The sequence below is a fragment of the Anomalospiza imberbis genome, chromosome 15 (genome assembly GCF_031753505.1).
Source record: "Anomalospiza imberbis isolate Cuckoo-Finch-1a 21T00152 chromosome 15, ASM3175350v1, whole genome shotgun sequence".
Taxonomy (NCBI): domain Eukaryota; kingdom Metazoa; phylum Chordata; class Aves; order Passeriformes; family Viduidae; genus Anomalospiza; species Anomalospiza imberbis.
Genome location: NC_089695.1, coordinates 7,893,851 through 7,958,044, shown reverse-complemented (window position 1 = coordinate 7,958,044; position 64,194 = coordinate 7,893,851). Strand labels below are relative to the sequence as shown.

General features: G+C 45.5%; 2 protein-coding genes across 4 annotated transcripts; both read left to right on the top strand.

Annotated features, from left to right (window-relative positions):
• The first annotated feature begins 4,229 nt into the window (after window positions 1–4,229).
• Window positions 4,230–28,719, top strand: SLC22A4 (solute carrier family 22 member 4). Of its 3 annotated transcripts, none has more exons than XM_068205674.1 (11): window positions 4,230–4,700; window positions 6,543–6,623; window positions 10,807–10,910; window positions 12,550–12,704; window positions 16,340–16,463; window positions 18,365–18,491; window positions 20,406–20,506; window positions 21,481–21,695; window positions 22,354–22,536; window positions 24,924–25,059; window positions 26,273–28,719. In XM_068205674.1, exons 1-11 carry the CDS (start codon window positions 4,308–4,310, stop codon window positions 26,346–26,348), a joined length of 1,695 nt encoding a protein of 564 aa, XP_068061775.1. In that variant the 5' UTR covers window positions 4,230–4,307; the 3' UTR covers window positions 26,349–28,719. The 3 variants fall into 3 exon arrangements, with proteins under 3 accessions (XP_068061775.1, XP_068061774.1, XP_068061776.1); XM_068205673.1 differs by having other exon boundaries at window positions 16,292–16,463; XM_068205675.1 differs by lacking the exon at window positions 6,543–6,623 and having other exon boundaries at window positions 16,292–16,463.
• Window positions 28,720–30,127: 1,408 nt separating this feature from the next.
• Window positions 30,128–56,141, top strand: LOC137482980 (organic cation/carnitine transporter 2-like). Its single transcript, XM_068205671.1, has 10 exons — window positions 30,128–30,595; window positions 39,053–39,156; window positions 41,663–41,817; window positions 43,192–43,363; window positions 44,297–44,423; window positions 48,889–48,989; window positions 51,860–52,074; window positions 53,344–53,526; window positions 54,000–54,135; window positions 54,685–56,141. Exons 1-10 carry the CDS (start codon window positions 30,203–30,205, stop codon window positions 54,770–54,772), a joined length of 1,674 nt encoding a protein of 557 aa, XP_068061772.1. The 5' UTR covers window positions 30,128–30,202; the 3' UTR covers window positions 54,773–56,141.
• The last annotated feature ends 8,053 nt before the right edge of the window (window positions 56,142–64,194 follow it).

The window sequence follows — 64,194 nt, the reverse complement described above, 5'->3', positions numbered from 1 at the left end:
AATGGGTGTGCCTGGGCTGCAGGGGGCTATGAAGGATGTGTGGGGGCAGATGAGGGGCAGATGGGCTGCAGGGGGCTATGAAGGATGTGTGGGGGCAGATGAGGGGCAGATGGGCTGCAGGGGGCTATGAAGGATGTGTGGGGGCAGATGAGGGGCAGATGGGCTGCAGGGGGCTATGAAGGATGTGGAAGTGGATGAGGGGCAGAGGAGCTGTCTGGGTGCAGGGCCATGGGGCAAGGCAGAGCTCCATCCAGGCGCTGTGCTGTCTCCTGCTCCATCTAGTGATGAAAACTGAAATATCCAGCGGCTTTGAGCAGGATGGGACAAGAGCCAGCTCTGTGAGGAGTCCCGGCATGGTGGGGAGGTTCCCGAGCGAGAACATCCAACTCCACCCAGAGGGCAGCGCTTCGGGAAACTTCTGGCAATGATCTCTCCGGGAGAGGTCGTTTTACACCGTACTGATGGGCTTGAGCATCTCGTCTCTTCTCTGGCAAAGCCTCTGGCGGTTCCTTGCTCTGATGCAGCCCTGACCCGAAGGCTGGGGGCCAGGGAAGCAGAACGTGCTCCTGCTGCACAGGAAGCGTGTGCTGGTCCCCACCAGGGCCAAAGCAGTGACTCTTCCCCAGCTGGAGTGACATTGTACCAGGCAAAATCACTGAAGTCCTTCCTGAGTGGTGGATAGCTGTGGGAAAGCTGACTGCCCTTGAGTAGGTGGGCTCTGGGAGGGTTTATCCCAAATCCTCACACATGTGCTAAAGACAGGCACACTTACTCCATCTCTTTTACAGGATTCCTACCACAAATAAGATGAAAAATCATTCACACCAAATGCTTGTCTGCTGGGTTCTGCTCAGGAGAAGTTCATTCACCACTACCAGGAACTGGGAGGTGATGGCCATAATGCCCCTAAGAGCTCCAAATCCCACAAGCTGGATTCAAGTGAGCATCAGGCAACTCTTGGCACTGCTGTAAGGGGTACCTGCACTGTGTTGCTGAGAGCAGAAAGGCTGAGATGAGTCAAGAGCCTTTTTAAAGGCTGCCAAAGATAAGTTTTTCTCAAGTGCTCTTGGTCCAGGGGGATGTGACCATGACAGCTGTGATCACCAACTCCAGGGTGGGCAGCAGGTAGGCAGGAGGGCAAGGCCAGGGCTTTGGCCAGAGCAGGGCTGTGCCACACTCCAGCACGGTGGCACAGTAGCTCCAGCATGTGGCACAGAGCCCCTCGGAGGACACACTGCAGGCTCACATACAAAATAGGTCTTGCTTTGCCCTGCTGATGAGCAAGTTTCCATGTGATCCAAGAGCTATGCAATCCACATAACTCCAAATTATCATGTGCTTTCTTAATTCCTAGTTCTCAAGGGAGAACTAGGGTGACACTGGCAGTATTCCCAGGGGAGAACAAGGGAAAACTGAGAGGGTGGCACAGCAGAGGATGCTTTGAAAGGGGCTTTGCCCTAGCAGAAAGAGCAGAGCTCCTGTGGGCAGCACCACCCCAACTCTGGAGCAGAGCAGGAGCTCTGATGCCAGCAGGGGCACAGTGGCACACTGGGTGAGGGTAATGTGACTGCACATGAGCATGAGCTGGGGTCCTCCAGAGCTGGGGGCAGCTTGTGGCATCCAGCAGCCACTGGAGCAGCTTCCTGCTTCCACAAGAACCAAGTACCTGCACTAGAGGTGGTGTCTCAGCCATTCAAAGATTTGTTCCATCTCCCCCTATAATGAAGTACTCCTCCTTTGCTCTGCCGGCTCCTTGGTGTCTGACTTCAGTTTAAAGGAATCTCCCTGAGCTCATTTCCCACACACTGCTCTTCATCTAATAGCTGAAAGTGTGTTTTATAAGGCTGTGGTAAAATCATGGAATTGTTTTGGTGAAAAAAGTCCCCAGCACTACCAAGCCCACCACTAAACCATGTCACCAAGTGCCATATCTTCATGTGTATTAAATCCCTCCAGGGATGGTGAGTACACCACTGCCAGTGTCACAAACAAATTTTCTCTAATATCCAACCTAAACCTCTCCTAGTACAACTTGAGGCCATTTCCTCTCATCCTATTGCTTGTTCCTTGGGAGAAGAGACCAACCCCCACCTCACTGCCTCCTCTTTTCAGGGAGTTGTAGAGAGCAAGGAGGTCCCCACCGACCCTCCCATACTCCAGAGCCCCTCCTGCTCCCTCAGCTGCTCCTCATCAGAATTGTGCTCCAGCTCCTTCCCCAGCTCTGTTGCCCTTCTCTGGACTGACCTCTTTAAGAAGGGTCCGTTGCAAGAACTAGGACTGGTCCTTCCCTTACAGTGAATTTGCTCCACAACATTCCAAGCCATTCACTGGTCACTGCTTTCAGGTGGTTTTCATAATCTCCATGCTTGGGTTAAAGCACCCCTGATGTTGGATCACAAGTGGGTTTTGCAAGCTGGGGAGCACCCAGCAAAAACTCTGGGCTATGGTGATTGGAGCAAGAGCTTGTGGTGCTGTGGCAGAGCTGGCTAGAACACAATGGATTTCTATAACTGCTAATTTATGCAGGTTCACAATATAAGAGAAAACCCTGTGGTGTTTTCATGTCAGACAAGTGAAATTTTAATACGTGAAGCATGCATCTGCAAAACAGATAAACCTAAGCACATAATCTACCACTTACTGTCTGTGTCTAGCACTTTTGATATGCTAAGTTTGCAGCCTAACCACAGTTATTTCTGAGCTCTGCGAATTAGTCCTCTGTAATAAATTACTGTTGACTGAATAATTACCAAGATTGCATTAACATTAATGCTTAAGACAATACACTCCACATCCCTAATTTCCTCATGGGAGCAGGCATACATTGCATTTTACTATGGTTCTTGCACAGCCTTAGGGCAGGGCAGGTGGAGGGCTGCTGCCTGGGAACCCCAGATCCGTCCCAACTCACCCCACCCTGCTCTTATCACTGGGGACAGCTTAGACTGCTCAGTAGCCCAGGCCCGGCATGAGGATGTCCTCTCCAAACAGGAGATATCTGAAGCTTCCCATGACATGAATTCTTTGCCCACATCCACAGCAGCAGTAGATCGCTGTCTGGCCAGATAAATGTTGCTACATGCTTCTCCTCCCCAGGCACCGCCGAGCCATCGCTTCCACTCCGTGTTTCCTTCCCACACTCCCCCGTCGCCCTCTGTGATCTCTGCTGGAGCGCTGCTCTCCAGCCTGCCCTCGCACATCGCCGGCACGGGCATCCTCGTCTGGGCACACCCTGCTCACACCTCCAGGGAGCCGCACTGTCCGAGCACAACACTGTGCTTGTTTTAGACACCAGCGGGTTTCTGAGTGCTCCCCGAGTTATTTCAGAAGATGACAGCGTTGTTCAGCCATTTCTGAAATGGCTTTGACAGCTATCCACGTATCCGACTGTGGGCAAAGCCGGAGTCACGTGTGGAGCCGGAATAGTAAATGGATAGGAGATGGGAATGTAAAAAGCTCCTCTCTCGAGGCCAGAGCTGCTACAGGCTCCTTGAATAGACACTGCTGACCTTGTCTGTTGCCGAGAGTAAACGCTGCTGGGAAAAAGCACCGGGCTGCATTAGGAACGGGATTTCAGGGGCTGTGAGAACGTTTGATTCCTAAAGCAGTGTTTGGTCCTTGTTTTACTCTGTGCCAGTGTGTAGGAGGGCTCCCATTATTGACGTCGCTACCTTTCCTGGGATGAGCCAGGGAGAGAGACCCCGGCGGCCCCGGCAGCTCCAGCTGACGGCTCGCTGTTCCGGTTCCCTGTCCATTAGCTGTTCTCGTGATGACCGGCTGTGCTCCGCTCCCGCGGGGACGGTGCGATGCTGTGCCTCCATCTTGCAGCAGCAGAAATACAGGGGATAGCCTGTTTTGGGTGCCCGAAGGGAGGCATTCATGGCTCGGGGAAGGCTGGGGACGGCGGAGCCATCCCCGCGCTCCCACCAGGCGCTGATCACGCACCCGCAGCTGCTGTTTCACACCGAGACAGCCACCCAGTCCCGCCGTGCCGGTACCGACACCGCCCGGTCCGCTCCGGCTGCGGCTGCCCAGGCAAATAAATGGAAAAAAACCGGACACGCCTCCTAAGGAAAGCGCCGGAGCCGGCGGCGGAGCAGAAGCGGTGCCCGGGGGAAGGCTCCGGGGATGCCGCGGGGAGGCGGGGTCAGCAGAGCCCGGGGCTGGCCGGGCCCGCCCGGTCCCCTCCGGGCGGGATCGCCGGGCGGGACGCACCGCCCCGCGGGGGCCGGGCCGGGGCGGAGCCGCCCGCGCCGCCTCCGCGGAGCGCGCGGCTCCGGGGAGACCCGCGGAGCGCCGCGCTCGTCATGCGCGACTACGACACGGCCACCGCCTTCCTGGGCGAGTGCGGCCGCTTCCAGCGCCTCGTCTTCTTTCTGCTCAGCGCCAGCATCATTCCCAATGGCTTCAACGGGATGTCGGTCGTGTTCCTGGCCGGCACGCCCGAGCACCGGTGCGTCGTGCCCCGCGGGGCCAACCTGAGCGGCGAGTGGCGCAACGCCAGCATCCCGCTGGAGCTGCGGGGCGGGCAGGAGGTGCCGAGCCGCTGCCGCCGCTACCGCCTGGCCGCGCTCGCCAACTTCTCGGCGCTGGGGCTGCGACCCGGCTCCGACGTGGAGCTGGAGGCGCTGGAGCAGGAGCCGTGCCTGGACGGCTGGGAGTACAGCCGCGATGTCTATCGCTCCACCATCGTCACCGAGGTGCGCGGCCACGGTGACACCCCTGCCCCGGGCCGTGCTGGGGCCGGGGCCTGTCATTCTGCCTGGGGGAGGGCGAACAGGGAGATGGAACCAGGGTGAAGTGCCTGTGGGAAGGGGTCCCGGTGGGCACGATGCTGCGAGGAGCGGGAGGGATGCGAGAGGTAATGGTTGACGAAGGAGCTGCGCGCCCTCGCCCTTCCAGCTGTGTTTGCCAGCTGGTTTTACTCTGAGACAGGTTTGCGTGGAGGGGGAGGCAGAGGCTGAAAATTGAAGCCCGGTAGTTTCCTCCTGCCGCACGCTGACCATTCCGGTAAATTTTCTATGTGATAGAATTGCTCGTCCTCAGTGCAGGTTGAATGGGGACATGGATACGTTCAGATAAACACGCACCCAGCCTGCCGGGGCTAGAGCAGAGTGGACCCCCGCTGGCCCCGCGGCCTGGAATGCCAGTGGCTTCCGTGGCCGCCAGCGCTGGGATTGGTGGGAGGCAGGTGCCGCGGTCACTCTGCGGGAGCCTGACCTGGCTGCAGCCCGGCTGTCCGCTCCGTGTGTAAGGCTCTGCAGTGGCATCACCTGTGCGGAGTGCCACGGGGGAGCATCAGCGGTGCCGGGCTATGTAAGCGCTTGTTTGGGTCTTCTGGCCGTGCCGTGGTGTGGAGGCAGAGCCGTGCTGTTCCGTAACGCTGGCACGGAGTGTGGAGCTCCGTAAGAGAAGGAAAATGATTCCTCTGAAGCTGCAGGAGTGCTGTTGCTGCTCTTCGTTGTGTAAGGGGTTTCAAGGGAATAACAGGCTCACCCTCATGCCAGGCAGTGGCAGCTGGCAGGCTCCGCGGTCCCTCAGCCCAGCGTGCCCCAGGTAGCCCAGGGCCACCCTCCTCATGCACTGATGGCTCACCCTCGGGGAGCATGAGAGGCAGTGGGTGGGGAACCCTCCTCACGAGTCCTGTGACTCAGCAGCAACATCTGCCACCAAAAAAACATCGAAGGATGGCACAGCCTCAAAGGTTCTGATGCTGAGGCGAGGAGCCTGTGCCCTGAGGACACAGGAAGAGGGTCTGTGCTAAAGGTGTGCAGACATAGGCTCAGCCACATGCCGGGCAGGAGGTGTCAGCCTCCTGTCACCTGCTTAAAGGGAGCAGGCACATGGGACACTTGCCATTTGTGCTGGCAGTTGTACTCAGTCGTTGGGCATCCCTCACAATATCAGGTCAAGGCAGGGGTTCATGGGAAGCTTGCCCTGCTCCTGGCCATGGGCGAAATGAGGCAGCAGCCTGGCTGCTGCCCACATGCCCGGCTGGCACAGCTGCTGCCCACATAACCCACAGGCTAGCACGGCTGCATGGCAGGTGCCTGATGGCCACCACTGGCATAAACAATGCCACTCTCACGACCAGAGGGAGGTCAGTTTATCCTGGTGTGTCTATGAACTTATCTCTGTTTTAGAGTCAGTGCGTGCTCTGGGAGAGGCAGTAAATGAAGCAAAAAGAGGAGAAATGTGGTTCTTCTTAATGAACAGTAAATAATTTATGTTGGAAGATGCCAAACAAGAGCATTCTGTGCAGTATTTGGATGGGACATTGCTGTGGGGTTTGCCATGGGGCCTGGGGCGTGCCAGAGAGGCAATAGCACATTCAGAGATGGAAACTAAGTGCCAGGTTCCCATCTGTAAGCCAGATGGAAAAGAAAGACACTTGTTTTGTTTCAAAATTGTCATGGACATTTGGAAAAAATGGAATTTGGTTTCAAAACAAGGAAAACAGGCACTGATTAAATGCTGGAAAGAGGCAGTTTAGACAAATTTGAGATGCTTATTTTTGTACCCAACATTTTTCTCTGTATTAGGAAAGACAAGCCAGGACATGCCATCAAAAGATCTCAGTGAAGAAACAGCTTCAGAACTCAATTGAAGAACAGAACTTGATGGTACAGGATTAAGTGCTGCAGACTTTGATTCGTTGAGTTGCATTTAATCCAGTTATTAGTGTTGCTTGAAGGGAAGTGGGAGATGCCAGCTCAGCACCTGTGTTACTTGGTCTGTGAGAACATGCTCAGTAAACCCTGGGAGCAGAGAATCCCAGACTGAGCCATTTTTGTGGTGTTGAAATGGAGATGATGGGGAAAGAGTGAATGTGTCCACAGGTGATCTTTGGGCCAGGATGATGTAAGAAAGGGGCTGTAAGAGTAATGGGGAGCAAGTGGAAATTTTAGTCATTGTGGGATCAAGAGTGATCCCTTTGCTGAGAGGAACGGGCTGCAGGGTTTCCTTTTCCTATTGGCAGGCTCCTGGGGTCTGTTACGTTAGTATTCTTTTCTGGAATTTAATCCACTTTTTTTTTTTTTTTTTACTTCCAGATAATGATGTTCAGATCAAACATGAATTAGAGTCTCAAGGACAAGCACCAATTTTGCCCTTCAGAGTAGGCATTAGGATCCAGTTAGTTCCCTTGAGCCAGGCTGTCACCCATCACTGCTCCCTGGGGACACGCTGAGCTGCTCTCCACCACTGAGGCATGGCATGTACCCCAGACACCACTGTGAGGTTCCTGCAAAGGGCAGAGTGAGTGCCAGAGGTTCTACTGGGGCTACTGGTCTGTCACCTGTGTCATCCTGCTCAGTCCCTGTCCCTGGCCTGGCCCTGATGTTAGTGAAGGCAGAAACCAGAAGCTTTTGGGACTGGCAGAGGCAGGAGACTGGATAGGAATTGCTGTGGTTTGAAGGCATCTGAAAGTCTTTTCTATTCTGTTATGGTTTTTTTCCATCAGTGGAGAGCAGCCCTGCCCAGCCCTAGAAGCCCACCCTGTGCTCGGGCATGGAGGTGCTTGTGCATTGTCACTTGTGCAGTGAGCAGAGCTGGTCTCATTGCTGGACCTGGTACCCAGGGAGCAGGATGGGGCCATCTGTGAATAATTAACACTTCTTGAGTTATTCATCGTCAGCTTTACTCTTGGAAGCAAGTTCAGATTTTCCCTGATTTGCAGCCCCACCCATTTACACAAGGTTCCACTAGTGTTTTCTCCTCTGATGTGAATGGGCTGTACTCAGGGGGTTAATTAGTGATTTCTGATTGGCAAGGGGGGCACTTTGGGCAGTCAAGGCACCTTCTCCAGCAATTTCAGTTTTTCAGAAAGCTCATCCATCTGTAGTGTTCCTACCAGCAGCACCTAGCAGAATTGGCTCTTCCAGTAGTTGGGAGCTTGTCAGAAAGGGTTGTAGGGATTTGATGGGAATAAAGTGGTTTAATTACAGCATTCTTGAGCAGCTCCTATTCCTAGCATTCAGAGGCCTTGCCTGGAATCTTACATGAACTTTGCTCCCCAGTTTGCTTTGCTAGGGACATTACAGAATTACTTATTTTCTGGTTAATGTATAATTAGCCCAGTAGAGACATTTTGGAAGTTCTAGCTGTAGGCAGCTTTGCTGTGGCTGGGCTGTAGCTCCTGTAGCCATGGTGTGCTTGGTGCTGTCTGTGATGGATGCAGCCCCTGAGGAGGGGGTCAAACAACCTACATTTCACTTTTCCCTACACACTGAAGCACTGCTGAAACCTTACCGTGTTGATATGTGGCTGACCACTGTGCATGAACCTCAGAGTGAGTGCCTGTGGGGATGGGAGGCTGGAATTTGGGAGATGAGGTGTAGCTGTAGGGTAGGGCTGTATTGCTCAGGTACCATGTGCTATTTGAGCTAAAATAGGTGGATTGTTCACTCAGCAGCTTCAGGTATACCTAAAATCAAATGGATTTGATGTGTTTGTGTGTTTTCTGGTCAAATGCAGTGAGTTCTGTAAACAGTAACCCCTCTTTGGACAGCCAGTTGCTGTGTACTGTTTACATATCCCCCCCAAATCTGAAAGACTTGACCCTGTACAGTGAATTTTTGTTGGGTATGCAGTATGTCATGGGAAAAAGTGGAGCAAACACCTGGATAGGAGGCATTTGGCACCAAGGAGGTAATGCAGTTTCATGGGCAAGTTATTATTTAGCTGGGTTTATTTTACAGCCAAGGTGCCTTTGGCACCATGGAGACATTTTGAAAACACTGATCCTTAACCTCAAGCAACTCAAGTCTGAAGGTCCGGGTGCTGTGCTGGTGGCCCCAGACCAAGGTGCTCAGTACCCAGATAATTAACAGTAGTTTGTATGAGCTGCAGATTCGGCCATGCTGTCAGTCAACAGCTTTCCCTGAGTGGGGCAAGGAAGGTGCTGCAGGATATGGTGAAAGACCTCTGCAGTGTACTTTGAATGCCATGTACTTTGAATGCCATGGGTTTTGTAGCTGAATTTTGCTTTGTTTTAAATGCTGGACTTGATTTCTACTGACTTTCTTTACAGAAAACTGTTTTCTTTCACAGGTGAAGCAGATCCCTGCATCTATTTTTCACAACTAGCATCCTTGAATGTACCAGAGCCCCACTGACCCACATGCTAACCCCCACCTTCTAAAAGCACAGTGTGGATAAGTGCAGGTGTGTGCCCAGACAGGCCCACGTTTCCCTTCTCAGCAGGGACAAGAAGATACCTTACAGAAAATTCTGCCACAGGGTTCTTTTTGTTCCTAATCAGATTTAAGTCTTGGAGGTACATTTTAGTCCGCAAGTCTCCTTGTTCCTGCATTGAAGACATGTGTGTTCCTCAGGGAGAGGCATGGGCCGTGTATTTAACCTCAGCTGCTTTTTTTGTTATGTAGCTGGTGTTACTTAGCAGGCTGGGCAAAGGGCAGAGGTACTTGACCCCCCTCTGCTGGCAGCGTACTTCTGTTCTGTCTGAAAATAGGCATTAATTGCATCTCTTTCCTAAATTATAGTCCAAAGCAAACTGCATCAAACCACACCACCTTCCCCCTTGTTTTGGGGTTTGCCTGCCTGTTCTGCAGCAGCTGTGAAGCTCATCCACCAATCCACCTGTGGTTTGTTTTTGGCAGGGCTTGTGGTGCCATCAGACACAAGGGCTTGTGGTGCCTGGGTGTCTCTGTAACACAAGAGTTGCTCCTGGTTGCCTGCAGCTGAGTGAGGAGCCTGAGCAGCTCTGGTGGCAGGTTTCTGCTCCATCACCAAGCCTTTGCCTGTGCTTGGCCCATCCATTCTCCAAGCAAAGGGTGCAGGCGATGGCCCTGCTCTCTGATAGCATGGCTAATTATTACAATTATGCCATACTTTAATCTGTGGTCTAACTAGCTTACCATTGTGGTAGAATTATCTGATCTGAGAGTGACATGTTTGAAGCCTCTCCCTAAGTACTCCTGGCAGGCATGCCATAACCAGGAGATTAGTCACCAGGAAGGGAGCAAGCCTTGGCAGAGACATGCTCAGCTGTAACTTCGGTGGACAGAGGCTCATGATGCAGTTTTTATTTTTTTTTAACCTTGTCTGAGGTTACGAGTAGTTTTAGGTGGAAGTTTCCACACTGGCTCCTGTCCTAAGTCTGCAGCCACAGCCAGCTGCAGTCATGAGGCTGTGAGTGACGGGTGGCAAGTCAGTGGTGCAGGTTGTGGGGTGGAACAGAATTTGGTAACGCATCAGTGAAAGAAAAGAGATTTCATTCTGTGCATCTTCTTACATATGTTTTGTCAGCCCCAGAAGTTACAGAGCTGCAGCAGCTTTTGTACTGGCAGAGGTAAACTGGGAGCTATACTTAGCTGGGATGGTTCTTTATCCTTCTCCATTGCTCTGTTTCACTGGTGGAAGCATCTTGGACCATGGGGAGCCAGGTCCAGAGGTCTGGTGGGTACATGATGGAAGGATTGTACTAGAAACAGGTCCAGGACAGCCCCTGAGCTGCACACATGGGCTCCCATCAGGTTTGGCATTGCTGGCTGCTCGTCCCCTTCAGAGGCAATGGGGCTGTGTCAGACAGCTGCTGGTGTTTTGGCCTCATGGAGTTGCCTGGGGAGGCAGTCACTTTTCCTTCTTTTTCTTGTGCTTTAAGCAGGGTGTTCCAACAGTGACCTTGGCCAAGAAAACAGTGCCAGTGGTGGGTGGAAGTGTGGATATGGAGAAACAGAATTCCATCCCGTGGAAATGTGTGTGTCTCCAATCAGCAGCCTCTGTGCTGGACGAGGCTCAGCACAGCACTGGGGCTGTGTCTGAGTACAGGACTTTCTCTTGCAGTGGAACCTGGTGTGTGAGGATGACTGGAAAACCCCACTGACCAGCTCCCTCTTCTTTGTGGGGGTCCTCATCGGCTCCTTCATCTCGGGGCAGCTCTCAGACAGGTAATGCCATGGGCAGAGCACGGCAGACCAGGGGCATTTGTTTTAAGAGATTGTAAAGCATTTGTTTCACATAAAAGGAGTGAAATCTCCAGTACTCTGAGTTCTGATCAAAATTAGGTAACTGGCTTGGCTTCTTCAAAAATCCCATCCTGGTCTACCCCATGTGAAGGATTTCTCTCTCTTGGGCACTTTAGAGCCCAAGGACTGATCTCCACAAGGAGCCCATGTGGCTGCTTTGCAGATTGATGCAGTGGGTTTCCCTTCACAACCTACTTCCCATTTGTTTCTTTATCCAGTCTTTTTAGTCGTTTAAAAGATGCTGAGTTTTGTTGCACATTAACTGATAATCCCTTGTTAGAGCTGCAAGATAGAAACTTGCCCTTTGAATGGAATCTCTGCATAGGAGAGATGGTTTGGTGAAAACAGAGTAAGGACATATGAGAGGAAGGAAAAACGATAACCTGAAAATGATAGCAATTGTCATAGCATCTCACCAGATATAAATGTAAAAAAATCATTACAGGCATTTGATAATTGTCTCAGCAGTGTTGAGGTTTTGGCCTTACAGCTTGAATGCAGAATATACATTCCCTGTGCAAATCTCTGCTCCATACAGCCCTCAGCCCTGCATCCATACCCTTATGGTGGGATCTCAGATCCTGCTCTGACTGTTGTCTGGGAATGAGGATGTCATAAGGTAGCAGTGTTCTCTGGGTGCTTAGTGGAGGGGTTTCAAAACTCACTTGGAGTCTTAATCCCATAGCCTCCAGCATTAAATTCCATGTGATCTGAATTTATTCGCCTGACTCCTGCCCCAGTGCAGAAGTCAGTTGGTGTTACTGTTTGAAAGGGAGATGAGATAATCACTAAATCCCAGTGGTGCCATTTCCCAGTGGGAGCATTTGAGGATGTGTGTGTGTGCCCTGGTGGCAGCACAGCCACTGAGAGCCTGGCTCATGCCTTCCCACATGAGCCTCCCTGGATTATTTGGGGCTTTTGTTGGTAAAGGGTTATGATCTGAGCCTGTCCCAAAGCAATTTCCCCATGCCTGCTACAGAAGCTTTCCAAGTGAAGGGTTGCTGCAGGCAGCAGGTGACGCAGCCCGTGCAGCATCTGTGCCCACAGGTGTGAAAACCTGTACTGAGCTTGTCCTGCCTCTCCAGGACAACATGCCACCTCATCCTAATGCAGAGAAACAGGTGAGAGAAAGGGGGCAGTATGTCTGGCAACTCAGACCAAAACCAGTTGACAGAGCTACTTAGCACACTCAAAGCGTAAAGGTGTTGCAAAGTATAGATGCCAGTAGCCTGAAATCCATAATTTCCTCACTTTCAGGTGTGAAGCTTGCAGTCTGCATGTGTCTCCCTATTGTACTGTTGCCTAGTCTCCTTAATCTCTGTTTAATGGCTTTCTGAAGTTTCTGCTCATAGCTTTTCTTCTCTGTTTGTCTCATGGGTCTTGGAAATGTTATTTTTTTTAGTGTATATGAAAATAATAAAATTCTTTAAGATGAACAGATCTTCAGGTTGTGCTAGATGCATAACTTGAGATTGTATATTTGTTCTCCCTTGTGCCCTCTTACATAGCCCCCACCATAAATACATGCTGTTTCAGTAATAATCTTTTTCTTTACCAAAAGGTTTGGCAGGAAGAATATCCTTTTTTTGACAATGGCTGTGCAGACTGGCTTCAGCTTCCTGCAGATCTTTTCCACCAGCTGGGAGATGTTCACAGTGCTCTTTCTCATTGTGGGGATGGGACAGATATCTAACTACGTGGTGGCCTTCATTTTGGGTATGAATATATTTGCATTATATTAAATGTTTGCTTAATGTACTGTTAATTTTTTTTCCCTCTGAACCTGGATCATTTAATTAGACAGTGGTAAATCTGCACTGGTAAAATTCCTACTTTAAGCCAGTATGATTTTTTTTTTTTTGCTCTGTGATTCTTCAAGCCTATACTTTCTGTAGGTTTAGAGAAAAAGAAGAGAGCAGGAAGAGTCTAAATAAACATCTATTTCATTCCTCTTTGGAGAAGACGTTCAAGGCAGTGTTCAGGGTTGAGCAGCAGATCTGAGATACAGAAGGCATTTGGGTTCATCCCTGCCTCCCTCTGCACTCTTTGCAGAGAGGTCAGTGCATACCTGAGTGCAAAGTGGAGCAAACCAGCAATTTCCAGGCACATTGAGTGTCAGGGGGACCAGAGGAGCTGGCTGGGTGCCAAAGCCCCATTAGCCATAAAGTCCTTGCTCTCAGTGTTGAGATCAATGATAATGTCCTAAGTTTTGGAAGATAAGGTTTGCTTTCTTTTCTATGGGGAGTGTAGGAAGAATGACCCAGCAGCTGCATGGCTGCAGTTGCAGCCTGGGGACCCTGCAGGGAACAAGGGACCCCATGGGGAAAGGAGACCCCACAGAGGCTCCCACTGGACAGGGGGGTTTCAGGAAAGGCAACTGCATGGGCAAATTATGGGGATGAGTGATGCAGATCTCCGGGGGGAGCTGGGTTTGCTGTCTTTAACGTCTGTACAAATATATATTTATGGCCATTTATAAACCCCTGGTGTCAACATTAGAATTTGTAGATCGTAATGGGAGCTAGATTAAAATTGTACATTACTAGTTAATGCTGGTCTTTCCTACCCCATGTGGTTTAACATGAGGGGAAAAAATAGTTCAGAAGAGCATAATATGAAGTCAGTGCTATGAAGAGGATGCAGCATTGTGTCCCCAAGCAGCCACGAGTCACTGCTGCCTGTGGCACAGGGAGGATTAAAGGCAGGCTGTCAGCAGGGAGATCCCTTGTTGCCATCACCATTGTAACTGTTCCTGCCATTGCTGTCACAATTGCCACTGCTCCCACTGTCCTGGTAGTCTAATTCTTGTGTGGAGCTGATGGAGCAGGAGCAAATGCCTGCCATGGGAAGGCTGGGGGGTACAGCACTGGGTAAAACTGAAAATCCTTGTGGAAACACATGGGTGTTGTGTAGCACAGAGATGCAGGTTGTGATCAGGCAGGAATTTAGCTGCCAGCTCCCCTAGGAATGTGGGGCACAGCTGGATGTGGATTGGGATGCTGTCTCGGTGCTCAGCAGAAACAAAGCTGGAAGGGAGGGCCAGGAACACCCCACTGGGCAAATGGTCCTTTTGTTGAGAGAGGAGACTGGGTTTCCCCCGGTTTCATTAGGCTTGTTTAATGGGTTAGCTCTTGTTTGCTGGCCCTTGCCCCATTGTGCTGTCTCTTCTGCCATCCTCTCCTCTGTAAAGTTGCCACAGCAATGATGGCTCCCAGGGAGCACAGAGGCAAATTCCTGGGGCATTTGGCAGCAGTGCTGGCCATTCCCCAGCAGCCTGGAGGCTAGTTCTGAGGAAGGGTTAATCTGAACTAACTTAGACCTTAGCTTCCCCATTTAAATCAGCTGACTGTCATGGGCAAGGAAGGAGGTACTTACAGGGAGTGGTCCTTCCCACCCTACACTCCACAGCGTTTCCCCATAAGCACTGTGACTTCTGCCTGTGGCAAGGCAAACCCAGGAGCTTCCAGGAAGCTGCACATGATAGAGGTACTCAATAGGAGAATATACCCATAAAAAGAAAAGTAACTCCTTAAGAAAACCCGTCCTGATTACAGGATGTGCTGGAGATGCTCCCCTTGTTTCATCCAAGAGCAGGCAGGGCTGACCTGTGCTTGGGAGGGGAGCAGTGACACCTGCACCGCTAAAGGCCCCGTTGACCCTGGCTGTGCTGCAGCCCTGGCACCCTCCATCCCCAAGTACAGTGAGTTTTTTTCCAAGTTCAGCGCAGATTTCTCTTGTCACTCAAACTCTCAGCATCCAAACCTCTGTTGCCTCCCCATGTGTAGCTCAGACCCTGTTTCAGCATCCTTAGCCACCCAGGCTCATACTGCCCTTTGCACTATTGCCCACCTTCATAGAAATAGTTGCCCCTGAGCTGTTGGTGAACTTCTGTAGTCAATGTTAGGGTTTTTTCAGCCACATGCTGTGAAATTTCTCTCTTAGCTTTAGGTCTCAGTTGTTCTCTGTGCTCAAAACTGTTGTGTTCAGGTTCTGGGTCTGTAAAACACTGTAGAGGTTTGTGAAGGCATGTTGGTATTGTCCAAGAGCTGTTACTCCATGGCTACGAGAATGAGGGAAGACGAAAGGCAGGATAGACATCATCTCATACTGTCTTTGAATTGACACAAATTATAATGTAACATTTAACAGGCTTAAACCAATGTTTCAAGTATCAGACCTCTCTCGAAAGCCCCTCTAAACAAGAGCAAGTCAAGAGGAAGATGGTAACATGTATCTCCACACACTCATTTTAGCCCAGCAAATTCTTATTTTCACCTTTTTTTTACTGTGGCTTTATTAAGTTACTCCAGGTTTCTTAAATGAGAATTCATGTAACTATCAAATAGGAGGGTTTTCCAGACTTGGGTATTTTTTCCCATCTTCTCTGCAATAATAAATGTTGGGAGTTCTTGCCATGATACACAACCCAAGTACACTCTCCACACTTTGTGACCCTCAGTTCGCTCAGTGTCGTTTGTGTTTTAATCGAGTCCAGATCAAACTGTGGCACTTATGGCCCTTGCAGTGCTCCGAATGTGAAGGAGAGCTCTGCAGACCAGGGGCTGAGAGCTCAAGGAGAAGTGAGGTGAACCTGAGGGCTTCACTGGATTCTATTAAGCAGTGGCTGGGTGTTTTATTGTGAAAGAATTTAGGTGCTGTGAAAGGCTTAGAACTGTCTCAGTTTTCATTACTCAGAATTAAGTTGCTGCATGGTGCAATGGCTGTAGGATGCTTTCCCTGACTGCTGCCTGGCTACTGGAACAATAACATTACTAGAGGATGGCATCTTCCCCAGTTCTGTCCTTCAGCCCCTGATGTGCTTATCCAACATTCCAACCTTTCTTCTGTTCCCAAAAATAGGTGGGAAATTTGTTTCCACCTCACCTTACTGTAAATTCACATCCTTCCAAACCATGCCAGTCTGCTGTGCTCAGACCTTTGCTCTTTCAGAAGTGCCCAGCAGTGAATTGCATCTTAAATCCGGATGGGTTAAGTGGAGGAGCAGGGTGTGTCCAAGGGGAGCATGAGAGGAAGGCTCCTGGAAGTCTGCCAGCCATCCCCTATGCCTGTCCTTATCTGTGTCTGCCAATGCATTAATCAAAGCAAACAGAAGTAGCTTCTTTATCTGAAGGTTCCCAATACTCCCAGCAGCTTTTCTTTACAGGCCTGTCTGTGCTGTGCTGCTCTTTTCTAAGATTGTTTAGCTTATTCTTTTTTTGTTTGTTTGTAAATGCAATAAAGTATTTATCATGCTTGAAAACAAAGAGTTAAAATGCTAATCCAACCTCCCTTGTTTTAAACAGGCACAGAAATTCTTGGCAAATCAGTTCGTATTCTATTCTCTACATTAGGAGTTTGCATATTTTTTGCAATTGGCTACATGTTGCTGCCACTGTTTGCTTACTTCATCAGAGACTGGCGGATGCTGCTGCTGGCGCTCACTGTCCCGGGGCTGTTCTGCATCCCGCTCTGGTGGTGAGTCCACGCCAAGGCCACGCTTCCCACCTCTCCTCCCGCCTGATGCTCTTTGTGCTGGGTCATGGCAGAGGGTCAGGGAGGAGGGGCTCTTTTCTATTCACCAAGTGAGAAGGCTTTGCCTTGAGGGGGCCCTTTTTGTTTGGGGTTTTTCTTGCCAATTTTAAGTCGAGAGCCTCGTTGGTGCTGTGTACTGGAAGCCCTGCTCTTGTTAGCTGGACAGAAGCACTGAAGGGCAGATAGCCCCATCTGGTTGCTGCCTTGGGTGTCTACTGTTTTCTGAAGGGACAGGTGTTTGAAAATAGGAAAGGAAAAGCAAGGTATCACTCACACTCTTAAATTAAGAATGATTCACAAGAGGAAGAGTTCTTTCATATTATTCAGGGAACTCCTTTCTTTTTGCTATCTTGAAAAAGTTTTATCTGTAAGTGAGCAGTTACCATCTTTATAACAGTTGAGTGATTTAGACACACTCTTCTATAGTCTAAAACACCTCTTGCATGTCCCAGTCTTGTTAGAAGTATCTGCTGATGGTTTGTTGGTTAGTTTGGGGTTTTTTTTAACCTCAGTCTTCAAACCAAACCTTTAAAATGGTTTTCAGCTCCACCTCTGCTGTCACTGGATTTTAAAGACAGTCTTAATCTGTGTAAGGTCAGTTTGCTTGTTTCACTTGAAGTGTTTCAAATTCCTTCATCACAGCAGCATTTCCCTCTGCACCAAGCAGCTGTTCTCTGGGGAGGCTGGTTCTGGGTGGGAGCCTCTCTGATGTCTGCTATAGAGCAGCACTGTGAGGCACGGGAAATTTGTCCCCAAGGCATGGCTTCAGAGTCCTGCTTTGAAACCTATGGGCTGGGAATTGCCAGGCCTTTTAAAAGCTTACATTTAAAAATGCCAGAAACTTCCTCTGAGACGCTTTGTCTGGGGCCTGAATGGGGGTAGATGGGGATCAAAGTGCCCTGCAAAGCTCTGCCAAGGCAGGTTGGTGTTAGCTGGCATTTTGGCATGTGGACCCACTGCTTCCACGGGCCATGTGACTTGCACATCCCTCTGCTCTGTACAGTTCTTGCTCTTCATCATTTCCCTTCCAAATTCTCCAGAAGGTTCCCTGCATTATCTCTGCAGTCTCAAGATCCTCAGCTTTCCCAGTAAGAAGAGCAGGGGAGGCAGCTCATCTTACAGAAATCCCATTAGTGATTAATAATCAGATATGAATCACCTGATGTTTATAATTATTGACCTGGCTTTGAGTCAGTCTTTAGGGCTCATCAGAAAAGGAGTGCCTGACCTGCTTTTTTCCAAAGAGAGGAAGAAGTGCTGCTGGCTAAATGAGCAAGATAGCATCTCTTAAGACCAAAGGATTTAGTTAAGGAAAGTTGAAGTTTTCTGTCCTGTGTTTGGTGTTAATTCATTCAACATGTGCCTGTAATTGATTAGAAAATGTCATCAACTCTGCAAGGGGACACTGCCCCTGCCCTCTGCCTGGGAGAATCTGCCTCAGAGCTGTGGTGACATGGTGAGGTTTGTATATAAGATTCCTATGACACAGGACCTCTAAATACACGCTGTGCATATTTAAAGCATTTCCACATTGTGTGCGGCTTCCTAAGAATATTTTTGATTCACACTGGCTAAGCTACCCCCATCCTTTCTGTCTATCTGGTGACATCTGGTGGACATTAATTATTCCTTAAAAACAACCACTAAGGACAAAGCATCTACTTCAGCATGACAATAGGTCCCATATATTTGAATTACATTGCCCACATGCTTCTGTGCTGGCTGTCTCCTGCTGCAAGCAATCTGTGAGACCTGAGTGTAACTCCTAGGCACAATAAATATGTTATTTATAAATTGTTACTTTTGGGAAAACATTGAATCATTTATTCTGAAACTTATTATAGGATCATTCCTGAGTCTCCTCGGTGGCTGATCTCCCAGGGAAGATATAAGGAGGCAGAAGCTATTATCCAAAAGGCTGCGAAAATGAATGGCGTTCCAGCCCCAGCTGTGCTTTTCGATACTGCAGAGGTATGTTCCATACATCCTGGTACTTCACCTCGCTGGCATTTCCCCGTTTGGCTGGTTGACTTGTTGGGAAATGCCAGCAAAGAGCTGGTTTGCACCAGCAGCTCTTGGGCTGGCAGTGACTGTTGGCCTGTGGTAAGTGCTGGGTTAGCGAGATCAAAGTGAGAACCCAGAGGGAGGTTTTATTTGTTTGCTTTTCACGGTAAAATTCTCTTCCTCAGCAGTGGTTTATTGTGGTTTTCAAAGCAAGGGTGACCCAGATTGCTTCATCCTTTGGGCGCTGCAAAGACCCAAGGAGAATGTGTTTGTGCCCATTTCAGTTTGGTGCATTTTTAGCAGTTTGCAGTTTAGCAAGAGCCCTTTGCAGGGGGGCTGTGTGGGGGACCCTGAATCAGCACCCACATGAGCTGTGTCTGCATGGAGCCTGGGGGCTCCTCAGGTTGCCCAAACCAGCCAAAGCACCTGAGTGCTACAAGGGGACTTGAAAACCATGATGTGAGAGAAGACAGTGAAGAACATCAATCTCTTCTTCAAAATTATGGTTTTTCTGTATTTCATATCTATTGGTTAAAAGAAGAAAGTCTAGTGCAAACCTGGCAGCCCAGCAAGCTAGGGAGCAGCACAGCCACTGTGGGATGGCTGGTTCCTGTGCTCATCTCCCCCTCTACTGGCTCTGCCCTCACTGGAGCTCCTCACAGAGGCACATTTTTGTTGTGCAAAGACTCCTCCAGCCCTGTGTCAGCAATGACTGCCTGTCTGTCAGCTGGATCTTCCTCTACTGCCTTATTCTGCCACCTGCTTTTTGTGTGTCCTGAGAGAGCAGAAAGCAAAGCACCACGTGCTCCTCTGCAGTGTCTGCAGGACAAGGATGCTGCAAGTTACCCCTCCCCTGGGCAGGATCTGTCACTTGACTGCCACACTCATATTTTGGCTGAAGATCTCTTTCCCAAGTGGAAGTTTTAGTGTGAATTGAAGTGTGTGTTCCAATTATGGGAAGCTCATTCTACACCAGCCATGGAAAACCACTTCCCTTACTTCACAGCCAGGCCTCAGATGTCTTTCAAACGGGGGATGACTTCTTTGAATTGCAGCATTTTATCATTCCTGCATATTTTCTTAAACCAAGGAGACATTCACCTGCTTCATGGAAATTTTGTGTGCCAAAGTGTCTGTACAAAAAAGCCTGAGGAAGATGTCTGCATGCTAAGTCTATGTTGGAAGTATTTTTCAAACATTAATAGAACGACACTCCTTGGAAACCATCATCTATTCCTAGGAAAGGGCATCTCCTGGGTAGTCCTGTAGGGAGAAGCAGGGTGACTTGTTCTTTGGGCCTGGGGTAAGCCTGGCCACAAGTTCTGGCTTTGCCCTAGCAATGGCAAAGTGTGCAGGCAGAAAGGCACTCAGAAGATTCCTGCTTCAGGCTTCAAACTAGACCCTCCATCTCCAGTCTGAGGTGGTGGATGCTCCTATGATGTGCCCTGGTCTCACCAACCTTTCTCAGCAGAGGCAGGCAGCAAAACTGGCTGATTTCCTACATTCATTTCACAAACCTTATGAAGGTTTAAGAGAGTTGAATGCACAGTGCAGAGAATGGACAGAAAAATGCCTCTGGTACTGAGGTTACTTCTGGAAGTACTGTGTGAAATCCTTAAGGAAACCTTAACTCGTCTGTCTGGTCAGCTGACACTCCTTTCTAATTAGTCTTCGTGCAGTGGAAGCTCCCATGAGTACAGCTGGGTGCAAAGACAAGCTCCTCCTAAGGACTGTGCTCCCTGGTGCAGAAGTGGCCCTTGGGCTGACCACTTATCCCCTGATAGTCATAACTTCGTAACTGCCTGGACTGTGGGTAGCAGAGGTTGTTATGCTCTTAGGTGTGTGGGAATTTTTTTGGTTTTGTTTTCCTTTTTCCTTCAGATGCAGGATTCGAAGCCTCAGCAGCAGCAGAAGGCTATCCTTCTGGACCTATTTCGAACCCGAAACATTGCAACTATTACTATTATGTCATTACTTTTGTGGTAAGGAAATGTGTATTCCTAAAGTACCCAGGCAATAGAACAGTTTCTGATTTGAGGGCACATGCCACAGATTTAGATAATAAGTCTGAGCCTCGGAGTCCAGCTCCAGTGGTCCTTGGCTGGTACACGGCCCTCAGTGTCCTCACACCCATACTGCATTAACACACAAGAATATGGAGACAGTAGCCTTGACTCAGGTGTAAAATAGAAAACTATATGTAACAACTTCTGTATTTTTAACTACATTTAAGTACATTGCTTTTTTTTTTTTTTTTTTTAATGCTCCCCATCTCTGTAATCTCTATTTGAAGATAAATGTTCTTCTTGAAGCAAAGGCAGCAACTCAGTAACATGACAAGAGCCAGACCCATGGCCAGCATTTTTGTTCTGTTCTGTACTGTGCCCATCTCAGTGAGATCCTGGTCCCTTGCCTGGGCAGCCACGAGAAATGAGGACTCAGTAATGCCATATAGACAAACCAGAACTCTTTTCTCTCCATATTCACTCCAGCAGAAAGGAATTGGCTAGCACATTTGGTAAGGCACTCCTGAGATCTGAAACCTGAACATCCAGCTCTCTGTGAAGATTAAATAAGATATAACACAGCTGCTGAGGGTGGGAGATCCTGACACTAGCTACAAGTAGGAATGTAGTTGGCTTGGGAAGCTTGCAAGAGTTTCAATGTGTTGTTGAGTCCATTGCATTGATAAGACTTTGTGAACAACTTCCACAAGTTGGTGTAGTGTATGCAGGAAGGACAGAGAAATCTGGGGTGTCTTCAGGCTGCTGTGGAAATGATCACTGAATGGGATGACAGAATTAGAAAGAGGGGGTTTCCACTGAGACTTTTTAAAGCCACAATGCCTGTGGCAGTGCTTTGTGATATCCTATTTTTGTAACGACATCTGAGGCAACACTGGAGGTGCCCAGAGACTGCTGTTTCAGGAATAATTTGTTTTTATTGCTTTTCTCAGGTTTTTCACATCAGTTGGTTACTTTGGCCTGTCCCTCAGCACTCCAGACTGGCATGGAAATGCCTATGTCAACTGTTTCCTCTCAGCTGTTATTGAAGTTCCAGCGTATGTGATCGCCTGGCTTCTTCTCCGCTCCCTCCCACGGCGCTACTCCGTATCTGGCACCTTGTTTTTAGGGGGAAGTGTTGTACTCTTCATTCAGCTGGTTCCTGCAGGTACAAAATTAAATATGTGACTTAAGTATATGAAACATTCAAAATATGTTATGGTACTGTGTAACAGTTCTGCAAAATTACTGGAAACCAGGATCAAATTTAGAATTTGAGGTCGAGTTTATGCTGATCCCTTGCAGCCTTAAGTTGTTTTTTTTTTTTTTTTGCATTTGTACATGCTGAGTCACACTCGACTCTCATTTATTGTGTCAAATTACTGAGCTTTATATAGTTCAGGGGGAACCAACTTCTAAAACGAAAGCTGAAAGTGCACTGTGATTTATCTGGTTGTGCTTCCAGGCTACAAAAACCTGCATCCGGATTTCACTGAATGTAAATCTCCACAGGATTTTGTGAAAAGGGGTGGGTTCAAGATTGTAGTTTATTGCTGTGTAATCCAGAGTTTTGTTCCATTTCAATAATGCTGTTTTACTTGAAGACAACCAAAATCTGAAAAATACAAAATAACCTGACCATCTACATTATGCTTAGTGGAGAGTTTGGAGTCATCTAGGGATGGGATTAATAGTTTGGATAATTAAAAAAACCCCAAGCACCTTTTGGAAAAACACAGTAATACAGTCTTTTGGATGTAGAAGTAATACAGGTAATAAGCACAAGGTGTTGTTTATTCACCTTGATTTTATTTTTTTTCCTCCAGAACTCAATGTTGTCTCTGTTGGACTGGTGATGCTTGGGAAGTTTGGCATCACAGCTGCGTTTTCAATGCTTTATGTCTACAACGTGGAGCTGTACCCAACGCTGGTGCGGAACATGGCAGTGGGAGCGACTTCCACGGCCTCCAGGCTGGGCAGCATCATCGCTCCTTACTTCGTTTACCTGGGTGAGATCTCGTTCTTCGTGCCTTGCACCACACAACTGCCCAGAGAAGTTGTCTCAGCTTCTGCAGTGCAGGCTCGCCTTTAAGTCCCTTCTTTTGTTGTCTTGTCAGTTCCTTCTCTCAGCTTGGGTGTGAGTTCACTGTCACATACGGTAGAAATTAAGTGGAGTTCCCTGGGCTTCACAGAAAGATCAGGCACTTCATTCTTTTAGGGACCATTCAGCTATCCCTGAAGTGGGTTAGAGCTGGTCCAGTACAGTGAAGATGTTTATAAACTGTGCAAGCAGAGTGGCTGAAATAATAATTACATCTCGGGATGCCAGTTAGTTTCCCAGGACAGTGTGACAAGAAGTGGTCTTGCAAGTAAGGAAATGTAGCAGTAGGAAATTCATTGCATGGTACTGTCCCTGGGCATCCTGAGATGGGTATGTTTCAGGTGGGATTCCAAACATTCCCAGGATTTGTGCTGTCTAAAGTAATAAATGGAAAACATACAGATTAAATGGAATGAAAATGTGTTTACTTGAAGTGGGTTTTTTTTTTAAATTTTTTTTTAGTTTCTAAGCCAATCATCTCAGCATTCATTCATTTTGCTTTTTCTTATTGCTCAATACTTCTGTAAGCAGTATTATTGATTTCCTCATAGGCTTTTCTTGACACTCAATACCATCACATTCTGAGTGCTGTGCATATATTAACTGACAAATATTTTTTGGTTTGGTTTTGTCTTTAATACGTAAAATACATGTTCCTCGTGTTGCAGACAGGACAGAGTGATAAAGAGTGATAGAGGTTAGGGGACTAAGGATGAAAGTATCTGTGAATACCTACTGTTCAATCTGGGGTGCTCAATCTCCTCTTTCTTTCATTCACACATGATTTATTTCCTTCTGCCACCACTAGACCTATGTCAACTCTCTCTGCCCCTAATGAGTGTTGCTTCCTGCTGAGATCTTTCATACAACATGAGCTCGACTTTGCTGGCTGTGACAAAACATTACTGGTGTACTGCTGAGGGGTCAGCGCTGATCCTCCATGCCAGGAAAGTGGAGAAGAGCTGACTATCTGTAACTAATCAGTGTTGACTTACCTCTGCATTCCAGTATAACTGGAACACATTGTACCAAAAACTATGAAAATACCTTGTCTCAGGTATTTGCAAATGTGAAGTAGAAGGGTAAGCAGGACTGTGACTCTCCTTAAGGTCTTCAGTCTCCATTGCAGCTCTAAGAGAGAAAGGTAGACAAAATAACATTTTTACTGATTGTGGCGTTTTTTCTTCCCAAGTATCCACAGGCTCAGTCTTTAAAAAATCTTGTTCCAGACATCAAAATAGTTTCTAAAACTTTAAGAGGTTTGATGAGAAACTTGTCAGCTGCTGCTATTTGCTACAGCTAAATTAGGACCTTGCAGTTCATCCAGCTCAAAAACACAGAGGAGATCAGATCACAAACTTCGGCTCTGTGAGACATACCCAGAGGTCCTCTCTTTAATCTGAGTTTATTCCATATGTTATAAAGCATATTGCTGTATCCCAGCTATAAAATAAAGCTGTCAAGTCCAATTTGGCACTTTCTCTATCTTCAATACTTTAACTCCTAGCTAATCCCTTTTCTGAAAGACCTTTTCATTGCTGTGCTGTTGTGACTTGAGGATCTTGCATCCTGCCTAAAGAGTTGTGTGCCAGCTTGAGGCTGCTGGCAGAGGCTGCTGCCTTCAAGTGCAAAACAATTTTCTGAGCAGACTAAGGTCAGAGCCTCATGGGAAGCCTGGTGCTCTCTCCCTTTGCAGTAAGGAAGGCTTTAGAGCATTTCCCCAGTAATGAGCTGTTAGTCTGTAACTGGCCTGTTCAGCTGACTTAGTCTCTTCCCTTCTTTTGCATCAGCCCAGCAGCATCCATGATCTCAGGCACTGATTAGTGCTTCACTGCTTACAAGCAATTTTATTCCCGTGTATTATTTACCAGAGGATTTGGTTCTTGATGACAGTGTGGTACTACTGAAGGCTACAGCAGAGATATTGTCTTGCAAAGATGTTGATTATCCCAGTTGAAAATATATTAAAAAAAACACAAACAAACAAAAGCCCCCAAACAAACAAAAAAAATACCCAAACTTTTAGCTGCTACATAAATGTGGGGGTTGGCATGAAATTATGGTAGGTTGTGGCCATCCAAGAGCACATGTTGAAGTTTTAAAAATTGGAAAGTCCATTTGCTGGCAGGTAATAGATGTAATTCAGCTTTGGATTCACCTTTGATATTGATGAATCTGTCAGCTAATTAGTCCAATTAATTCTGCATTACAGCAATGTCTGGAATATAAACTTTACATGTGAGTTTGATAATTGTGGACATTAAAGTACTGTTGGAATGTTCTGTGTTCTGCCAGGTGCCTATGACAGATTCCTACCATATATCCTGATGGGAAGCCTGACTGTGCTGATTGGGATCCTGACCCTGTTTCTCCCAGAGAGCTACGGCAATCCACTGCCCGAGAGCTTTGAGCAGATGCTGAAGGTGAAATGGTAAGGCAGCCTTCATCCATCCCACACTTCACAGGACTTTAGAACACAGTTCCTTTTCACAGTCAGGAAACGTGTTTCTTCAGATCCACTGCAAAATTTCAAAGCTCTAAAAGTGCCCTTCAGATTGTTTTCTTTCAGGTTGTTAATTTGACAGACAATGACATCATACAATTTCTCCAGAATGTCTAAACCTGAGAGTTGATGCGTGCTGGCAAAGCAAGGCTGAATTTCACAGCACCTTGAGGCTGTTGCTTCAGATGTCCAGACATTTTCCATCCTATTATATCATTTACTCTCCTAAACTCTTTATTTAAACTCTTCCTTTAAATTATTTATTTAGTAGGATTATATTATTATTTATTATATTATTTATTTAGTAGGATTATATTATATTTTATTATGAGACCCTTCATTCTTCCACTGTAAGTTCTTTAGGTACTATTCTAAATTAAATGCAGGGTTTCAACATTCTAGCCCCTTCCTGGGCAGCCAGAGACAGGCCAGGACAGCTTTTCCTCTGGTTTATGTGATTTACCTGTAAGCAGTGACAGTTCTCTTGTCCCACCAACATTGCTATTTAGGGTACCCCGAGCAAACATTTCTTTTCAAATCTATGCACATCCACTACAGTATGAGAAAAAATCTTAGAGCAGAAGAGGGAAACTGAATTAACCAAAGAGCAGCTGCATAGCCACCATTCATCTCAGTGAGAACTGGTATTGGAACAGAATTTACCCCTGTAAGCAATAATAGCTTGAAAAATCTAGAATTCCCTGCATCTGATTCCTGGTTAGTATAAGGAGCTGTCATTATGCTTTCAGAATAAGAAAATTTCCTAGGCCACGTTCCTGGGGAAAGGACATGTTGCTTTTTATCACAATTAGGGACTTCTTACATGTCTCACACGTGGCTTTTCAGCTTTGCAGTTGACAAACTATAGCTAGAAATCTTAGACTCAAACCAGGTTCCCCTCGGAGGTTTCTTGGATCAACAGCCTGAAGTAACTGAATTGTAGTTGCGGAATGATGTTCAATTTCCAAGTGTTGCTTGCTGCACTGCTGCTGCCATCCAGCAAGGCGCGCTGTAGAGAATGTTATATTTCATCTCATGTTTATTTTAGCAGTGTAACATGGTTATTGTAGTGGTGCTTGTAGGAGAGGGAAGTGTCTGATGACACCCTGGAAAACGTTCTCAGTCTTTTACTTGCTTTCAGTTTCAGAAATGAGCAACAAACCACTGGCATTAGAGGTTCCAAGGAGAGTCCTAAAAGTCTGATAACACCTTTGTGAAGAAAGACACACCTCTCAGAGGGGCTGAAAGAAGAACAAAATCATCTCAAAATGTATTTGCTGCCAGAGGAAAATGAACAAAAGCCAACAGCTACTGCACCATAGTTGTTACCCCTGTGCTGCTGTCCCCAAATTATGCAGTATACTGACCAGATGCTGCCTGCTCCTGTAGGACTGTTAGTCTGTCATTGTGTCCTGTTCCCTGGCCTTTGTCAGCAGACACAGTCCCTGCTGAGAAACGGGGACCTGTCTGCGCTGAGCACAAGTCAAGGAGTAAGCTGGAAGTGAGCCTTAGAAATAATACAGCAGTGACTCCAGGCAGTCAGGTACTTGATAAAAGCTACTGAAAGGGGAAAAAAAATAGCAAACCTAATGCTGGTGTTTTTTCTTTGTGTGTTGACTGGAGGAAGGGGAGCTGGGTGTCTGCTGAAACCTGAAAGAAAGATCCTGGCCTCCTTTGAAATCTGTGACCAAAGCCCATAGACGAAGTGGAGTCAAAATTCATTTGTAGCAGAGCAGACACAGACTTCCTTGTAAGGACATGCGTTTTAAACATACCATCAGAGTGGCTTTAGATGTCACTTGCTTTTCCCAGGACCTGGGATCCCTCTGTTCCTGTAAAAGTTGCTGTTCTTTCATAAAGCCTGAGCCCACCCAAAACCCTCAGCTTTGTGAATCTTCAGTGTCTTTGGGGAAGGGGGAAAATCTGAGCACTGAGTAAGGACTATAATTAGCTGACTTTCTGGTGGGTCACACCCACTTTCAACAGAAAAGTCAGCTGTAGCAAGCCGTGATCCTGTCCCAATGTGCCATGCTTTATAGCTTTCAGGTTTTTCATGGTATATGGCATAAGCAGTTTTTTAGCTCTCTTGGGGTGTTGTTTTTTCTTCTTCCCAAAGTATTTAATTTCTCCTTTGAATATATACCACCTCGTTCTGCACCTTCAGAGAACCCTCACTGCAGTTTCAAAAGCTTTCACAAAACCTTTGTAGAATTTACAAACTTAAAGGCAATTTGATGCTCACAAAAATCTGATTTTCTGTATTGGGATATGTTCACCTGCAACTATTAAAAATTCAAAAGGACTAATTTGGGACCACTGGGGTTTTTATATATAAAAAAAAGACACCAACAAAACCAGTGTTTTGTTTTTCAAATCCTACAGATTATGTATGTTTTGTTTTTTTGGGGTTTTTTGAGTTCAGCAAAGCTAGATTGGAAGAAGGTAAATGTAGAACTCAGAGTTGTGCTACTACTGTTTTATGAACACTACATTGTCTGAAGAGTGTAATTCCTCTTATTTTTGTATTTATTGGCTGTACGTGCACTTCTTGGTCACTTGAATTCTATCAGACCTGGTAGACTGATTTTTATCCTCTATAAATAACAATTAGCCCTGGTTCACCTTCTGTAAGGGCTGACAAAAGCACAGTGTCTCATCTCTAATGCCTGAGTTCAGGGTAGGTTGTCTTGTGCTGGCTCTTGGCACAAGAATGAGGCTCTCCCTGAAGTTCAAGCACAAATATTAAGCTTTATAACAAATGCAAGGAACTTGTGCAATTAACTCAAGCTGCTTTTGGGAGTTGAAATACTATTTTTAATTTCCTGCAGTTATGCTTTTGCCATAAATGTAACATGGCATAAGGGAACTTGTGACTCCTGATCTTCTCATCCCTTTTCAGTCAATTTCTCTAATAACAGCAGTATTTAATCTTGCTTTTACTTTTACAGAGTTAATGTAAAGAAGTACTGTTTAGATGTAAGTAAATTTCTCGAGAAAGCCTTTTTATCAGCATAGGACAGGTTTGAGGACTTGAGTTAAATATAGGTGGCCCTATTTTTAAGAAGATTGTTGTTTTGAGATTTATTTTATGTGATTGTAGGCTTGGGTGTTTCTAAAAGGTAAATATTTTTGTACTCTTGAACCTTTCAGTATCTTAAAACCTGTTTTTCCTTTTTTAAATAAGAAAAAGTACAGTGTTTTTTAAAATACCGTGTTTTAACCAGTCTCATTTTTCTTAAACCATTAATCTCAAGCTAGCATCACATTCTAGTATTTTTTGCAGCAGATTTAATAATCTTTCAGGGGAGTGGAATGTCCTTATTAAAATCATGTGATGTTGTTATAAGGCCTTATGGAGTCTGAGCATAGTGGAAATGAGAGAAGCCCCAGCTGGATTGTTCTCACTGACGGGGTCATCGCCCTGTGCCTCATCTGTAACCTCTGTCACCTTTACTGGGGTCTCTCTGTGCAACCTTGGATCTTCAGCTGACTTGCTGGATCTGCTAATAATTATATGAAGCTGTAGTAATGGTCAGTTATTGCCCTCTGTTTTCATTGCAATAAAAATGTGCACTGACATTGTTTCAACCTGCTTCCTGTGTGGATTCTATTTGAAGAGCAGGTCTCCGAACATAAACACTTGGTGCCAAGAATTTTAAATAAATGAATAATAAAATGTATTTAGTGTGGATCGGGCATGAAAAAAAAATCCTGAAATAAGCTCATTCACAAATTAAGTAGTTCTTCCATACATGCAGATTATGATGGTGTGGTACAGTTTTTCTGCCTTTCAGGTGCAAATCCCTGGAAGCTGACCCTGGCCAGGCTCAAGGATGGCTTTAACTCCTATTATGTCATTCATTTTCCACCTTTGAGATTTTTCACAGCTGTGTGATTCCATCCTGGGATAAAAGATAATTTTAAATACAAACGTTCAAAAAATGCTGTAAAAGGTACATTTTTTTTTTTTTTTTTCAGTTAGTGGTGGGAAAATGTATCAGCCATAAAAAGCCACTGGGAAATGTGAATTAACCTTATGAAGAGCAGGACCAAATTTCTGCAGTGATACAATTCAGCTTTTGAACTGACTTCTGTGGGACTCTGTGAACTTCCTGCCCGTACCACTAGGTACTGAGCTGGGATTTCGGGCCTAGGGTTAGAATATTATTTATTAAATTTATTATTTGTCAAGCATGTAGTATGTGTTGCCTGAGAAAATAGCAACAAAATAGTTGCCTGAGAAATAGGGTCAGGAAAGCTATTTTACAGCTGTAGCTGAGCCTGCTGAAGGGACAACGGCAGCTGTAGGAAGGTGCTACAGAGTGACATGAGGAACCCTTGAACTGCTGAGTTTGCAGCAGCTGCCCTGCTTTGGTGAGCAGAACAATCCATGAAGACCCCTGGCTCATACACGGGACTGAGCCCAAAGAAGGTGCTACCGAAGAAGCCCACTTCTTTGGGGGGAACGGGCTGCCCGGGGAGCTGGGGGAGTCCCGCATCCCCGAGGCGTTTAAGGGAAGGCTGGATGCAAGTTAAAGGATGCTGTTCGGTCATGGGTTGGACGCGATGATCTGCGGGGTCCTTTCCGACCTCCTTGACTATAATTCATCAGCGCTTTGGTTTCTGAATGCTTTGGGCAGTAAATACGAGCTCCGACGCAGGTATTAATGGCCGTTCCTGACCACAAGGCACGAAGGGCAGGGACCTGTCCCGCAGCCCTGGGCCGGGCGGGAGCTGGAAAGCGGCCCGGAGCGGAGCCCCGGAGCAGCGGCCGGAGCGGGCAGGCCCGGGGCCGCCGCCCGCAGCCCGCGTGTGGCACAGAGCAGCTCTGTGTGCCGCAGAGCAGCGCCCGGCCCTCCCCAGGGGGCTCCGCCTGCCCCGGCCCGGCCGAGCCCCCGCCGCGCCCCCGGGCGGAGCGCCCCGGGCCCGCCTCCGCCGGGCCGGCCCCACCTGCGCGGCCTCCCCGAGCCCGCCCCCAGGCCGGCCCGCGGCGCGGGGCTGCGCGGCCGAGCGGGGCGGCCGCTTCCTGCCCGCGCCACACTGAGCCGCGGCGCCGCAGCTCGGCCGCGCCATGCGCGACTACGACGCGGCCACCGCCTTCCTGGGCGAGTGGGGCCGCTTCCAGCGCCTCGTCTTCTTTCTGCTCAGCGCCAGCATCATTCCCAATGGCTTCAACGGCCTCTCCATCGTGTTCCTGGCCGGCACGCCCGAGCACCGGTGCGTCGTGCCCCGCGGGGCCAACCTGAGCGGCGAGTGGCGCAACGCCAGCATCCCGCTGGAGCTGCGGGGCGGGCAGGAGGTGCCGAGCCGCTGCCGCCGCTACCGCCTGGCCGCGCTCGCCAACTTCTCGGCGCTGGGGCTGCGACCCGGCTCCGACGTGGAGCTGGAGGCGCTGGAGCAGGAGCCGTGCCTGGACGGCTGGGAGTACAGCCGCGATGTCTATCGCTCCACCATCGTCACCGAGGTGCGCGGGAGCGGGAGGGGAATCCCGGGCAGCCCCGGGGTGCCGCGGAGAGCCGTGGGGTTATCGCAGTGCCGGTGCAGCTCCGCCGCCTTCTGGGCTCTCTGCCGGCACACTGATCTGCTGCTAAACCTGCCGTGCCGAGTTTATTTTGGGGTCTTCTCTTCACTGTCATTTGCATAAGAACGAGGAAGGAAATTTTTATGGTGAGGGTGGTGAGACACTGGAACAGGTTGTCCAGGGAGGTTGTGGATCTCCAGTGTTCAAGGCCAGTTTGGATAAGGCCTTGAGCAACCTGGTCTAGTGGGAGGTGTCCGTGTCCGTGGCAGGGACTAGATGATCTTTATGAGGTCCATTCAAATCCCTTAACATTGTTTGTTTCTATAATGAGCTTCCAAGTGCATCCTGTTTTCTTACCCAGCGAAACTGGTCACACTGCAAATCTTCTTGGTTCATCAGGTATCTGTGCAAGGGGCTGGAGCAGGGTCAGCACTGGGTTCAGCTTGCTTGGTGTGACAGAGATGTCTCTTTGAACATCAAGTTTTGTGTTTGTTTTCTTTCTTTAAAAAAATAAACGTGGTAGAACTCATAGGATCACAGGGTGCTTTGTGTTGGAAGGGGCCTTAAGGAACATCTAGTTCCAACCCCCTGGCAGGAACACCTTCCACTAGACCTGGTTGGTCCAAGCCCTGTTCAGCCTTGCCTAGAGCACTTGTAGGGTTGGGGCATTCATCGCTTCTCTGGGCAGCCTGTGCCAGTGTGTCACCACTCTCACAGTTCAGAGTCATCCTGAGTTGTGCAAGATGCATGGTCTGGGGAGGCCTGGTTTGATGCTTTATTCAAAGCATCACCCTGAACTTTGCTGTGTGCCCACAGTGCCTCTGCTTTGGTCTCTGTGCTCACGTGCTGGGACAGGTCATGTTTGTGTCTGTGCAGGTACACCGCTAGCATCAAGTCTGGGGTGTGGGCAACCTACCAAAGGTGAAGCTGTGCTGATTGTCACTCTGCTTTCAGAAGAAAGCTGTCCAGACACACAGGGAGCAGGTTGACTTAAGAAGCAAGGAGATGGATTTTGATAAGTACTTTTGAGGAATACTTGAATTTCAATACAAGTATAGGCCTTTTTCAGAAGGCTTACAAAGTTTGTACAGTCCCGTTGAGTTTTATGGAAATGGAGCTCCTTAAAAAAAAAACCTGCCATGATTTCTTGTTTTGCAAATTGGGCTGTGATCAGTGTTTGGATAGTGATGGGTATCTAAATGATACTAAATGACCATAAGCTGATCTGGGCACTAAGGTGTCTTGGGGAACATGGAAGAGGAGCCATGGCAGCACAAGGGAGGATTAGAAATGGGGAGACAGGAGTTGTAGGAAACTCAGTCAAGGGTTTGAATGATTCTGACAAGTGCAAGGCATTGCCTCATCTGTTCTTAAAGAATTGCTGTCTTACTGGAGAGGAAAGCTGCTCGCAATGTCTCACCTCCAGTCTTTGCTGAAATGCACTGTTGTGAAAGGCGGCGTACTCTCAGGGCAGTGTAAGGCAGTTGGCATCTTCTGGGGCAGGCCTTCCACAGGCAGGCACACGGGTGTTGTTCTCAGTGCTGTGCTACCATGGTTATCCTGGCTAGGATCTGGTGCTTTCTCTTTAGAGCTTCACTCAGCTTTGGCTTGATGTTAATTAAAATGTCTTGAGCTATCGTCCAGGAGTTTTACAGTCTATAAGAAAAGGGCGCTGCTCGCATAGTGCTGAGACTCCCCAGCCCTGGCTCCTTGTCTGTGTGACTTGGCAGATGTCCCGTGCCCGTGGGAGGCAATGTTTGTCTGCCCAGGCATCATGCACTGAGGCAGTATTTTTTTCTCCTCTAATATTAATACTTCTGAAGGAGTTTTGCAAGAGCTGTGGCCTTTCACACACTTACAGGTTTTCAGTGTTTAACTTGTTTAATTTATTGGCTTGGTGCTGCTGCTTTTATGATTAACTAATCTTGTGTTTAGTTGCATATCTCTAACTTGTTGAATAATCATGAGGACCTTTGTCCCAGATTTCCATAGCTGACACTGGGAGGGGGAAGGGGGATTTTTTTTTAAGAAAGGTTTTTGCTGAATCTCTCATGACTTTAGAGAAACCTTGTTTATGGTTCTGCTTTTCAGGGGAGAACTAAAACATTCAGTTCTCTCCCACTTGAAGAGAGACTTTCTTTTCTCACAGACTAACAACAGAAGGTTGTTATTAGCCAGTCTGCAGTATTTTACCAGCTCTGGTGTAATAAAATCCCTTTCTGTCTTTTATTTTTTGAAATGCTGTAGCTCAGGGCATAAGAAGGGCTTTATTTTGGCTCAAGAAACCAACTGTGTCATTCTAATTCCTCCATAAGTCCTGTAAAAATGAATGTAGGAGTAGTAAAAGTTCATACATGGTAGTAAAAGGTCTAAACCAGGAGTAATTAAGGGAAAATATTAACTTCTACCAGTCATAGCTGTTATGGGGCTGTACTAGGAGTAGAATTGAGCAGTGGAGTTAAGGGCATGAGTGCACTAGAAATATGATATAATGAGGTGTTAGATGATACATCAGTCAGAACATTTTAGTTCACACAGGAGTAATTCTTAAACAGTGAACCAAAAACCGATGCTGAATTTTGGATACACTTATTCATCCTTAGCTTCTAAAAAGGTGTTGTATTGTTCATCAACTTGAAATCAGTGCAGGTGGTGTATGCCAGATTTGCATGCTTTATGTCTGTTTTGCTATTGGCAAACTTTAGGGCCTGTTGGCTTTTGCAGAGGAAAGATGCACATGGTGGAAATTGCCAGGTGTCTAGAGGCTGGTTAGAGGCAGGGCTGGTGCTCCATCCTGTGCGGGTGTTCAGAGAGAGAAAGTTCTGGGCAGAGACGAGGGCCCAGAGGTTTCCATTCTCTACACCCCAGGGATTCAAGTGCCCTGCTGTGCTGTCAGACCACAGTCCCTGGAGATGAGGGGGTTATGCCAGGGCTTCAGGAAGCCAGTGAAGACTGCAGCAGTGACATGTGCAGGACACAAATGGGCTGTGGGGCACAGCTGGTTATCCAGAGGTTTCAGTGTTCACCCTGTTGGAAGACAGAGGGATGTATTGTTTCACTTTGCCAAAATAAAAAGACAGGCTTATACTAGATGTTGTAATTTATAGAGTCACAGAATCATAGACTGGTTTTTTGGGTTGGGAGGGACCTTAAATATCATCTACTTCCAACCCCCCTGGCATGGGCAGGGACACCTTCCTCTAGACCAGGCTGTTGCAGGAGTGGGGCCAGCAGCTGAATTGTAAATCAACCCTGTGTCATCCAGGTTCAGCTCTCACCCATCTCTTCATTAATGTTAGTCACCTCCATTATTTATCATCTGTTAAAACAGGTGCTTCTTTTTTGTTGTTGTAGGTTAATATCTGCTTATCACTGTGGCTGAAGTTCATACTCATAACTTTGCAGTGCCGGGAACTGAAAAAGCTGTTTGCAGCTTTGCAAAAGCTTAGTATTACTAGTGTTGTCAGAAGAAGGAAAAGTCTGGTTTTCATTTAATAAGTAAATACAAATGTCTGACAGACAAACAAAGGTGTTTGTAAAATGCTGGCTTTTTCAATGTGTGATTTAAAAAGCACATCATGCAGTAGTGCTTGGAATTGTAAAAACTACAGCTATTTCTGACATCTCAACATAAAGTAAGACTAGTATTTTTAAAGAATAATAGGCCTGCAGTTGATATTGTTAAATGGAAACAGTACTCTTTTAGAGGCACTGTGGACAGTTAGTGACAAGGTAGAATTCTCTTTATGTTGCCTTTACTTTAAATTCAAACTTACCTCAGGTGATGGCAGTGCCCTGTTTCCTTTCTCTCCAGCCGTCTCAAAAATGTGATGTATGGGAAACAGTTCCATTTCTGCACTGGAATTGTAAAATATTTGGCAATTTCCTTCCTGTTCTATGCAAGCTTTATCTCTGTAAAAAATGTAAAACAACTAGAGGAGGGAAAATTAAGCAGAATGTGTATTTTGTAGACACAGACTTCTGTTTGCTTTAGATAATAAGTTTCAATGTAACATCTAGACCTTTTAAGTATTTGGAATATACAAATGTGCTTTTAGAGGAAAGGGTGTTTAATAACACTCACAGCTCTCAAGTAAGCAGAGAATACTTGTATGGATATAAACAAAATCAGATTCAGCATCAAAGGTTGTCAGTACTTGGCTGTGAGACAGATTTTTTGAAGAACCTGCCTCTACTTGCTGAGAGAAGCAGTGGAAGGAGGGAATACAGGGTACTGGGGCAGCTTCAAAAAGTCTTGATTTTTAAAAAGAAAATATTAATACATGGAACTAGCCACCTAATTTTTCAATTATACATGTTATTCTGAGCAAGACAGGAAAAGAGTTTTAAAAAATAAAGGAATGTGAAGACACAGTATCTTGTAGCTGTAAAAATTGTTTTGTCTATAAGGCTTTTCCTTGTAGGACAGGAGTATAACCAGGTGAGGCTCTTGAAGGTTTTTGTCGCAGTCCAGCTTTGTTTAGGGTTCTTGGAGTGGCATTAGGGAAGGGTCTTGAGTTTGTGGGAGGGAAGAGATCTGATGGAGTAATGTATAGAGTTTTTATTCTTCTCAGTTTTGTCACTGGGCTTGCCTTTCTAGTAAGGGATTTGGAGACATGGTTCCAGGCAGCTGGTATGTAAGAGATTAAACAGAACTTAGAAAGCGCTCTCCTAGAGAGGTGTGTAAGTGATGGCTGTAAGTGCCTGGGACTGTTTGATACTCGGTCCCCAAACCTGTGCTTGAGAAGCAACTGCTTCAGTCCCTTTCCTTTTTGGTCCCCCTGCCTTCTAACCCAAGCTGTCCACATTCCTGGCCATCTCCATAGCCTGTCCTCTTTTCCCCATCCCCTCTTCCCAGGTGTCCTCACCAGCGACTGGCATCAGCCAAGGATCTGCTTACCGAGGTGCAGAAGCACACCTCAGCTCCAGCACACTAGTGAGCATTTGTGCTGGGTGTGAGGCTGCTGACAGACATCAGCCCAGCCTGATCAATTGCCTGGGAAGTAGAAAAATCACAAAATATCTATAAGATGAGTACGAAGACAAGTTTAAACTGCAACAGAGGATGTCCCAAAGTAATAACAAAATAGATCAAGACTGCTCTGTTCTGTTGGATACCAGTGTTGAGCAACTCAATGCTTCAAAATCAGCAGCTGCTCTTCGAAAACAGGGTGGGAATGTTTTTCTCCTGTTTGAAGCTCAGATAGCTTGCCAAGGTTAACCTTATCTTGTTCACTGGGGCAAAGGCTGTTACAGCTAGCAGGCTAGTTCAGAAGATACTAAGAAGTGAAAATAGCACATGATTTTGGAGCACTAGGTCACGGTATGCTGTGTCCAAACAGCACTACCAGCAGCAGGGGTTGATTAGTAACTACTCCTGGGACACTTGCTCTTTGCTGTGCTGATGTAGCAGTGTTGCCTTGGTGACTTCCTCTTGGACAGCGCAGTTGAGGGAAGGGTATGGTTGCAAAATGATTCTGGAAGGATGATGCCATCATCACTGACAAGCAGTATAATAGACCTTATAGGTGTGTCATTAATGAGTTGAAGACTTCGACATTTATTTACTGGGGCAAAAGGTAACAGACCTTAAAATCCCTTTGTTCTATTTGTTGTGCTTCTGTGGAGTCTGTAAATAACTGGTATTGTACAACCAAGGTAGTTCTGCTTTGGAAATTTGATGTTGAAGTTCACTTTGATGCCTGGTTCAAGTGGTCTTCAGCATGACACCTCCTCAACTGTGCTTTAACAGAGAGGCCAGAAAAACAAGCTGGTAATCATTGCCACATTTGAATGCCCAGTATGTTTCCACCTGCCAGTGCAGGAAGGTTTTGGCAGAGCTGTGCTAAACATTTTAATACCATGAACTTTTCCAAGAAAGGTCTCCACCTCAGTGATCTGAAGAAAATGTTTGTTATAGGACACAAACATGCCAGTGTCTGGAAATCCAAGTGTTGTTCGAGACTTGTGCCAAAGTGCAGGGTGTAGGACAGATGAAAGGAGATGGTGGACTCACAGGAACAGGGTGATCAGCTGGAAAGTATGATCTATTTAGTAATGACAGACTAATCACCAAGACAGATTTTAGTTCTGTTATTCAGGATGTCTGACTGCAGTAATTGATGCAAAGATAACTTTTTGTGAGTAGGCGAGTCTTTATAACAGCAGGATTTGTATTTGTGCTGTTTGTTTCTCTGGTAGGTGTTATCATATAAAGGCATATGATAACCACTGAAATACTTGGTCTGTATAAATTATAAATTTGATAATAATAATTTACTGGTATTTCCAAGTTGCCAGGTATATTTTACTGAAGCTTCCTAGCTGGCTTAGCCTCTGTGGTCATGACAGGCTCAAGCTTTCTTTAATCTATAATGAAGTATAGCCTTTCTTGAAAAATACAGATTTAACTATAAATGTTAATTATAGTTCATAATCTAAATGGTGTTGATAACTGTAGTAAGTCCAGTTCCTTACCATGAGTGGGGTACATTTGTTAACACATTAGAAAGCCACAGTTCTGGAAGGAACTTCTGTAATGAAACCTAATCAATGGTGATGGTGGGATGTGCTGGAGCACTGCCTGGAGTGCTGCTACCTGAGCTCCAGGTGCTGTGAGGCTGGAAAGGCCTGGGGAGGAAATGTTGAGGGTTATGAAATCTGATAGGAGAGATTTTTCAGACATAAAATCACAAACAGATTTTTCAATGGAGAGGTTACGAAATGACCTGAATACAGTTACAAATTGGAAAAAGGTGCATATTGACCTTAAAAATAGTAATTACTATGACTGTCTTATAAATATAAGATAATGTAAAGGCTGGCAGCTAAAGTTAGCTGATGAGAAGGTAGCCTGTGTGAATGACCATAATTCATCTCTGGAACAGTTCCCAGTTCTAATTCAAAACTGGATGCTATTCCATGAAATAAGCGATGGCTCAGTTGCATTTTGACACGGGAATCTGGCAGTGGAAGGCCATTGCTGCTGTTGTTCATTTTGTGCATAATTTTAAGTGATCCTCCGGCCTTAAAACATGGACTAGGATGTAGTTGTAGCGTGGCTGTTAACAGGCTGAGGGCTGTGAGATTCCTGGAGTCAAAGGCTTAGTGCTGAGGAGATGGGGCTGGCAGAGAGTGAAACACCAGCATTCCCTGTGGGACTAGGGATGAGATGGATGGAACGAACTGCTGTGTGTTTGTTATGGAGCAGATCAAAGCATTGAAGGGTGTTCCCTTCAATGAACTGAAAAAAATATACTTGATTATTTGTAACTGGGGACAAGGAGGATTAATTATTCAGGTCAGGGTGAATATTTTCATTTCAGCCTTTTTAGTACAGATTAAAACCTAAAATTTTCCATTGCTAAAACATCAGAAGGGGCCTTGAGGGAGCTGTTTGAAAAACTGCTCAGGAGGGTTTGGTCTGTTTGGTCTCACATCAGAAGCATCTGTTGCTCCCAGTTCCTCTCCTGCAGGGCTGCAGCACCTGCCCTCTGGCAGCAGATACTGGGAGAGCTCTGGGAAACTGGTTTTCTGTCCTTCAGTCATAACATAGCTGTGAAGGAGGAGATGAGGGATCCCTGCTGGGTTTTGTCCTTTCTTCTAATATTTACACATTTTTTCACCCAGAAAACCAAAATAGAACTAAGAGTCTTTTAATAATAGTTGTTTATGTAGATGGAAAAATAACACAAGTGCTGTTTCAAAAACATCTGACTGAGCTGGGTAGGATCTTGAAAAATATTGAAGACTTTATTTTATAAATATTTTCTTTTATTCCTCATTTTTGTTTTAATTTTGGAAATCTTTGTTTGTTGGGTGTCTATTTCAAGTTGTATTTCAAAGATTCTAACTGTGGTTAGTGAGATTCCCAGTGAAGAATAAGCAGTCTCCTGTCTCTCAAAACCATATTAAAATGTAATAAAAAGGTTTTTTTCTATATTGTTGTTTTTTATAGTACATTTTTTCTTGAATTAGGAATGTGAATTTTTAATGAGAAACATTACTATATGCAGGGAGATCAAGTTTAGGAACTATTTAGTGACAAGACAAGGGGGAATAGCTTCATACTGACAGAGGGCAGGGTTATATTGGATATTAGGGGAAAATTCTTCCCTGGGAGGGTGGGCAGACCCTGGCACAGGTTGCCCAGAGCAGCTGTGGCTGCCCCATCCCTGGAAATGTTCAAGGCCAGGTGGGATGGGGCTTGGAGCAACCTGGGACAGTGGAAGGTGTCCCTGCCCGTGGCAGGGGGTTGGAATGAGATGGTCCTTAAGGCCCCTTACAGCCCAAACTAGTCTGTAATTCTGTTCTCACTCCTTCCAAACCCAGCTCAGCAGAGTTTAGGAGGGAGGGGAAATCCTGTTAATTAAAAGACTTTCCAATTCTCTCTCCCTGCAGTGGAATCTCGTATGTGCCAACGACTGGAAGGGACCCCTGAGCACCTCCCTGTTCTTTGTGGGTGTCCTGCTGGGATCTTTCATCTCAGGACAGCTCTCAGACAAGTAAAGTATATACACCAGAGCTGCTGTCTCTCTGATGCTCATTTGTAGGCATTTCTTGTATACCAGCTTTCCTACTAGTGTCTTTCTGCGACTGCTAACATGTCTGTTCTGTGACTGTCTAACCTGAGTGTGCTCAGAGTGTGTAGAGAAATGTGCTGAGTTAGAACAGGACGTTACAAAGATTGTTAGTAGTTGTTATCTGCATCTGCTTGTTCTTGCAATGAAGTCACTCTACAGCAAACTGGTTTTTTTATGCCAGAAAACAACAGTGGAGATGAGTTTTGTCTGGGAAAAATCTGATCAATAACATTCTCTCCTATTTATTTTGGACTATGTTCAGAGGGATCCCTGAGGCTTGTTTTCTTTATTTTTAGTTTAAATTGCAATTTTTCTTTTTATAAACTATAGCTGCTCTTTCTCATCATCAAATACAGCATTTAAGTCCAATATCTGTGTTTGTGGAAGCATAAATGCTGTTCAGCTGTACTCCAGAGAAGCAAGACTTTGTTTATCAGTACAAACATTAAAAAAACAAGGAAGACACCATTATTTTCTGTCATGCTAACAGTTGTTTGTATTTTGTAAAGCTCAGTTTTTCTGATTCTCTCCCTGGGATTTGCTGTGCAATGCCTTGTGTGCTGTCTTTCTGATTCCCTGAGAACAATATATGGTTCTCTAATTTGCTGGTACTTGTAAAGTTTCTGTTTTCATTGAAACATAATCTGTATGCCACAAATCTTGTGACATCATTTAGGGCCTTTCCCTAGGTTCCTGCTTATCAGGTTGGAGCAATCTCGAGCTGAGAGACAGTGATCTTTAATAATTAAGCAGGCCTCCTATACTTCTCTCCAAAGCTATATGCCATGGGTTTTGTCCAAAAAATCCCAGGGCAGGCCAGCGTTTGCTCTCTCTGTGATCCTGCCTTCTGCCTGGTTCCTGCCCTCCCAATCCTGCTCTTTCCCCCTGCAGAGCCAGCAGGCTGCTGCTGGCCTCCACACCCCCAGTGCACCCTTGTTTGCAGGCGTGAGGTCCAGCAGCGTCTGCCATTGTCAGCTCCTCAGCCTTCTCCGTTAGGAAGTCATCACTAATGAGCTCCAGAAACCTCCTGGGCTGTGTCCTTCCAGTGTGCCGTGGAGTGTTCATAGCCCTTATGATGGCCAGTGCCTTTGGACACGAGGAGGTTTCCTGTGGTGCTCTGCAGCAGGTCCTGTTTGCTTTTTTCTGAGCAGGTGGCTGCAGCAGACACCCAGCACCCATGCTGGCCTCCCTGCTAATCCCAGCCCTTGATCTCAGCTGGCTTGTCACTCATCCCCAGGCAGAGCTCCATGGCCTCCTGCTGCCCTCCCACGTGAGGGATGATTCCCCTCTTCCCTGTGGGTGAGTCTCTCGCCACCTTTTCCTGGTGCTGGTGCTTCAGGAGGTTCAGATGCTTCCTTCCACAGAGTTCCTTGTCTGCTACAAGGATCCTGAGTATCTCCCATGGTGACTACCTGGCAGGTGAAGCAGGAGCTGTTCTGGTGCCAGAATCCATGAGCTTCCCACCTTCACACTCCTGGCACTCCTGCAGCTCCTTCCCCTGGTAGCACAGATCCTCACCAGGTGCAGGTGAGGCGGCCATCGATGCAGCCCATCCAGTTACTTGTAGCCACTGAGGGACAGGGTCAGGAGCTCCTTCTCTCCATGAGGAGAATGCTCCAGCAAAGCTGCCTGCAGTGTTCTGCGCTGCAGTGAGCCTGAGACATGAAGGTTGACAAAATATTTGGGGTTTCAAGTAACAGTCTGTTCTTCGTGCGTTGTGACCCAGCTGATGCCCACAACACCAGCTGTAGACCTGCAGGTCAACATGGACTTTGGAGCTGTGAAACCTGCACTCAGCACATCCTGTCCCACAGTGTGGGGCTGCCTGGGCCAGGGCAGCAGCAAACACTCTTAGAGCAGCTTGACAGGTTGAGTTTAGTTTAATTTCTTTGCTTTTTGGTTTTTAGGGTTTTGTTAGTAATTCATCAGGAGGTCTTCTACAGTCCCTTAATTTGTTCACGTGGCACAGGATCACTGACTGCCAATAGCATCTTCCAAATCTGAGTTTTACCTTTCTTCCACAAGGCTTTCTTTTCCTTTTTTTAACCTGTTGATCTGTCAAGGACCATGTGCTCCTTGGAGGAGGAGAAGCAGTGGATACTCTTGCACTTGAAGTAACTTGTTCCTGATGATTTGTTTTGCTGCTCATACTATCAGTAAGAAAGGAATAGTGTTCCAGCACATACTTGAATATGACTTAACTAGCAGCCCTTAAAATATTAATTTCTCTTGGCCAGTGATGTTTTTTATGTGTTTAGAATAGTTGTGCCTGTGTCACATTTCCTGAACCTCTTTTTGCAGAAGTTTTGTATCTCCTTAAGTATGCTTATAAGTAATTTTATTTTTCTGTTTCTGTAAATTTTGTTCATGATGTTGTTTAATCATATTTTTTCCCCTTCTTTTTCTTTTTTTAATCTGTCCATGGAAGGTTTGGCAGGAAGAATGTGCTGTTTGCAACTCTGGCAATGCAGACTGGCTTCAGTTTCATACAGGTCTTCTCTACCAGCTGGGAGATGTTTTCAGTGTTGTTTGTGCTGGTTGGCATGGGACAGATATCTAACTACGTGGCAGCATTTGTTCTTGGTATGAAAGTCCTGCTGGTCACTGCATGGGTCCTTTCATCTTGTGCTTTTCCTGCTCCTTTTCAGTACTGACTTAGGGCTGACTTGTTTTTCCAAGCAACACTGTTAAGAGTGTGGCCTCACCATGCATGAATAACTTCTCTTCTCCTTGGAAGCTTCCAGCTGACAGAGGTGCAATTTGAATTATTTCTATGGTTTACTGTCCTAAAAGAGGCAAAACCCCAGAAACTGACTATTTGAAATAAAGTCCATCTTCTAGTGGGAGAGATAATACATATGAGTCATGATTTTTTGGGGATTGGAACTAGATGATCTTTAAGGTCCCTTCCAACCCAAACCATTCCATGATTCTATGATTTTTCTGGGATTTCTGATGTCCATTTTGGGGCCTAAATACCTGTTTAATTTTAAAGTTTCAAAAGAACCAAGATAGGTAGAGCAATTTTTATAAAGTCTTCTTTAAACAGCCTATAGTAAAAATTTAAATCTCATCATGACCTTTACTTTGTAAACTTTCAAGCTAACTAAGACCATATTTAATCATGGGAATGTGAATTATCTCATTAATCTGAGATTAAAAAAAAAAAAAGAAATTATTATTTACAGTGACTTCACTGTCCAAAGTACCAAATGGTGGCAAGAAATTATTTCTGAGCCAAGGAAGGCCAGTTCAGGGGTGGAAGCAGTGCTTAGCTAACCTCACTGTACATAGCCTGCTGCAACTTGCTGGCATCTTGTTTAATTTCCATGGAAACAAGAAAGATTGTATTTTTTTTCTCTGGCTCTTGATTTGCAGGTCCCAAAACATTTCAGAGGAGGGCACTGACCCCTGTCCATGCATTTAATTCCCCTGGCAGTAGCCTGGTCTTTGTGACCAACATGAATTCCATATGTCTAGTCCAAAAGACTGAGAGAATTTTGACTAAATAGTCTTTTAGAAGTTGATACAGGTTGGGAACTTAGTTGAGGCACATTTGAATTATTCTTTAAAAAAGCTGGTCACTCTTCATAAGCTGGACAGGATTCTGGACATCAAGGTACATTTAACTGTTGAGAATGTCAGGTGATTTCAGCTCCTCAGGTAAAATGTGAGATGCTAAAAAGATAAAATTACAGAAATATGAGCTACATATTGAGCTACAGAAATACTATGTGGCCCAGTTCTCATTCTTTTACACATATAATTTCCTCCATTGGTGCAGGTTCACAGCATGAAGCAGCTTTGTGGTGCCTCTCCCAACTAGACAGCAGAGTGCTTTATCCTGCAACGCTGTAGTGCAGTGCATTTCAGAGCCAATTGCTAGGGGTATTTTTATTAAGTTACTTGGTTGCTATTAAGTGAAAATGCTAATAATCCCTTTGCTGTTTTGAGCAGGCACAGAAATCCTTGGCAAATCAGTCCGTGTGCTGTTCTGCACCCTGGGTGTGTGCATCTTTTACGCCTTTGGTTACATGCTGCTGCCTCTGTTTGCTTTCTTCATCCGAGACTGGCGGATGCTGCTGCTGGCGCTCACCCTGCCCGGGCTGCTCTGCATCCCGCTCTGGTGGTGAGTATAACTGACTTACAAGACTTTGGTCTTTAGAAGGTCCTGTCTGCAGGTTTTTAAGATGATGAAGCTAATGAAATTCAGGAATGGGTAGGTGAAGAATGGATGTTGTGTCCTTTACTCTCCCAATTGTTTAGCTGTCAGTCCATGGTATTGTATGTGGTGTGACTGATGCCCAAAAAACCTACTCTTCATGTTCTATAGGCTTCTGTAAAATTAAGTCTTGCACATGCAAAGAAAGCAAAAAAAAAGTCAATAAAACTCATACTTCTGCACCAACTGAAATCCACAGGCTCTTAAGTATAGGTGTGAACTAAGGGCAGAAGGAAAAAACATTTGTTTTGGGCATTGGTAGGGTGACATGGATATGACAGACAACAGCTGTGGCACTTCTGTGTTTTCTTCTGTAGTTGTTAAAGTACTACTTTTGAGTGGCATGTAAAGCTGAAATAGTCCACGTGGTGGTGGTGTTGCTTCACTTACAGTAGCAGTTGTGTTTGTGCTATCATCTCGGTTCTTATGCAATTGAATGACTGGGGAATTCTGCTCTCTGATTTGCCTTTCTGTCACAGAATTTACAGTTACTAATTTTATATGTGTTAGCCTCTAAGTATATGTTTCTTAACCTACAGCGTGCTGCGTGTTCACATTTCTGAATTTCTTAAATTAATCCCATACTTGGAATGTTTGGATTGCTCTTTTTTCTGAGTCACTGCTAATTCTTTCAGCACTTCTGAAATCCATAAGGGCATATTAGTCTCGTCTTGTTCCTTACACTAGTCTGCTCTTGTAAATCTGATTTCTGTTGTCACTGCACTAATTCCTGCAAGATGTGGCATGTTTAGAGATCTTCTTGCCTGGAACAATGTGTTGGTCCCTTCAGCAGTTCTTTCTATGGTAATGCAGGCTTGTTATTGTGAACCTTCTCTGCAGGGTCATTCCAGAGTCTCCACGGTGGTTGATCTCCCAGGGGAGGTTTCAGGAGGCAGAAGACATCATCCGAAAAGCTGCAAAAACTAATGGCATTACCGCCCCAGATGTAATATTTGACCCTAGTGAGGTAAGACTTGTTTAGCAGTCCAGTTGTTTGCTGGACGTTATGTAAAGCAATGAATTCCATACAGATGAATGGAGTTATGCCTGCACTGCATTGTGTGCTTCTCGAGTGGGTGAAAGATCATTGTTTTCTGCTGAAAAGCACAATACCCTTTCCCTTCATTGCAAAGCCTTTGTGGTCCCATTCCCACGGGAATGCCAACATGCATTCTAATGCAAACATCTTTTTCATCCAGTTTATAGCCACCCTTTTTCATTTTAAACTCTAGTTTTCAGGGGAGGATAATGAATTTGAGGTGCCTATTGCTTAGTGATCTAAATATTTGCTCCAAACAGATTGCTTATTCAGTCTATAATATAACTCTGTATGACACAGGGCTAATCCTGGCCAGTGACATTGGAAATATTGTTATTCTAGCTCATACTCAACCTCAGTTTCTAATCCACATTAGGGAAAGCAAAACTTGAGTCCCTTTCAGGTGAAGTAGTGACAGGTATCTTTCCCATCTTTCTTCCTACATGCTCCTGTTTTCTCTGGAAATCTTCCCTTTGTCTGAGCTGAAGGGAGCCCTTAAGGTGTAGAAGCAGTTCCATAGGCATTCAAACGACCTCAGAAAGCCAAGACAAACAAACTGTTTGTATATTCCAGGAGAATGGGCACCTCTACAGATCTCCAGAATCTGTCTGGGCAGTTGCTGGTTGACAGTGTCTTGTGATTGTGATGGTTTAACACTGGCCCAATGCCAGGCACCCACGAGAGTGAGTCAGAGTCGCTTGCTCACCCTCTTCTGCTACAGCTGAGCAGTGGAGAGGGAAAAAAAATAACGAAGGTTTCATGAGTGAGATAAGGACTGGGAAAAATATTTCAAGGGCAAAACAGGCTCAACTTAAAGTTGCAAAGTGAATTTATTACTAACAGAGTCAGAGGACGATAATGAGAAATAAAATAAACCCTTAAAACACTTTTTCCCCCCAGCTTGTCCCTCCTTCCCACTGACATCACAGGGAGATGGTGTGGGGGTTTTGGTCAGGTCATCACCGAGATTTCCTCCTGCTGCTCAGGAAGAGGAATCTCTTGTGAGCCTCCTGTGAGGCTGTGGGGTCCATCCCATGGGAGACAGCTCTCTGTGAACTTCTCCAGTGTGGCTCCACTGTCACAAGCAGCAGCCAAACCATACCTGCTGCGAACATCAACTCCCCCCACGAGCAGCAGTCCTCCCCAAACTGCTGTGGCGTGGGTCTCTCTTTCCATGGGGTGCAGTCCTCCAAGGACAGGCTGCTCCAGCTTGGAAGCAGGTCCCTCTCTCTCCACTGGGTCTTCCACTGGATCACCTCCTCTCCTCCACTGACTTGGTGTCTCCATGTTGTTTCCCTCACATGTTCTCACCTCCATCTCTTATCTGGCTAGAAGAAAAATTGTGTGTGTCTCACTTCATTTTGATTTTCTTCTTAAATATGTTATCACAGAGGCATTACCAGCCTCTCTCACTGGCCCAGTTTTGGCCAGCAGCATCCTCAGAGCCATCAGGGATTGGCTCTGCTGGACATGGTGGGAAGCTTCCAGCAGTTTCCTACAGGAGCCATCTTTGTAGCCCCCCTGCTATGAAAAACCAGGCCATGCCAAACCAATACAGTCATTTAAGTGAAAGTACATATAATATATATAATGAGTATAATATACTCTTTGCTTTACAATGCCACTGTTTTGGGCTAAGGAGAATGGGAAGGCGTTAAGCTGTAGGTGTTTGTTACTGAGATTGAAACAGCTTCCCTTGTTTTGAAGTCAGCTGAGGTGCAGACAAAGCTGTTTGTGCAGACGTATTCGGAAATAGTAGGGCAAACATCCCTGTCTTAATAGAACAGAGTAAGAATGCCAAGAAAACACTCTCCCTCTTTACCTTTTCCTCTGGATCTTCATTAGAATACATCTTTTCCTTTTTCTTCTTCTTCTTTCTTATGCTGTGGCCATGAAAACTCATCTATTGCCAGCACTGCAGCAGGAGAATAGAAGATAAGCTCTGGCTCCAACATCTGCCTAAGATCACTGTTCCTGGAATCTTCTCTCTTGTTCTTAGAAAGAAACACTGATGTGTTTGCTGTCTCTGAATGGGGGTGGATAGTGAAGGAGCAGAAGGCAGGGGCAAGAGTAGAGATATTGTCCCAGGAAATGCTGGACAAGGGGAAATGCTGATGTTGCAGCAGGGCGGGCTGGAGAATGTGGTGCATATTTACAGACATTAGTACATCAGCTTTCAAAACATACTAAAATTCTGACCATCAAAGGAAAATGAGCTTGATGAACATGCAGAACTCCTGTCCATCCCTTTGCTTTCTAAGGCAAAAGTAATATTGTGGCCAAAGGATCTCTGCAGAGCTCCTCTGCATCAGTGGTGTGTTTATGCTGTTCTTGTGTCTGCTCTCTGAAGAGCTGGAAAGCAGCAGGCTTGCAGCCTCTTGAGGGTTTAGGAAGCATGTTTATGCTGCAGAGAGGTTCTCAGAAATGTGGCTGGCCCTTTGCCTTCCTCATTTGGAATGTGTGTTTGGGATGGAGGAGCCACCCGAGCTTATGGTGGGAGAGTCCCTCAAGCCTGTGCAGCTGGAGAGCAGCAACTGCACAATTTTGACTCCAGAGATTTCAAGCCAGTTGAGGTCCAGCAGATGATGAATCACAAAGCAGCTGTGGAGCACAAATAGGGCCTGGTTGTTTAAGAAGGGATAGAAATGTTTGGATAATAGGTTTAATTTCAAACCATCATTTTGGTTTCCCTGCCCTTCTCTATAGCTTCTTGTTTGAGCCTGTCCTGGTAAAGATTATGTTGTCTGCTTATCCAGCTCTTAAAAGGCAAGCACCCTTTTTCTCATCAACTGATTGAATTTTTCTCTTCCTGATTTTATGGTTTGTTTCTTTTTTTTTTTTTTTCCTTTTTTTTTCTAATTTCTTGGCAACAAATAGTGGCATGTGGAAAGATCATGTGATTTATGAGAAAGGGCTATGAGCTGTGAAATGACTACAGTGTGTGTGATGTAAGTTTGGCTTCAGGCAGAGTGAAAGCTATCAAAGGTAAAGGACTGTTTGGCTTCTGTAGAAAATGAGATTGATGAAAGCAAATACATAGAAATTTGGTCTATACCAGACTGCTATTTCATTAGCCAGATCTTCAGAACCAACTATCACTTGGAAAGAATTTTCATGTTACTGCAAGGTTAGAGAAACTCCAGGTTGCTTTATCAGAGCTGATAGTTTTAATAAATGGAATTTGTCCTCTTAAATCACCTTTTCCATATCTTGAAAAATCTTTACCTTGGTCTCCCTCGAGGAGTCTAAATAAAGTCCAAATTTTTAAAAAATCCTTTTTTACAGTCTTACCAAGCTGAGAACTTGTTCTCATACTTTGTGGATGAATACTCTTGCATTGTTTACATGGAAGTGATTTTATGTTGAGGGGCTAGAAAGTTTAATGGGGAAAGGAGAAGATTGTTGTCTTTTTGTTTATATTCTTAGAAGATAATCTCAGACACAGACTGGATAATGATGGGCACTCTTCAGCTCATTAGCCAGTTTGTCTCAGTTTAAATACATTACTCCTAGGTCCAGCTTGAGGAGTCATTGTCTAACTCTGCCCTGCTGCAGTTTATTGAAGCAGTTCTTGTTAATTGTTGCTGTGTCTGCAATGGACTAGAGGACACTTTATCACTTTGTTTTCCTGATATTTGAAGATTATTCTGTGTCTTTTAAGATGTCCTTGGTCTTCTGGCCCTTAGGCTAAAGAAACCCTCTACTTTTTTTCAAATGTCTCACCATCCTTGTTACTATCTTCTAGTCTGAGCACAGTTGATTCTCCAGGTGCAGTGCTCAAAACTGGATGTAATAACCCTTCCAAGAGTGACATATAAATCATGAATTAATGCTGTTGCTTTATAATTCAAGTAACAAAAAGCAGTTGTTTTGTGAAGCCTCAGGCAAAGAAGATTATTACTATAGAATCATAGAATGTGCTGAGCTGGAAGGGACTCACACAGATCATTGAGTCCAACTCCTAGCCCTGCACAAGACACCCCAAGAGTCTCACCAAGTGCCTGAGAGCATTGTCCAAGTGCTTCCTGGGCTCTGTCAGGCTTGGTGCTGGGACCAGTTCCCTGGGGAGCCTGTTCCAGTGCCCAGCCACCCTCTGGGTGAAGAACCTCTTTCTGATACCCAACATAAACATTCCCTGACTCAGCTTAATGCAGTTTCCTTGAGTCCTGTCACTGGTCACGAGAGTTAAGAGTTTCAATCTAAATTTTAAGTGACTTTAAATTAGAGAGGAACTTCTACTTTCACAAGTAGTTGGCTCTTACATGTGTTTTGTTAGAAGTCTCTTTCAGCAGATCAAAATACTGAGGTATAAGTTGGTGGTAGGACTTAGTTTCATAATCATTATTTTGCAGGAAGTTAAAGTTCCCATGTTTTGTTGTTTACTCTTTTACAGCTACAAGATGTGAATTCCCAGAAGCAACAGACATACACCATTTTGGATCTAATGAGAACTCGAAATATCCTAACTATCACAATTATGTCAGTGCTTCTTTGGTAAGCAAGTGTGATTCAGGAGAATGTAACTTTAAATACTAAGGTGTTCTGAAGAGATACAGACAAAAGCAGCTCAAAAATCAGTGACTAGCTGGCTGAAACAACAACATTCTAGTTACATAGGTTCTTCATCTTGGTGACAGTGTAGGAACACATCTGGGTTGGTGTTCCTTTCTGAAACAGTCAGGCTTATCCTGAACTCAGCAAGAATCCAAAAGCTGGAAATGGATGTATGGGAATGCTGCCTGATCCTGGGCCTTGGGGAGTGCTCTTCTGACTGTAACAAAGTATTTTTAGAGGAATGAGTAGTCATTCCTCTAAATGAGTAGTCATTCCTACCCCCAGTCACAGAAATTCTGCCCAGGGATCTGAACATCATGCTTGACTTAGGGGAGAACCTTTCTATTTCTTTTGTATTGGCTCTTAAAGGGATAATGCTGCCTTTTAAGTTCTCATCTGAGATTTCCCTGTATTTTCCTGCTATCTGCTTTGTCTGCTTGTCATCTTCAGCTTGGTTTTCACTAGCTGAAGCCATGCTTTATGCTCAATTTGATTAAAAGGTGGTTATTTTCCTTTGCTAGAAATCTCAGTAAAGCTGTAAACAGAGAAGGTAACTGAAAACCTGCCAAAGGCTGTACAAGTGAGGTTTAATTAGTGCATGTACCTAATGACCAAACCAAGAAGGTCCCTCAAGTGCTTGGGAGCCAACTAAGTTTATATGCGGTCTTTTTGTACAATGTTCCTGTTCCTTAGTGAGGCAGAGCCTCAAGAGTTCAGTCCACTGACCTGACAGCACATACAAGATGATGTGGCATCTTAGGTCAAAGGATAATTTGGCTTATATTTAAGCCACATTCTCTGGCCCATCACCAAGCACAAGGCCACAAACACACTGAGAAGGGAACTTGTGCAAAAAACAGCTCAAAAAGAAGAGTAATGTTGGTTCCTTGCAGAAATGTCAATAAGATGTCTATAATGTCCTACTGCTCAAGTCCAGTCACTGACTCTCAGGTTTGATTGGAAGTAAGACTGCCCTACTCATCTGCTTGATGTGGGGCCGTAGCGCCTGGGCACAGCCAGTTTTGTGTGTGTGGTTGTAGAAATCAAAGGCAAAACCTGTTTGAATTGAACCAGCATTGCTGGTAGGACGAAGCAATTGAGAGAAGCACTGACATGACAGTATGTAATCCATTCTATTGCATTCAGTAATGCATACTGAAGGGCTTTTTACCATATCAAAAATCAAGTTTTATGATAGGCAGGAAGAGTCAAAGAGTTACAGTTGATTTGCACACTCTTACCTCCTCTTGCAGAAAACTATTTGGATAAGTTGGGCAATTTTTTCACTATTCTAATTTGTATGTCAGTGACCTAATCTCCTTTAAATTAATTTCCCAGTATATAAAGACATAATATCCTGTGCTTCCTCACAGCACATAGTTTTCCAGCCCATGGTGTATTCTGTATCATGAATTAAAGTTCTCACAAAGAAGGGCTATAAAAGAGGATAGTTGCAGACAGCAATATATCAGCTTTACATAGTGCAGAGTGTTTTGTTAATTTTGACTAAGTAACAGGACGTTAAACTATTCCCTTTGCAGGGTTTGCAGCAGGGAGGAAGAAGTTTGGCTTCTTGGCACCCTAGGATGTGCAAATATCACTGAAGTTTTTCTGCAAAATATATAACTATATTAAGGTTTGCCAATATAATGAGCTAAGGCAATCTGCTACCAAAAGGGAGTTCCAGCATTACAGCTTGTATATAAAAATAACTCCAGGGAACACAGGGTGTGAAAAACACTGCAGAACTGCTTCTGAGAAGAATGGCTTAGGGCAGGGCACCACAGCAGCAGGGGGTAACTCTCAGCTGTGTCACTTCATGCCTTGCCAGGTACACTAAGCAGCTTTATTTTAAGCAGCTGGACGATGAATGCTCTCCCAATACTCAGTGAGCTGATCTTTTGTCAGTGGTGCACTTGGTGCTGTGCAGTGGTTTTGCTCCAGGTTCTGTTATAAGGTAGATGCTGGTGGAGATGAAGTGCCAAGTGTTCTGTGCCTCATGTTTGCACCTGGACATGTCCTGATCCACTGTCCTGATCCATTCCTTAATTATTCCTTAAATAAGGAATAATTATTTCCTTATTTACCACGTTATACTTGTTGGTAAACCTTAACCTTCTCTACCCAGCACCTCCCACGACAGGACAGAGTTTGTCTCCAAGGCCAGTTGTGTATTTTCTGGATTACATGGAAGCCAGCTGTCATCTGGCACAAAATTAAGATGGCAGTGATCCAGCCACCAAACTCTGTCCTGATGCACTGACCAGCCCAGGCAGCCAGCCATGCCAATGTGATTTGGATGCTGCCCAGCCAGCTTGGAGCATGGCAGAGAAAATCATGGGCTGTAGGGGCCTGCCAGGATGCCATACTCCTTCTCTTATACAGAAAGCATGGAGCATAATGACCCAGAAACAATGCTCTCCACCCAGAGCTCCCTGGTAAACGAAGTGGAAAGCTGCTGTAGGCCTAAAATTCAATAGCTCAGATTTTCAGGTTAAGGCTATAAACAATAGTAATGGCAACTACTGCATTACTGTAGTGTGAATGATCATCACTTCCCTCCCAGGGTAATATATTTTTTTTTCTTTGAATTCAAGAGCAGTCTGAAAGATCAAAAGCATCTGCATGGTTTAATTGTTAACTTGCTGTTTCTGAAGTCAGCACTTCAGCTGCTTCAGAAGTGAACAAGTCTGCCAGATGCTGAATTTACCTTACACAGCCATTTCTGTGCTTGGTGGAAAGGTGGAAGAGGTTCATGGCAACCTGAGGAAGAAGAGAGATTTGTTTGACCCTGCTATTGTTTCTTTTAGGATGATAATCTCAGTTGGCTATTTTGGACTTTCTCTTGACACGCCTAACTTGCACGGAGACGTGTATGTGAACTGCTTCCTCTCAGCAGTGATTGAAGTCCCAGCCTACATCATCTCCTGGCTGCTGCTCCGCAACTTCCCCCGACGGTACTCAATGGCTGCTGCGTTATTCTTGGGAGGCTGTGTTCTTCTCTTCATTCAGCTGGTGCCTTCACGTATGGAATCATTAGTTGATCTCACATATCTATGATAGGTGACGTGCAGTACCTTGCACGGGGCAGATGTGGAGGAAAAGTGTCCTGAGGGGACTAAATACAGACACTCGTGTCCTATCTTTGCCCCTCTTCCTTGGTTCTCAGTGCTGCTGCACAAGTAACTGCCACAACAGGACATTCATTTCAGTTTGAAAGGTGGGTCATTGGCTTTGGGATCTGTTGGGATTAGAACTGTAGTCCAGTTTTGCCTCTAAACTACGTCTCTGGCAGGGTGTCCTGGTAAGGTCAGGTGTAAAACCAGGACTAGACCAACCAGAATTTGGTAAGTGAAATTTACCAGGGGGCTGCAGAACTCAATTCCCAAACAGCTATTGATGACTTTAGAGCTTGTTTAAAGAGTTACTTTTAATGGAGTCATTGTGGAAGTATTTTTGATAAGCAGAGATGCTTGTACTGAATTAGTGTTGATAGTTGAAATAACGTGTAGCTACTGGGAAGGGAGAGCCAAGCAACATATATTGGATCTCAAACCATAGATATCTTTAGTCCAGTTAGATAAATAGGGCTATGGAGTCATTACTGATAACAATATTGAATATAAGAGGAGGTGGTTTTGCCTAGGACTCACTTAAAAATCAAAGATATACAAAAGAGAACATGCAAGAACTGCCTTGCTTATTTTATACAGGTAATATGTGTGCGACGTTCTCAGGTTTGGTGATTTTTTTTCCCTGTTCTTTGAGTCAATTGGACACCGATATGTTCTGTTTTGATTTCCAAATCTTAACTGTTTCCGTAAAAGTCAACTCAACTTTCTATAATTAAATTATTATAGCTAAGAGTGTTAATGAAACTAAGAATGTAGCTAAGAATGTTAATGAAAAAACAGGTTTTTAGGAAACCTAAAATAAAATAATTTGTTTGAAATGTCTTACTTTGTTCACTTTATTAAAAAGGCATATATGGCATTTTTTGCAATAGCAGAGGTCTGGCCCCCAAATCCTGAGAGGATCTCGGCAGTTCTGCCTCTGTTCTCCTTATTTTTCACTTGGCAGGAAGCCCTGTTCTCAAGAGAAAATTGAAATGTTGACTTCTAGTAATTTAAAAAAGAAAACATTTAAAAAGAACATTGCTCATGTTTGTGGATATTTACAGGAAAAGAAGACACCAGATATTGGAGTTAATTAGGCAGGAGTTCCACAAACACAAAGGAGTTAAGGGATACAATGAATTGCAGAAGCCTAAGTCCTGACTGTGTTTGGATTTCAGATCTCCGTGCACTGTCTATTCTACTGGTGATGTTGGGCAAGTTTGGAATCACATCTGCCTTCTCAATGGTTTATGTTTACACGGCTGAGCTCTACCCAACAGTAGTAAGAAACATGGGAGTTGGAGCAAGTTCCATGGCCTCCAGACTGGGCAGCATCCTCTCACCTTACTTTGTTTACCTCGGTGAGTTACCTGGGCTGCTGGAGAGATACTCCAGAGACTCAGTCCTCTTGCCTCAATAAGGACACTTCTTACAGCTATTTATTCCCACTCCCTTGAGTTCCTACCACCACAGTTATAACAACATACACTTTGAGTGTCAGGCTGTGATGGGGGTTGCTTGGTTTTGTTTTTACTGAAAGCACAGATCTTACACAGGTAAAGCCCTGAACCTTGGTACAAACATTACCACAGAACCACAACATGGTTTGGGTTAGAAGGAACCTTAAATATCATCTCATTCCACCCCCCTGCCATGGGCTGGGACACCTTCCACTAGTCCAGGTTGCCCCATGCCCTGTGCAACCTCATCTTGAACATTTCAGGGATGGAGCAGCCACAGCTTCTCTGGGCAATTATCAGAGGCTTAGAGCTGATGCAGTTTTTTTTCTTTCTTTTTTTTTCTTTTTTTTTTTTTTTTTTTGTGTTTTACATAGGTGCCTATGACCGATTCTTGCCTTACATCCTGATGGGGAGCCTGACTGTGCTGTCAGGAATTCTCACACTATTCCTGCCTGAAAGCTATGGTATGCCTCTTCCTGACACCATTGATCAAATGCTGCGGGTGAAAGGGTAAGTGCCACCTGATTTTAACACTCCTCTGCTCTGAGGAATGGACTTGCCTAGGTGTGGTCAGAGGGAGAGGCTGGTTTTGGCATCAAAGGTAGTTGCTCTGTTGAAAATACAAAAGCTTAGCTGAAGTCTTAGTCCCTCTTCCCAAGTGTAAATGGTCATGTGTACATCTCTCTGCTCCAAATTTATCGTTTGACTCTGATGACTTAATAAAAGTACATCTGAGGAATGCATTTTAAAAGTGTATTGCTTTATCAAGGTATAGGGACATGTTGTAGGTCCTGAAAGTCTCCTAAGTGCTGGGGAAGAGCTAAACTCCTCCGGTTTAGTTCAGGTGATCTAAAAGGCACTGACAACATTTGGCCTTTTGCCATGGTTCTGACTGAAAGTGACACAGGAGCATAGATGTAGTGTAAGAAAGGAACCTTTTCACATGAAGTCAAAAGGACATTAAAATTAGGAGGCTGTAATTTCAGACAGGACTCAGATTTTTTTTTCCTAAGTTCTCTCATCTGTTTTAAAGTTATTTTTTCTTTCTTCAACCCCCAGGTTGGAATACAGGCCTCCATCTAGTAGCACAAGGGATTCCAAGGAGGAAGAAGAAAATCCAGAGATTTTTAAAAGCACAGCTTTTTGATGGAACTCCTGTGTATTTCCTGGTGGACTGAAAGTTAAATGGACTTTTCTTCTAAAATTTGTTCTAGAAAGGGCTAGTGACAACACTTTGTTTTCTGTAATTTGAACCTTATTTATTAATTTAAACACCGTATTCCCTACATTCTCTTTTTATATGAACATAAATACTTTGTAGCCTTCAATGAGATTTTTTCAGCCACGGTTGAGTTCATGCAGTAGTACCATGGAGCAGAATCTGATCAATCTTTTGTAACTTCACACATATAGTTCAGCTGAAGGATACTTGAAAATGAGTTCAAGGGCTGGCAGGGTGCCTGGATGCTTCAGTGAACCTCCTCCAGAGCTAATGCTTACATCAAGAGGTAAAAATTGCCTGAAAAAGTTGCTCATTGCTTTTGGTTCCTTGACTTCTGTTTCTGGACAGGAAACTTATTTATTATAGTGAAGGTCTATGACAACGTGCCTCTCTGTGATCTTACTCAAATGACTTTGCATGTGCTGAATTTGTTACCAAATAGAGAAAGATGCAAAGAAAGATTTTGAGAATTAATTCTAACCTGTTATAACTCAGCATAGACTGAAAAGATTGTCTTGCACAAAGTATTTAGCACTGAAATTTTGTTCACAAAATTCACTTGATTCCAATGCTGGATTTCAACTGTACCTTCTTGGTGAAGATGTTTACATCTGACCTTGGATATGGCCTTTTTTTCAGGCTGGATTTATTCTAAATAATGCAAGTGGTTTCACCTGTGTGTACAGGGAGTGGTGTTAGTTTGGCATTCTCCCTTTTCAATGTGTAGTGAAAGTTTTATGTATAAATTGTTTTAATGTTTTCTGTGCAGTTTGGATGATGGAAACAATTCTTCTGTCTTTGTTCTGTGTTTTTCCCACTCATATACACATGCACACGATTAATATATTTAGTTGTAAATATTTATGTTAATCATGCCATTGCACTGACCTCATGGTGGAATGTACTGAGAACAAAACTCAGAATGTATCTCTGACCCCTGATTCTCGATCTTCAAGTGTCAACTATATGATTGCTGTGAGGTCCGTTCATTCTAAGTTAAGACTCACTTAACTTAAGTAATCAGTGAATTGCTTCTAAATTGTTTAAAAAAACCCAACAAACCCACAAATCTTGTTGACAGTCTGCCAAGAAACTGTCCTTGTGCTTTGGAAGTTTGGCATTACCTGTGTTTCTTTAAATATACAATATATATATGTACACAGAGTCTCATTTGTGCTATGCTGGTTACAGTGTGACAAATGTGAGTGGTGAAAGGTATCTCTCTCATGGCACTTGTGTTTTGTTCTGTCTTGTTAAATTAAGACATAATAATAAACAGCCTAAACCTTTGTAACCTAAACTCTCAGGGTTCTTACTCTACTGCAGCAGCTGGTTGGGGAAGTTTTGCATTTTCCAATTGTTTAAATATACAGGTGGTGTTGGCTGATTCCAGGCTCCCAATCAATATCCTAAATTCTGACCTTGGTAACAGACTCCAGCAATGGGACTGATGTGTACTTTGGACTGCTTGTCACAGGAAGAAAGTAGAAAATGCTGTATAGACTATAGTGGTTTGGTTAAATCCTTCCTAACAGTGTCTTGAGCTCTAGGGTTTGCTTCACTTTTCCTTCATTTTCTCACCTCTTTATTTAGGATTTTCATTTATGAATGCAGCAGGGAGTTGATCAATGTCCCCAGGATAGAGAACGATACCAACACAGTGTTGTCAGCTTTTCCAAGGAAAGAAATCCAAAGCTTGGGGCAGGTTCAGTGTCACTCCTGTTTAGTAGGTTGACAAGCCCTGAGCAGGCAGGTTTAAAATGCAGTGTATGATTTGAGGCTACTGCCAAAATTGAGAATCTGGATTTTACAAGCCTCACTGCACATCACAGGACAGCCTTGACACGAACAAATACATGTCAGGGTAGTGCATGTAACAGCCAGTCCCCCTTGCCCGAAAACATGACCTGATTTGTTAGGCTTACAGCCTTTTTGAAATATTCATTGCAAGCATAAGAGTACTTTGTAAAATGTAGTACAGATATTTTTCTTTGTAAACCTTATGTTTAGGGACTGGAGCATTGAGAAGCAGCTTTTTTTGTGTGTTGTAGAATGATCTGGTAACTGCAGGAATCTGAGGCAAAACACATTTAGCTGCAACTTCCTTGTAATGAATTTGCCAGTGTAAACAACCACATCCCATAAGGCTCTTCCTGTAAACAGCTTCAGAAAATACCCTGAAATGTAAGATATGTGCTTGCCTGATACATGATTTAGTCTGGAAATTCCAGTCCTAAAGTGCAGTGTCCATTTAACAACTGATTTAGCTGTAATTTCTGACCCACTGTTTTATCAAAGTATGTGCCATGAAAGAGAGACTTTTTAAATTGAATATTTAAATATTTTGATGTTTACTAAAGTTCTTTATGAGGTTTTCTGTTGTTATTCTTGGTTTGGGATTTTTTTAAAATCCAAATTGGGGAATTTCCTAGTTATGACTAATATTACAAAGCTCAATGGCAATCACTTCATGTCAAAAAAGGTTTCTTCCCTTGCTTATGTTTTTAAAAACACAAAGTCTGAGTCAGAAATGTGGAACATAATTGATATAGCAGACTGAGTAATTTTGTACTTAACTGTTTTATCCTACTCTTTTCAAGTTCAGCTCTAAGCCAAGGATCTTGTTCTAGTGGGTAACAGGCATCTCCAAAAGAAACTGAGGGAATATTATATAAACAAGATATAGATAAAAGGACCTGATACAGTCATGGGCAAATCTTAGAGTGGTATCCATGCTGGCAACAGGTAAGATTTGCAGCACAGAGTGTGACTACAGATACACCTGCAGAATAGGGAGAAAGGACAGAATTGACCTTTGGAAGAGGAACTGTGATGGACCTGTGAGCTTGCTGTGGAGGAGGAAGATGAAACAGACTTTGACACTCAAACTGACCTTAACCTGGGAAATCCTGCATGGTTTGGGTGCCTGTAACCTGCATCATAGCAGCAATGCATGTTACAGTTACCTGGTTAGGGAGGATTCCCTGTTGCCAGAGAGCAATCACACTGCCATATCTTCACCAAGGGAAGTAGCATATGGCCTTGGGAACAAGGATCCCTTCCTTTCCAGCTCTCAGGCTGACTCCTGTCATCATCTCAGGCAGGTCAGCTAATCCTGTGACTATGGTTTCTTTGCTTGGAAATGCCATTAACTCACCTACTTGTGATGTTCCTGCTCCGCAGTCAGTAACTGTTAGAATCTCTGACTCTCCTGACAGTGAATGTAATGCTTCCATAAGCATCGTTAGCACTTCATCTTCCACAATGAGGCAACTTTGGCTGAATTCGGACACTATTTTGTGAGGGGGTGTGAACTCCTCCCCCCTTTCCAAATGAGCATTTGGGGTGGATGGGTACACAGAGAGGGGGTGCATTGCCCGGGGAGCTGGACTGCAATAGCTACTTCAGTATTTGTAGAATAGAACCTTAATCCTGGCAGTTATAAATTACTTTCTTAAAACGTAGAATCAGCTTAGGACCATAAAGCCTTACTTAGAAATGCTTTGGGAGTACCTTAAACTGGTAATGGCTATAGCCTTGTATATAGAAAGATATATAAATTTCTCCTAAGAATGTAAATATTCCTAGCTGTACCTACATTGATTCTTACCCTAGTCTTTTATAGAAAAATGCTTGTTATTTGTAAAATTAAGAATAAAATGTCTGGAATTATCTTTAAAATTATTTTTGTTTCATCTTCATGTTTAGAAATATACCCTAGTATCTATTGAAAGGCTCTTGGTATGAAGTCTCAGTGTTTAACAGCCAGTCTGAGAGCTCTTGGACTGTCTGTACCCTAAGAACTCTCTGTGTACATCCAAATAGCAACAGGCCTGCACTGCCCAGGAGCCCATCAACCCAGAGCCCAGCAAGAGGTGCCAGCAGCACTTGTGCAACCCAGATGTGCTGCCCGGGACCTGAGCAAAGCAAAAGCAGAACAAAATACCCTTTTAGAATAGCCAGTGGGTCCAGAGACAACATTCTACCCCTCCAGTCTGCTCTTGTGAGACCTGACCTGCCATGCTGTGTCCAGGTCTGGGATCCCCAGCATCAGAAGGACATGGAGCTGCTGGAGTGAGTCCAGAGGAGGCCCTGGAGATGCTCTGAGGGCTGGAGCCCCTCTGCTCTGCAGCCGAGCTGGGAGAGCTGGGGGTGTTCACCTGCAGAACAGAAGGCTCCAGAGAGACCCGAGAGCCCCTTCCTAAAGGGACTCCAGGAGAGTGGGAGAGGGGCTTTGAACAAGGGCATGGAGTGATGGGATAAGGAGAAATGGTTTCAAACTGACAGAGGGCAGGATTAGATAGAGATTGAAAAAAAATTCTCAACCGTGGAGGGGCAAGTACCTACTAGAAAAGGTTGCCCAGACAAGTTGTGGCTGGCCCATCTCTGGAAATATTCAAGGCCAGGTTGGATGGGTTAAGAGCAACCTGATCTATTGGAAGGCGTTGGAATGGCAGGGGTTGGAATGAGATCAGCTTTAATGTCTCTTCCAACCCAAACCAGTCTGTGGCTTCATGTAAAACCCCTAGGTGCCTCTAGCAGCCTGTGCACCGTGGTTTTTCTTACATTTGGGGTCATTCTTCTTAACAGAGCCTGGGAGCAGCATTCCAGAAATTCTTGTGCAGAAATAAATGCTTCTGAGAAGAGAAAAAAAATATCCCCCAAACCAGAGACTGCACTGTGTCTACAGTGTCTCTAGCCAGTGGTTTCTGGAGATGGATGTCCATAGCTGCAGGGGGACAGTTTTTCTGTCTCACTTGCACTGTAGATCTTTGACCTCTTAGGCCAGCAAGTCTTACCTGTGTCACTTGACACTCTGCCTGACTTCTAACAAACTACAAGTGTACTGGCTCCTAGGTCAGCTTTACTTCGAGGCAATGTAAATAATGAGTGATAAGCAGCAACTGCCCAAGAATACCAGGTAATTGATTAAATTCCTGAAGAAAATACCTTAAAAGCCTGCAGTCATTGTGTGAGCATTCCTGGTAGCAGCTGTTGCCTCTTGGAGTGAGCAGCTGTGCAGGAGGGGTACTGCAGACCAGCTGAGGAGGATGTTCCTTGCTCCTGCAAAGCACTTCTGAGACTCCCAGCTTTTCTCCCCTTGGCTGTGTCAGTGTTGGCTTTCTGCTAGAAGTGAGACTTATTGAAGTATCTTAATTGTGACCATCTGGAGAGTTCTTTCCCCTGGATGAACCACCTTAATTTCCTTTTGATTTATTTGTTAATTGTTCTTAGCCATAAGAACTCTTCAGGATAGCTTTATCCAAGCCACCAGAGTTCATGTAGCTCCTGCAGGATAGCTTTATCCAAGCCACCAGAGTTCATGTAGCTCCTGCAGGATAGCTTTATCCAAGCCACCAGAGTTCATGTAGCTCCTGCTCTCAATTGCAGAGAGATTATTGGTCAGAGGGAGCTCTCTTTGTTGTGGGACTGCTGCTTTCCCACGAAGAAAGTTGCTCCCACCATCCCAAGTGCCTTCATGTCAAGTCCCAGGAGATAAATGACCTTGTGGGAGCTGGGTCTGCCGTATCTACAGGGACTGATAGAATCGTTCAGGTGGGAAAGGGCCTCTGGAATCATCCGGTCCAACCCTTTCCCCAGCACTGCCAAGCCCACCACTAAACCCCGTCCCCGGGTGTCACATCTACATGTCTGTTAAACCCCTCTCCGGTGACCAGCCGAAGTGCTTCTTCACCTGCCCTACTCCAGCTCAGGGAATATCGCGGTCGGGCGTCTGGGGAAGAGACAAAGCCGCTGTGTAAGAGGCGGGCTGGGGGAGCCGCTCTGCTGGCAGCCCAGGCGTGGCCCTGGCTGCGGGCCGGTCTCCCTGGGCTCCCCCGCCCCTGCTCCCGCAGACCTTTCCTCGAGGGCGGCCGGCAGCCGGGGCCGCCCCTCCTTCTCCGGGAAAGGGAAAGCGAAAGCGGTGAGCAGTGCCACACGGAGCGGGGCTGCAGCCGGAGTGGGGCTGGGGGCGCCGGGCGCGGAGCGGAGCGGAGCGGGCCGGGCGCCTCGGGAGCGCTGCGGACCCCGCGGGTCTGGCAGCGGGCACGGAGGGAGCGGCTGCCGGGAGTCCCTGCCCAGCCCCTCTGCGCTCCCTCCTCCTCATCCTCCTGCTGCCCGCCGCGGGCAGGTGCGAGCTCGGGAGCGGTCCCCGCCCGTTCGGGGATCGCCCGCAGCGGTCCGGCCGCTGCCGGGTCCCGCCGGCTCCTGCACCCCAGCGGCTGGGTCTTGTGAGCTCCCGGTGAAGCCTCTGAAAGTCTGACCTTAGATATATTTATCTCTCGAAAGCAGTAAGATACTGGCATAGATGTCCTAGAGAAGCTGTTCAAGGCCAGGTTAAATGGGGCTTGGAGCGTCTTGGTCTAGTTCCTGCCCATGGCTGGGTGTGGACTGAGCGAGCTTTAGGGTCCTGATAACCCACACCATGCTGTGCTTCTGTGATTCTGTTCGGGGGGTTTCTTTGGTGCAAGTGTTCCCCAAAGTGCTGGGGAGCTGGTCGCTGCTGCCCAATGCTCTGATGATTCAGTTTATCCCACAGCAAGTTCCTGTCTTCAAGTTTCCAGCTGCTTACAATTCTGCCAACTTTAGTTGTTTGAGCTGAAAGTGTTGTGACCTGGGTGACTGCCTCAGCTTGGCTTTCCTTTCTGTGTTCGTTTATTTTCTTCCACCCAAGAGGGAGGCAAGGACTGATCCTTGACTCGCAGATGGCCATAGGTAGTTCTGGTGACCTTTCCTTGGAGCAGCACTGCCTGCCCAACCTCCTCCTTAACTCCAGCAAGGAATTTATATCTGGGAAGGGGAAGAGATTTTGTAAAGATGTCTTGCCCAATTATAAGCTGATTTGCACAAATTATAATAAACTATAAATTTAATTTCTTTCTGTTCTATCTCGAGTATTGATTGTAGCTCTGGTATACATTGCTGCTGGTGGAGCCAGAGTGTGAAGAAAAGATCAGGAACCTGAAGGGGGTGAGGCATTAATGTGGGTTTAGCAGACACTGCTGGGATAAGGAGCTAATGTTGAGGTTGGACTAAGACTACGCTGTAAGTTGCTGAGGATGGAGACCAGTGAGGACAGGGTGCTTTACCCTTGCCTTGGCAGATGAGATTCAGTTTGTTCCTCTAGCAACAGCTTTGATCAATACATAAATGTGAAAGCTAATAACTATATTGCCATTTATAACAGGAGGAAACCTGGAGGGGGGGTTATTTGTAGAACAGAGATGCAGGCGAGCAGAAGTGGGCTGGGTCTGGTAGAGAAACTGCAGGTGTATTTGATTAAAGAAACAGACAAGGGAGATGTGAGGTGTCCTGCCCTGAGGGACAGTTCAGCTGCTGCTAAAAGCGCTCCATTATTTCAGAGGAGTTTGAGTCAGTCCCCTTTGCCTTATAGAGCCTTTGCATTTATTTTAGCAAAATACGTCTACAACTTAGGCTGCCCAAGTAAACCTCTCCCAGCTGAAACCGCGTCCCTGGAGGACAGGGAACGCCTTGTGTGACTTCACTGACTTTCATGGTTGTGGTGAAGAGCCTCAGGGCAGCCTCTCCTCTCTCTTTACCTCTGCCAGCTGATGGGAGGGACACTCTTGGAGAGAAGGTGGTTTCATGGTTTTTGTTCTAAGTGAACCCTACTGAAGGAGATTTATACACTAGTTATAAAACTTAAATGTTGCTCATCTCCTATACAATTAACACAGTGATTAACCTGAATAAAGCCCACTTAACTGGCTTTCCCTTACAAACACCTTATTTTCCATCAGCAAATTAGCATGACTGAAGGGCTGCAAAACCAGTTTTCTCAGACTGTTACAGTGAAGGGATCGTCTTGAATACCATATTATCATAGCACTGTGAATGGGTCAGAGGTGGCTGCTGACCCCTGGACATGGCTCAGTAGCTTTGTCTGCTCATGGCTCCACAGATGAAGCAGCTTTTGCCTTTGCACCATCTGATGGTGGAAGGCACAGAACAAGAAGATTTGGAGGTGACAAACTTTAAACCTCTGCCTTCTTTTCTCTGGGTTTCCTATAAGACTTGTTGAAAGGCTTTTGTTATATTCTGGCCACCTAAAGCATTTACCTGATGACCGTGTCCATGCAAACTTTAAAAAATGTCATTCCTGGGGACAATTGAAATACAGCTCCTTCCTGGGAAACATGGGCTCTGAGGCTCAGAAATTAAAGATGCATGGGTCCTGGTCTTCATCCTGCCCCAGTCCTGCAGAACCATGATGCTGAGGCACAGGCTTCATGGTGCTGCCAGCACTGGCATGTGGGCCTGGGCAGCCTGCTAATTACGTGCTTGTCATTAGAGGCAGTGACACCTGCTGATGGGAAGAACTGAGCTGGCCTTTCTGGAAGCATGACATTGATTTTAACATGGTGTCAATGTGCCTTTAATTTATTAGACTATCCCTATCCATGTCTGTCTGGCAAGGCTTTTCACAAGCCCGTGAAAAGCTGCAGAATGTTTGTCCTCAGGAGCCCAAATCCAGCTGCCATCCTTTCTTTGTTGAGGGGTGATGTAATATTGTCTTTGCATGAGGTTAGTGATGATGGAAGTGACTGGAGCTGATAAAGCTGAACTGGTTCTATGCCCCTGTAAGAGAAGGGTAAGCGCAAGCTCCAGAAAAAACAGCGGGCAGACATTATAATTCCAAACGAATTACTTGGATGGGGCAATGTTCCTTTCTTGGAAGAGTGTTGCTACCTCTGCCAACAATGCCAGTGGAGGATGGACCAGTTCCCCCCAGGCCTGTTTGCATCTGGGGCAATGCCATGGCTGCTGCTCCCTCTGAGGGAGTTTAACTGAGCAGTGGAGAAACCAGCTGTTTGTTTGTGCTGAGATAATGCAGTTTACAAGAGATAAGATACAGAAACTGATTGTCTTATCTGCTCAACCCTTGGAGTTCAGCCTTTGGCAAAAGCCAGAACGGGTGCAGAGGAGGAGCCTGATCAGGGACAGTCCTGCTCGATTTCTCCTCTTCACTACTATACACCAATTTTCTCATCCTAATATTTTTCCCTCCCTCAGAGGAAAGAAAAGGCACAGCCAAAAGCCTTCTTGAGGAGGTCAGTAAGCATGGCAGCAACCATTACATTCTGAAAGTTGCTTTTCTGAAACAATAAACAGCATTGCATAAAATAGCTGACGCTTCCCATGCAGATGTTGCATCATCTTTCTCTGGACAATAAACTTGTAGTTTGGGACAGCCTGGTGATAACAAGCATCAATATGGGAGGTCCCTTGGCACATGAAGGAGCTCTGGAGGAGTTGGCTCCAACAGAGCTTTAATTTATACCAAATACACAGTGCAAATAAAACCAGCTCGCGCTGTGCAGAAATCG

Excerpts from the sequence above, each read along its gene's own strand:
- SLC22A4 (XM_068205673.1), top strand. The coding sequence starts at position 4,308 with ATGCGCGACTACGACACGGCCACCGCCTTCCTGGGCGAGTGCGGCCGC. Across the intron at positions 10,911-12,549 it reads TCGGGGCAGCTCTCAGACAG|GTTTGGCAGGAAGAATATCC; the intron begins GTAATGCCATGG and ends CTTTACCAAAAG. Across the intron at positions 21,696-22,353 it reads CATTCAGCTGGTTCCTGCAG|AACTCAATGTTGTCTCTGTT; the intron begins GTACAAAATTAA and ends TTTTTCCTCCAG.
- LOC137482980 (XM_068205671.1), top strand. The coding sequence starts at position 30,203 with ATGCGCGACTACGACGCGGCCACCGCCTTCCTGGGCGAGTGGGGCCGC. Across the intron at positions 43,364-44,296 it reads CTCTGCATCCCGCTCTGGTG|GGTCATTCCAGAGTCTCCAC; the intron begins GTGAGTATAACT and ends CCTTCTCTGCAG. Across the intron at positions 53,527-53,999 it reads ACCTTACTTTGTTTACCTCG|GTGCCTATGACCGATTCTTG; the intron begins GTGAGTTACCTG and ends TGTTTTACATAG.